The 54,181-nt window shown below is 40.1% G+C and overlaps 9 protein-coding genes across 13 annotated transcripts; 4 read left to right on the top strand and 5 right to left on the bottom strand.

Moving 5' to 3' along the window:
- Positions 1-798: 798 nt before the first annotated feature.
- ush1c (Usher syndrome 1C) lies at positions 799-21,485 on the bottom strand. Its single transcript, XM_072385486.1, is given in 27 exon segments — positions 799-1,299; positions 2,057-2,183; positions 2,336-2,391; positions 2,555-2,664; positions 3,172-3,271; positions 3,380-3,433; positions 4,220-4,261; positions 5,301-5,366; positions 6,333-6,461; positions 6,544-6,597; positions 7,034-7,723; positions 8,752-8,871; positions 9,058-9,222; positions 9,473-9,522; positions 10,177-10,331; positions 10,419-10,484; positions 11,757-11,899; positions 13,995-14,051; positions 14,358-14,417; positions 14,513-14,701; positions 14,780-14,837; positions 14,928-14,952; positions 15,047-15,155; positions 16,673-16,811; positions 16,928-17,071; positions 19,495-19,562; positions 21,382-21,485. Coding segments are annotated over 26 exon segments (2,979 nt in total). The 5' UTR covers positions 21,418-21,485; the 3' UTR covers positions 799-1,299; positions 2,057-2,089.
- Positions 21,486-21,951: 466 nt separating this feature from the next.
- On the top strand, positions 21,952-27,382 carry ccdc77 (coiled-coil domain containing 77). 2 transcript variants are annotated; one of them, XM_072385480.1, is made up of 12 exons: positions 21,952-22,039; positions 23,038-23,086; positions 23,471-23,657; positions 23,755-23,897; positions 24,509-24,605; positions 25,497-25,587; positions 25,669-25,757; positions 25,916-26,064; positions 26,201-26,465; positions 26,551-26,676; positions 26,787-26,939; positions 27,105-27,382. In XM_072385480.1, exons 2-12 carry the CDS (start codon positions 23,052-23,054, stop codon positions 27,249-27,251), a joined length of 1,482 nt encoding a protein of 493 aa, XP_072241581.1. In that variant the 5' UTR covers positions 21,952-22,039; positions 23,038-23,051; the 3' UTR covers positions 27,252-27,382. The 2 variants fall into 2 exon arrangements, with proteins under 2 accessions (XP_072241581.1, XP_072241580.1); XM_072385479.1 differs by having other exon boundaries at positions 25,666-25,757.
- An 838-nt stretch (positions 27,383-28,220) lies between these two features.
- Positions 28,221-31,582, top strand: hdhd5 (haloacid dehalogenase like hydrolase domain containing 5). Of its 2 annotated transcripts, none has more exons than XM_072385482.1 (8): positions 28,221-28,585; positions 28,906-29,109; positions 29,187-29,299; positions 29,506-29,599; positions 29,682-29,715; positions 29,822-29,996; positions 30,078-30,266; positions 30,394-31,582. In XM_072385482.1, the coding sequence occupies exons 1-8, from the start codon at positions 28,475-28,477 to the stop codon at positions 30,815-30,817; spliced, it is 1,344 nt and encodes a 447-aa protein (XP_072241583.1). In that variant the 5' UTR covers positions 28,221-28,474; the 3' UTR covers positions 30,818-31,582. The 2 variants fall into 2 exon arrangements, with proteins under 2 accessions (XP_072241583.1, XP_072241582.1); XM_072385481.1 differs by having other exon boundaries at positions 28,894-29,109.
- Positions 31,583-31,667: 85 nt separating this feature from the next.
- Positions 31,668-35,823, bottom strand: LOC140306867 (ras-related protein Rab-19-like). 2 transcript variants are annotated; one of them, XM_072385485.1, is made up of 5 exons: positions 35,566-35,823; positions 34,976-35,073; positions 34,323-34,511; positions 33,695-33,878; positions 31,668-32,142 (listed from the first exon to the last, which is right to left on the bottom strand). In XM_072385485.1, exons 2-5 carry the CDS (start codon positions 35,024-35,026, stop codon positions 31,868-31,870), a joined length of 699 nt encoding a protein of 232 aa, XP_072241586.1. In that variant the 5' UTR covers positions 35,027-35,073; positions 35,566-35,823; the 3' UTR covers positions 31,668-31,867. The 2 variants fall into 2 exon arrangements, with proteins under 2 accessions (XP_072241586.1, XP_072241585.1); XM_072385484.1 differs by lacking the exons at positions 34,976-35,073; positions 35,566-35,823 and having other exon boundaries at positions 34,323-34,725.
- A 146-nt stretch (positions 35,824-35,969) lies between these two features.
- LOC140306866 (coiled-coil domain-containing protein 34-like) lies at positions 35,970-38,318 on the bottom strand. Its single transcript, XM_072385483.1, has 7 exons — positions 38,223-38,318; positions 37,644-37,916; positions 37,427-37,571; positions 37,174-37,281; positions 36,919-37,077; positions 36,711-36,840; positions 35,970-36,533 (listed from the first exon to the last, which is right to left on the bottom strand). The coding sequence occupies exons 2-7, from the start codon at positions 37,907-37,909 to the stop codon at positions 36,331-36,333; spliced, it is 1,011 nt and encodes a 336-aa protein (XP_072241584.1). The 5' UTR covers positions 37,910-37,916; positions 38,223-38,318; the 3' UTR covers positions 35,970-36,330.
- Positions 38,319-40,597: 2,279 nt separating this feature from the next.
- On the top strand, positions 40,598-44,341 carry slc15a5 (solute carrier family 15 member 5). The gene is made up of 9 exons (XM_072385122.1): positions 40,598-41,048; positions 41,230-41,452; positions 41,907-42,076; positions 42,196-42,416; positions 42,508-42,694; positions 42,862-43,050; positions 43,181-43,312; positions 43,391-43,499; positions 44,150-44,341. The coding sequence occupies exons 1-9, from the start codon at positions 40,598-40,600 to the stop codon at positions 44,277-44,279; spliced, it is 1,812 nt and encodes a 603-aa protein (XP_072241223.1). The 3' UTR covers positions 44,280-44,341.
- A 366-nt stretch (positions 44,342-44,707) lies between these two features.
- LOC140306509 (E3 ubiquitin/ISG15 ligase TRIM25-like) lies at positions 44,708-47,451 on the bottom strand. The gene is made up of 6 exons (XM_072385121.1): positions 46,762-47,451; positions 46,575-46,670; positions 46,042-46,302; positions 45,816-45,969; positions 45,672-45,740; positions 44,708-45,588 (listed from the first exon to the last, which is right to left on the bottom strand). Exons 1-6 carry the CDS (start codon positions 47,329-47,331, stop codon positions 45,059-45,061), a joined length of 1,680 nt encoding a protein of 559 aa, XP_072241222.1. The 5' UTR covers positions 47,332-47,451; the 3' UTR covers positions 44,708-45,058.
- A 252-nt stretch (positions 47,452-47,703) lies between these two features.
- Positions 47,704-50,063, bottom strand: LOC140306862 (E3 ubiquitin/ISG15 ligase TRIM25-like). The gene is made up of 6 exons (XM_072385478.1): positions 49,482-50,063; positions 49,233-49,328; positions 48,929-49,162; positions 48,687-48,843; positions 48,555-48,599; positions 47,704-48,469 (listed from the first exon to the last, which is right to left on the bottom strand). The coding sequence occupies exons 1-6, from the start codon at positions 50,061-50,063 to the stop codon at positions 47,949-47,951; spliced, it is 1,635 nt and encodes a 544-aa protein (XP_072241579.1). The 3' UTR covers positions 47,704-47,948.
- Positions 50,064-51,237: 1,174 nt separating this feature from the next.
- tmem17 (transmembrane protein 17) lies at positions 51,238-53,006 on the top strand. 2 transcript variants are annotated; one of them, XM_072385182.1, is made up of 5 exons: positions 51,238-51,403; positions 51,586-51,689; positions 52,358-52,471; positions 52,564-52,707; positions 52,838-53,006. In XM_072385182.1, the coding sequence occupies exons 1-5, from the start codon at positions 51,289-51,291 to the stop codon at positions 52,913-52,915; spliced, it is 555 nt and encodes a 184-aa protein (XP_072241283.1). In that variant the 5' UTR covers positions 51,238-51,288; the 3' UTR covers positions 52,916-53,006. The 2 variants fall into 2 exon arrangements, with proteins under 2 accessions (XP_072241283.1, XP_072241282.1); XM_072385181.1 differs by having other exon boundaries at positions 51,310-51,689.
- Positions 53,007-54,181: the final 1,175 nt, after the last annotated feature.

Below are 54,181 nucleotides of genomic sequence, written 5' to 3'. Positions count from 1 at the left end.
TTATGAACATACTCGGGATTCTTTCATTCACTCCTTATTGAATAAGGACCACTATTGCCCCTTGTGGACACTTGACTACAAAGCTGTGGCATCCCGTGGTTAAAATAAATTGATGCAGACAATGGGAGAAGGTGGAGAGGCACAAACTGATCAAACAGATGATCTCAAGCTTGTTGAAAGAAAAAAAAAAAGGTCTAAATGCTCATATCTTTACATGCTGAAAAGGCTATAAAAGGGGGTGAGCTGATTTTAATTAAGGTAATTTAAACTCCACAATCCACAGGTCACTTTGACACTAAGACCTCTGAACTATACCAATAATAGAGCATAAACTGTAAGGCCAAACTGCACAACCTTTGGCTCAAGTGATATTTCTGAAATACAATAAGGCTCTTACCTTGCAGCCCAGCATGAGAATGGGAGAAAACTCTAGCAAAAATGGATATTTTCACTGCTACTTCATCAAAAGTTTAAATTGAATGAAATAAAAATAAAAAAAATAATAAAAAAAAGAAGCCTCATAAAAATGCTACTGACGTGCTAAAACCCAGTTAAAAGTCTGCAGGCTTTCCAAAGCCGTTGCAGCAGAAAATAAGCTAAACAGATGCCACATCTATTTTTGATGTAACAGAAGTGGCGTCATACATAATCATGCAATGCATTGAAACATTTTTAAAAAATGCTTCTGTTTTTATGAAAAAAAAACACAGACAGGTCAGCATAAAAGAGGTAAGAGAAGGTAATGTTGATAGAAATCTTTATATTGTACTGTGAACTCAAAAAGAAATCACATCCACATCTAAACTTGCCACTTGAACCCATATGCATCATTAGCCCGTAAGCTGTGTTTAAAGAAGATGGAGCAGAAAATCAGTACCCACAACAGAGCCTCGTTCGCAGTCAAAACAGTCTTTTATTGAGCTTTGCAAAGGCAGATAAGAAATGCACAAATGAATAGTTTATCCGTTTTGACTCATCGTTCATTCTTACACTGACAGATGTTTACAAAAAGATCAGCAGGATCATGTGTGTCAAAATGAGTTTAACCATTTCCTTGATTCACAGTAGTGAAGAGGACCACAGGGGGGGGTCTTAATATTGGCTGGACAATCCATTGACAAAACAAGACAGTGACAATGAATATTGATTGCATGGTATCACTCAGTATGACAACTATACCAATCTCAGAGAGATATGGAAAGTAGAAAAGATTATCTCAAGTGATTTCTTTCAAATGTGAAGCTTCCTTGTGTTCAGTCTGGTTTTCTTGGCAAGTGGTTGTGAGACTAGAAGAACGTCCTGCAGGAGAAATAAGAAGAATTAAAACATAACGTAATTCTTTTAGAGCTACTTTGTAACATAAATCTATTACTACGTGCTTGTTTGAGTCACTGCACACTGAACAAAACAAACCAACACACATGCATGCAGTTGAGTGTCAGACGACTTAAAATGAAGAATTTATTGTCTTTCCACTTGTTTTTATAGCTGAAGAAATGCAAACTTTTACATGCTATCAATTTAAAAAACAAACCTGATCCAACACTGGGAACAAATTAAGTTTCAGAACATGTAACAGTCCTGTGGGACAACATCAATCAGAACAACTGTTGAAGGCTGGAAGGAGTCCCATAGGAGTCTGTGAACTGACAACATGGGACAACACCACAGAGGCCTCGTGTTTACGGCTCACTGAGGATGGATTTGGCAGACACACAGTGGGGTAGCTTACTGAAACCGAAGTTGTAAATGTCTTCAGGCAGCAAGACTGTGTCACTGAACAGGACAAATTGGCAATTTAAGCTCAATACACTGTATAAAGTTACAGTAAGGTGGCTTTTCATGGAAGAAGCCGAGCTGAAACTCATAAATCTAGCAGTTGGGGTGGAAACAAACACCAAATTACTCCACCGTCTTTGATTTCCGCTGATTGACAGAAAGACTGTCACATGTCCTCAAGAACAAAAAAGGAGGCCCAAACAAAAACAAATTTCACACCAAACACCCCCTCTGGCGTGCAGTGAAGAAGAGGAGGGGTGAAGACTAAGGTGATTACCAGGACGAGGGTGAGGTAGGAGGAGAGGAGAGGCTACTGCTGAAGTAGGTAGCCATGTCTGTACAGTGTTGCACTGCCTTCAAACACCTTTCTGTTCACAGTGGGACTGACTGATGCTGACTTAGGGCTGCATACACATGCACACGCACAAATACACGAGCCACAAACTGTAAACTACTGAACCAACTGCATCATTACATGAGATTTTTAACTTGTCATAAAACATAGCAGAGATGCTGTACTTGATCAATAAAACAATAATAAAACAGGACTGCTTACACTTCATCGTCATACTCTTTAGGAGGGGACACAGCAATCACAACATCGACCCAATCCTGAGGATGGAGAGACTTTAAATTTACATGTAATTTAATCAACAGAAAATACAAACTTGAGCTGAATCTGCAAGACACACAATCAATCAGTTAGTGTTGTGGCTAATAAGGGGGATCGTGAACGAAACACAACATGGTGTGTCTTTTGAAGTCAGAGTCATACCCCTCCACTGTTCCAGGCCCGTGCCAGAGAGTTTTGTCCCTCAGTCAATGTGGCATCGGTCAGGATCTTCCCATTCACAGCCATGAGTTCATCCCCAGGGACGACCCCGCCTACAAACACATCATAAACGGTTAACCGCCATATAACCTTCGCAGAAAACAGGAAAAATGCAATGCAATGCACATACACTTTGGTGTTTATCACGATGTATTATAACTGAAATTTGGAAAAGTGAATGGATTTCAGATAAATCTAAACAAATCAGATATTCATTAAGCAAACCCATTTAATGGTGATGAAATACAAAATGTGCTGAAATCAATCCTACCTTCATCCACTGTGTTGTTTTTAGTTTCAACAATAGTTTTGCTTCAGTGGTGTAACTGACCTCTGTAGTGTTATACTGAGATCTGTCTATCATACATCCCTCAAAGGAATAAAAATAAACTTTGGAAAAGTTCCCGCCTCACATATTGAAGTGATAAAGGGAAGACTCAGACGTGTGACGAATCCCACAAAATCTTTCTGAAACACAGTTGAAATCTGCTACTAAACTATGTGCTGCTCTCACAGTGCATGAAACTCTTAAAATAAACAGAGGTTAAAAATGAACTGACCGTGTTTATCAGCAGCACCACCTTCATACACAGATGATATCACCAACTTTCCCAAAGGAGAGTCTGCCCCCCCCTCCAGAGCCAGATCAAGCTGCCCAATCTGATGAATGAATGACAAAAACACCATCAGGCATCCTAATTTACAAGCATCAAGAGAGATTTGTCTCATTAAACTGAGCTATCTTAAGCGAGTGAGGGCTGTGACTACCTTTTTGATTCTCAGCAGTCTCACATCTCGGCCGGCAATCTGGTCCGAGGAGAACTGTCACCAAAGAATTTAAGATGAAAACGAAACAAAAAAAGATTCACCTGTGGTTACGAACCAATTTCAACACAGTTGACAATTAAAAAAAAAAGTCCTTTCTTTGGTGTGTCCACAGTGTCCACAACACACCTACTTTACAAGATGAGACAACCACTAAATCTAAACCAGAGATATGATGACAGGATGAATGGATTTTCATGAAATTCATCAACATGCCACCGTGGCAGGCTGAATTCCTGTTTGGCAACTGGACGTGGTCAAGAATAGAGCGATCAACACAAACGTGCAACCTTAATGAAGTAATTACACTGATGTCAACTTTGAGAATAGTAAAGCAGATTCAAACAAAATCAGATTATATAGTTGTTTGACATATGACGCCTTCGATGTGGGAATAATAAAAGTGGTTTAAAGCAAACAGAGCCTGAAACAGGAAACTGTGGACCTGGCTGTGATATTACCAGCCTAAACCTTAACCCAAAACCAAAGCCAGACACCTGCTTTCACCTTAAAATGTAACTATTAACATGAAGGAGGTGTGTCATAGAGCCTGTAAGAAGTAGACCTGCTTTTTGGACCCACCAGAAGTTTACTTACATAGCTATAATAGCTCATTTACAGGCTAAACCATGAGAGTTCATATGGTTATTAGAGTATTATTTCAATCTATATAAAATGTTCTTTCATTGCTCGCTTTAATTTATTCTTAAAGTGTCTGTAGTAATATTCTAAACACATTGTTTAAGCTTCTCATACAGAAGAATTCACACAGGCATACAATACCATGGAGTAGGGATCAAAGTCTTCCACATTTTTCTGAAATCCCTGAAAAAAAACAACAAAAAACAACAACATACAGTTCATTAAAACTGATCAATATGTAAACTATTAACAGAACATCTCTGTGAACACAAGCTCAGATTTCCTTTGACAACCAATGCTATGTTAACTGGTAAATTCAACTCTAAATAAAAGGAAGCCACGGAGAAGTGATTATTAATTAAAAAAAAACAAACAACACACAGTGGCTTTTAAAGCTTCACACATAAATCCAATAATAACAACAGTAATTTACAGTAACTTCCGTGCAAACCGTCAGTTTATCTTAAGATGACAGCTATTTAATTTCATGGGAGGAGGTGGAAGGAAACGGAACAAAGCTCTCAGAGGGAGGACATCGTGTTTGTTCAGCTCAGTCATTTTTCACACAGCAGAATTAACACACAAAGTAGCTTTTGATTTCCAGTTTTCTACACAGGTACTCCAAGTTTATTATTATTATTATCTTGAAAAGACCTCCTGCATGATGTGTTTTTTTTGTTGTAGCGTGTCCAGTGGCTGACATCTGCTAAGTCAAAACAACCGATGTGGTATTTGTTATTATACAAAAACTATTAATATTCATTCAAGTAAAAGGTAAAAAAACAGCCACCTCTATGCCCTCTCATAATCCACACTGCACCAACGTGAGTGGACAGACAGCTCAGAACCACTGGGAGTCTTCATTGAGCCTTTAAAGGACCATTCCTACTGTATGAACCATCTTTCGCCAATAAAAAACAAAAGAGATGACTCCAGTGTCATTTCAACAGTGTGACATCCATTTCCATACTATGCATCATGTTCACTGTCACCACTGTCTGCTCCAAATCAATAAAAGTGCAATCATGCATGACCTATTCAATAAAAAGGCAGTCATGCAGCCAGCAGAAGAGGGACACTGTGAAAATTAAAGGAGAGTCATCACTCAGTCAACCACGAGCTAAGTTGGTGCGAGAGCATGGAGACAAAGCATCAAAGAAGAACCAGACAAAAGCACTCAAGAGCAATAGGAGATTAAGTGATGGGAGAGGTGGGGGGTTACTTGTTGTTTGTTGTTTGACTTAAAAGACGTGTTGAAAGGCACCATCCGCTTTAGCATTTCCTGAGGCTGAAACACAAAACAAGGTAGCCGATACAGTGAATTTACGGACTTCCATCTGACTACACCATATTTGTTATTATATTACAAATATTGACTATTTTCTAATTTGGTCTGTAGAATATAATAAAACTTGAGAAAAAAAACCATACATTAATCCCAGTCACTTGTTTTAAATATACCCAACATTTTTTTTTGGTATAATGTGAAAATCATCAAATATTCACAATTGAGTATGAGAACATTAAATATTCAGCCTTTTTGTTGCAAAATAAACAATAAATAATGCTCGACAATCAAAATAACCGCTGATCAGATCATTTGTTGCAGCGCTACAGTCCCCCTCAGCACACAACTCCAAAGACTGTTCTCATAAATAAACAGTAACAACCTTTAAAACGGCTCAATATCATGAAATAGCTTTAACATAATTCAGCTTAAATCCCGTCACTACATGAATCCTAAAACATCAATAGTAAAATTGAGCGTGAAATTAAGAAAGAGCTAATTTGCCAGCTTGCATACTCATCCAATCAGGAGGAAAGTGAATGATTTGTTGAGTCTCCTGCTGACACTGCTACAATTAACACAGTTTCACAATGCTTTTCCAACTCTGGCTGCAGATGTTGAAGGCTGTGGTTGTACTAGGGGCTCAGCTGGCAGCCTGACTGTTTATATGAAGTGGAATGGAAAAAAGATTGCTCAGTCAACTTATCCGAGGTAAATATAGGTTGAAAAACAGATAGTCTGCTCAGTTTTATCAGAGTTTCTGAGAGGAATCTAAAAAAAAAACAAAAAAAACCAGACTGCTTGTATTATTCAGATGGAGAGACTAGAAAACTCCCTGAGCTCACAAAACAGGCATAGATTGATACTTGAGACAGCTGATGGCATACTGTGACAGATGTGTGATTGCTCTTTGACTCTATTAAGCTGGATAGAAATTTTTGGCGGCGGGGGGGATGTGTATCGTACCAGGCCATCAGAACGGAGGGCAGATCTGTGGGGATCTGGTCGATGGGTCTGCGACTGGGGGAGCATGACAGGCTTGGACATGACGGGGACCATTTGACGCCTCTGGTTGGGGGGACTGGGAGCTAGTTGCTATTGGTGAAAGACCATGTTTTAAGGCAACACATTCATAAAGCTCATCATTTTGATGTCATTTTCACAAAAGGAGACTCACCAGCAGACTGCTAGAATTGGAAATACGACTGGCATGGGAGGTATTTCTCATGACCTGCACCACAGTAGAAAACAATGAAGCTTTCAGCCCTATGGCAACACACACCGTGTTTCTCTTTTGTTTTCTTAGACATCACAACATGGCATTGATTTCCACAGCATCTGCTGTAAACCCTCCAGAAAAGCTACAACTCCTCAAACAGCAGCACACACACAGGCACTTTATGAAATGTTTACCTCTGCACACCACAGACAGCATCCCACTCAATAGAAGAAACAAAAATAATCACACAGCTACAAACAAAGAGAACTACCTACCCTGTTTAACTGTACAGGTCTGTATTCATGCATAAAACCACATGCACACAAACCTGTGTACTAAGAAGATTTGCTTTGAATCCTACTACAGAAAATGTATGAATTCTGAAGGAAAAACATGCCAAGAGTGTCAACAGCAAGCCTCACTCATCATACTTCTCACACGCAGAAGCATGAAGAAATCAAACCTTTGGGCTGGATGGGTAGGACATTTCACTGGTGTTGGCTGAGTAAATCCCCCCCCTGGGGAGATACCCGCCTGCCTCCCACTCGCTCCTGTGCTCAGGAGGACTGGGAGGATGTTGGAGGTGATGATGGTGATGCTGGCGGTAACCAGTGAGAGGGCCTAAATGTTCATCAGAGTGCTGTGGGGGAGGGGGTGGAGGCGGAGGTGGTGGTGGAGGCGGGGGTGGCAGAGGAGAAGGTCGAGGTGCGGGCTGAGGGGATGATGGAGGCCTCGAGGACTGAGAGGGGGGAGGGTAATGTGAGGACGGTGTGCGAGGAGGCTGGGAGGGGTGGGGCTGTGGGTGAGGCCGACGTCCCCTGTGGGTCAAAGTAGATGGGGTGGAGGGAGGTTTTCTAGCACTGGGTGGGGAAGGAGGCCGACGTTGTGGTGAAACTTGAGACGAAGGAGTGTAGTTTGGGATGGTTGGGTTCAGCTTGGCCGAGGGTGGAGGAAGAGGTAAGGGAGGGGGCGGTTGACTGGTGTTCGGCTGGGTGGGAGCTAGTTTTTTTAGAGGTCCCTTCAGGCTCTGATCCAACTGATCCAGGTTGATGTCATCCAGATCAGTGGTGGCCAGATGGAGACCACCAGCGAAGCGCTTCACCTTTGGCTCAGAGGCAGGAGAGCGTGGCGGGGAGAGCTTTAAGTCATAATGAAATGACAGATATTTCACCTCTCAAGGTAAATCCCTTTTAAATCAGCATTTAATGATTAAAGCTTATGAATTAATATTTTCATGCTCCTGTTTATCCTCACTTTACATGTTTTACACATAAAACACATACTATGCAGGCAGAAAAGTGTGTCTTAGTCACATGTTTATTTAACATTACAGTAGGGCTGCATCAGTCTAAAGCCTTTTAGAGCTCTCCTCATTTCTTTATAAAAAGGTAAAAGAAAAAATGTTAATGATAGACAGTTTGTAATAGTGTTTACTTTAGAAATTGTAGTTAACTAATCAGACTAAATTCATATACTTGCTTATTCATTTATTGAGGAAAATGATCCAATAAATTTAAGTAAATTACAATCCGTTTTTTTCAATTAGTGAGATGGCGATCAGATGTGAGCGCATATTATTCTTCATTAAAAAGGGGATTATTTCTTTCTGTGTTTGAGAGTACATTTTTGGGTGTTTGAAATCACAACCAGCTTCAAAAGCCAGAAGAAACACAACCTCGTATTTTGTTTTGGGCACCCTCAAACTAAAAATGTGACATTCAGTGAACTGTTCAGATTTTCAGGGTGAACTTAAACCTAACTGCTGGAAGTCTTTTGCTTAGTTATTAGTTATTTAGTTCACTTAATATAAGAAATAAATATGCTAATAATGGTGTAATGTCTGATGTTTCATATCCCAGCGAGGAAATCTGAACGTCATTTAAAAATGAAAGAAAATTAAAATCAAACTATTGTGGAGGACTGATCTGATGGAAATATTTAGAGCAACTCACAGTACTGGATCATTTTCTTCAACAAATGATCATGTAACCTATTTGTGGCTCATTTTTTTCATGGATTTACTTTATCTGCTTTTAGGAATTGGCCGATGTGTTTTTGGTCAATCCTGAAGAATTTGCACATTTCTAACATGATAAGGAGCAACATTCAACTGCTGAGGAGCTCTCAGTATGGAGAGGTTCTCACAGAGGTCGCCTCACTCTGTACCTCTGGGGATTCTTCGCCCTCCACACAAGAAATCTGCTCCAACCGAGTCTGACACAGACGCTCCACCCAGTGTTGCACTTTCTCTGACTCCTCTAGGTCCTCCCTTTCCGTCTCTGAAACCTGGTGTGGAGGAAGAGCCAAGCGGCATCAAACCGTCCTTCACATATGCTCACATGCTTAGCTATCAAATGACCAAGGCACACAACAGGGATCTACTAGAAAAAAAACGCAAGCCACAATATATAAATAAACACAAGATGTGATCCACTTTGACGCTATCCACACGAAATATTCTTCTTTTAATACCTCCTGAACCAGCCGATTGATCTTAAGTTGCTTCTCGCGTTCATACATCTCTTCTTTCTCTTTGGCCAGCTTCAGCTCAAACTCCATCTCCTTCTTGTTTTTTCTCTGCTCCTGCAGTGTGTCCGTGTTGGAAACTTTCTTCTTTTTCTTCTTCTTTTCTCCTTTCTGAGGAGTCATCAATTGGTGAAAGTGAAACTCAAGCAAGAACAGACAAACGGCGATCCAAACTGCACGACACGACACGACACGCAACAAGGTGTAATAAAACCTCAAGACACAAGTTGAGTTTTGTGACTATTTCAAGGAAAAAAAACTTCCTACTTTCAAACAGCCACATTTACATGATGTAAAGACCAGTTAGAAAGCTGATTTTCTGTTTTGGCCACCCTCAAACACTGCAAACAGCTGACAGTACCTTGTGTAGTGATGGCAGTTTCCCTTCATATCGATAAAACCAGCCAAACGCTAAGGAAGGAGATGAACACAGGTCACTCAGGACAGTATTAATTAAATCCAACTATAGTTTAGATCCAACCACAGCAGACTGCATGCAGTTTATCAAATCCTTTTTAAAAGGCAAGGCCTCACAAATAAAGCCACAATTCAGCTCTCAAAGACAGAAAAAAGAATAGACTGCACTCATAATAAGAGCTTAATCACCTTCAAAACAAAACAGGCAAAAATGCCTTTCATGTGGAGGAAGAAAGCTTTTTTCAAGACAAGAGCTGGAATCACTTCTCTGTCGTTAACTTAGAAGCATCGAGCAACAAAATGTTCAATGTATGCGTCCTACAAATTGGTTGTCAAAGGAAACCTCACCCTTGTCTTTTAAGTACCAATTTGCTCAGCCTTCCTCCTACAACAGCTGTCACAGTGACAGACAGAACTCCCAACTCACTTGTGCATCCTGCTCATCCTCCTCATCTTCCTCTATGAAGGCTTCACCAGCTTAGAGGAAAGGTCGTAAAAAGCAGCACAGCACACAGCAGTGACAGACAGGGAGCATGCAGAGAAAAAGGATAAATGGGGTGGAAACACAGGTGACTTTGTGGTTTCAGAAGAAGTTTGAGTAAACTGAGTACTCATGCATTTTAAGAAGACGCTGTTATGCATTCGTACGAGAACTCTTGGCCTTTGGAGACGGGGTTCTCATCTTAGACGGGGCGGGTCTGGGGCTCTTCGGAGAGCGGGGACTCTTGGGGGTCTTTGGCCTTTCCTTGGCTCCCCAGTCCTCCTCCCACTCTCTGTTGTGTTTCCTCTCCACAGCTTCAATCCTGCAGAGGTGGGAGACATTTTATAAACCCTAAGATAATATCGGGCTGGTACTTGATAGTCACTGAAAACATAAAAATGTTGTGTACTTTTCCATCTCTCCCTTATAGCGCTCGTCTTCCTCTGCAGTTTTCTGAGAGATCTCCATCTTTCTTCTGTAAACGACACCATAAACATGAAGGTCTCAACATAAAGCTCTGTGCACACAGTAGGGCAATAAAAAGGGGATGTATGACTTTCATCCAGTTCATGGCTGCTATCGTGTGTGTGAGAGAATGTCAGCTCTACATCCTATGACATGCAGTCGATACAGTATTATTCATTCTCAGATACTGCTGACATCAAAGCATCAACAAAAAATATCCAGGATGTCTGGGAAATGTGTAAATGATTTAGTGAAGGGCACATACATCTACATGGAGATGCAACAACAGAACAATACAAGCTAAGGTCTTGCCAGGAAGGAAATCCTGTTTACTGACTTTGTAGCTGAAACACTTCTGCTTTCGTTGAGTCATTCTTCCTTTAATTTGAGATTTCTGATTGAAATGAAGAGGTTTGAGCCACACAGGGAGAATCAAACACCTATAAATACAATAACTGAGTTATTGTATTTATAGATGCTTTTAAAACAGATAGATCTCTGGAAAGGATCAACAAATATGATTTGCTTTGTGCTCTTGGTTGAGACAATTACTTTATGGCTGATCACATTGTCATGTTTTTAAATGTATGATTGGACTCAGATGTTAGTTTACTTTGTGAGTTTTAAGGCAAATTAAGTGCAGCTGAATCTGACAACCACAGTCTGTTTAACCTTGATACTGTTCAGTGTACATATGAAAATAACAGCATGAAATTGGTACCTTGTTTGTTGGCTCATTGTCTGAACAATGCTCTTTGTCCCTGATTTTTCTATCTGTTCGTGGTTTAAGGCTTGCTATCAAGTCTTTTTGCTTGTAGGTAAATTGCTACAGAAATTTTCTAGAATATTTAACAATAGCCATCTTAGGAACACATGACATCAGAACTCATCACAGTATTTCTTAACTAAAGGTCTGAATCATTACTGTATATAAGTTTCAAGGCATTTCAGTTCTTCATTTTTCATAAATTAATAGAAGACATTTTAAAAAATAGTTTTAGGTTTATCATTGTGAAGAACTCACCAGAGAAAATCTATTTAATAAGAGTCAGAGCCATAACAAAATGTAGAAAACTAAAAAGATTAAAACTTTTAAAACATTAGAGCAATGATACATTTTTCTCTTGTGATCTAAATCTTATGTAACAGCGTCTTTTTGAGCCGGAACAGAATAGTTAGGGAAAGTAGGACACATTAAGAGTACAATCCTACATGACTCTCATTATGTCACACCACATGCAGCAAAGAGTGAGACAAAGTTAATTAGAAGCTGCTCCCTTACTGTCTCTCCTGTTCCTGCTGCTCTTTAAGGATTCTGTTGGTTTCCATTGCCACCTTTTTCTGATGCATCAGCTCTTGTCTGTCGAGCTCTCTGCGGGTCTCCATTGCGTGACGCTCCTCATCTGTCATAAACAGCTCGCTGCCCTGTGAGGGTGATAACAGCCAGAGAAGATAATCAGGGAGTGACATGACCTGCAGCAGGGGTTCTCAATTATTTTGGCTCTCGAGGCAGGCAGGTATGTCCAAACCAGGTTTCCATACCAGGCAGAAATGAAAGTAGAACTTTGGAGCCTCGTTCATGCTCAAAAACTGTGATGTTCAGGATTAAAGCAATTTGTGTAATCGCCATTTTATCAAAATTATGCTTAAAAACCAGCTTTTCATTTCAAATCATCATATAGACCTTGTGTTGTGCTATAAAGGTTCAGTGTGGTTGATTCATGTGACTGGAGTCCATGACAGTCAGCAGACTTTGGTGTATTTGGGCACATTGCATTACTTTACTGGAGAGTCAATCTTTTTCAGCAAAGCTGCCAACCGCAGGATGAAGCATGCCTCTGAAGCATGAAGTGACATATCTCCTTGTGCTAGTTGTAGTTAATGCATTGACTGTTCAACTCCAGATGGAAGCTTTCAGCCATTGTCTTTAAATGATGGTTTGACATACTGCTGAATCCCTCTCTCCTGTCTGTCTCCTTACAGTCAACCCTCTCTTAGCACCACAAATCTCAGTGATTCATCAGTAAAAAGGACTATGTCCCTGTGATCATCCACCTGTACTGAAGTTGCTTTTTTATCTCTCAGTTAACATGTTTTATCTTCATGCATTGATCCTCTCAAAATATTGTCATATCTGGTTTGCTTACTTTGGTTACAACTGATTCAATATTTGGGGCTACACATTGGCTCATAGAAATTTCCAGTGTAGCTGTGCCTTAACACTGAGGAAACATGTCTGTTTAGAATAACTTTGATGTTTCTCTTAATTACAATGCTACTTAAGCAAGCAACTTGAAGTGGATTTGCTCTGGTGAAAAAATAAGTTAACACAGTCAATGAAACAACTCTGATTGGTTACCAGAATTACACATTTCTTAGTTCTATATGCTTAAAGTTTAAATTGTTAGGTCATGATGATTTCCATGAATTACATTTAACTCAACTTAAGTAATTCTACAGTCTTAAAATATTGCAAACTGTCTGTGTAGGTTCTGTCTTTTTGGCCCTTCGTGCAAGTAGAAAAACCTATCAAATGAAACTGTAAAACATCCTGTACTCTGTAGGTGTGTATATTCTCAACTATCTATTGTTTCAGGGATCTTATCTTATATGACACCTCTCTTCGAGATAGAGGGCAAGAAAGACATAAAATGTCACATATAAATAGCTTAATTCTGATCTTGGAACACAGCCCTGACTTTCAATAACCTATAACAGGGGCTGTGATGGCCAAACAAAAACAAACTCATTGATGAATGTATCAGACAGGACTCAAGGGGACATAATAAGACAGGACTGCTTGTCTCACACGGTCCTCTTCAACGAGTTCCAGAGCAAACAATCTGCCAAGAGACTCGACTGAGGATAAATGTTGCTCCTGCAGACAGTCAGGCTGAGGAAAAGGATTGGTAATTTGATGTCATCTAAACAAATAGGAACATTATTCTGTGCAACGCAGGAATAGCAAGGAGGAAGAGGTTTGTGTTCCAACATCCATTAAAGATGATGTGTAAACTCATTTACTTCCTGACAAAGACATATTTACAAAGGGAATAAAGCAGATTTGATCTGAATTCCAGCTTTTTCCTTATCTAAATATTAGTCTTTGATGCCAGCAGAATAAACCGTTTAAGCCATTTAGCCTTCAGCATCTTGTTCTGTCATTGACTCCAGTGACAACAACATAACTTAAAATGTTATTATAAATTTAATTTACCATGTTTCACTCATATATAACATAATAGAGATATTATTGCCTCTGGGAATCCTTTTAAATTCAACATATAACTTCATCTAGGATTACTAACATAATGGAATTAGTCTTAATAGGTCTGATAACATATATATGTATATGGATAGATAGATATGATGTTAAATGTTGTCTTTTTTATTCAATTCATTTTAGTGTAAATAAATTAAGTGATTAAAACTGGCATATGTGTTGATTTGAAAAAGGAATGCATGTACACTATATGATATTATAATTCATCACTGGACACAAAAAACAGCGTGTACTTACAGCTCCTGTAAGAACTGTGATAGTCAGACTCCTGCTGCTCTTCAGGGCCCTGACAGCCTGAAAATTTCAACACATGATACCTTTTTAATACAAACAAAACACTAAATGAAAGACTGCAACAGTTTTTTTTTTTTAAAAGCGGCGCTAATACTTCGTTTTGTTTTCTCCGTATCCAGTTAAAGGATTTTTGGCGAGGAGAATAAACACTGGCAGTGATGGAAGACTTAATTCCTACTTATATCAGAAGAGTATTGGTGTTTAAAAACATTGTCATGGTGCTACAGGAACATCTAATAAATGGACTAAATGGTGAGGAAACATTGTACTGAAACAAAAGTGGATAAATAATTCAATCAAATCCACCTCTTTGTGGTCCACGGTGGTGAAATCCACTCCATTCACCTCCACAATCTGGTCTCCAACCTGCAGTTGGATAAGAGACATTTACAGCTCGCCGCATGCTGGTTTATGAGTGAAAACATTTCAAAGAGGCTTTGTGGCCTTTTGAAAGGAATCACCTCAAGTCCAACTTCAGAAGCGAGGGAGCCTGGCTTGACGTTGCTGATATAGATACCAGGTTTCTGGGTTGGACCACTGGAAATGCTGATACCCATACCCTTAGTGCCCACAAGACTAAGGAAAACTTTCTTCTCTTTGATCTCCTTCCCACCTATGGAGGCCAAGCCAGCTACACTGCTTTTCTTCTCCTGGAGAAGTACAAAGGAAGATCCAATAAAAGTCCATAAGCTGGGTAAAGCTGTCAAGGTGAAATAAAAATCTCTTACCCCGGACTCAGACACAAACTGGTCCACAAACTGCCACTTGAGGGGTTCATCAGACGAGCTGCAGGAATGGGAAAAAGCAAAGACGACACGGTGAAGTCTGCACATAAAGTGCAACAACAGGAAGCATGAAAAAGAATGAAGATGTCACCTTTTCCCTGGGATCATACCCACATCTGTAAAGTGAGAAAATAGAACATAAATAGAGCAATCTGTATCTGTACGCTATATTAAAAAAACAAATAGATAAAAAGCAAAAGTCTGACATACGCCGAACTTTAAGAGACACAATCTTCTTCGTTTTGATGAGACTGATGACCTCCTCGTGGATGCAGGAGGAGATGGAGTACCCATTGATGCGCACAATCTCATCACCAACCTATGAATTAACACAGAGGCGAATTTATAGACGGGACAGGCAATTTCAATATATCTGTCAAACTCAGAGAGGAGGTTGCTGTGAGTCAAACACTTATTTATATGTTCCTGTTTGTGGAACAAACTTATCATTTGATTTGTGTGATCTATAGATTAAGTCAAATTACGCTGTCATTCATTAAATTTCACTAATGCCCCATATCAGTTTAGCTTGTCCCTCAGTTTGTGGGGTGAACACATTTTTAAAAGATTCATTTGTATTTAATGAAAGTATTTCAGACAAATTACCACACTAAGAGTCCAATTCTCTGGGTAATAATAGACGTTAGAAAAAGAGAAAAAGTATAAAGTTTTAATGGAAATCATTCAGTTTAGTCAGTTTATGTTGTGTTTTGTTGCAAAATGAACACATTAAGCGTTAGACTAAGAGAAAGGAATAAAAAAAATAAAAAATCTTTTTTTTCATTTATTTCTTTGAAAGATAGAAATATGCAGAGATAGATTCATATTGTTCTTTGAGGGAAATCGGTTGCTTTCATGGATTTGAATCAAGCAGATCTGAGCCACTTAATCAAAACATTCTATTTGCTTGAGAAATTAAGGCTGTGGACTTAATTCATACAACACATACAGGGCAGTAAACCTGACACATGAATCTGGGATCCTGTAGCAGCTACTGTTCACCTTGTTAGTTATCAGGTCCTGGTGGTGACGTACACTATCATCTTCTGTAAGGTTACTGATCGTGGCAACAGAACATATTCGCTAACAATAATTTGAGCAGCTTTTAATTTGCTACTACAAGTCCATTTCCCTGTGAGGGTAGTGTAATTCAGTAATTAATAAGAGCATAATATACCACCTTTACTAATATTCAACAGCACAGCTGCAATGTTTTTGATTGACCGAGTTTAACACATTTCAAACAAGAGTCCATCTCCCCCAAATACATCAGTATTAAGTTTATTGTCAGTCACCAAAATTTAATATACTGAGATAAAGATCTAAGCACTTTCATTCATTTATTCATTCATCTTACTATCCCGTTTGCAATTTTTTAACCATTTATGGCAAATCTGGGCAAAGCAGGCTTACCAGACATTAACACGCTTTGTGTTTAACAAAAGTGGTGTTACCGCCACCTAGAGGACTCTGCTGTTATGACTCTGGGCCACAGGCCACAACAAACCCAAACAGAACAATTGAACCAACTGTTTCTGTGGGATGTAAAAACCAAAAAAGTACAAACAAAATGCTAAAAGTAAGAATACCGTGGATGCACACATGAATACTACTTAACTGAAGAACAATAGTATTGTATAGTTAATAAATATCAGATATTCTACAGCTGCTATAAGGACAAATACTTTTATTCACATAGGTGCAGCTTTTAAGTCAATGCTTTAAAATCTGCCTTTAGTGGTGTAGAAGTATGCAAAATTATGTAGAAACATGTAGATAACAAGAAGGAAATAAAACAAAACAGAGTACATAGAAAATGAACAAATGTGTCCATACCTGAAGGCCAACATTATCAGCCTGTCCATCTTTGACAATCTGTGATATGTAGAGACCACAGCCAAACTCCAGCCCTCCTCGGACACTCAAACCCAGTCCATCACGCAGTGTTCGATCCAAACGCACCTCTTTCAGCTTCCTGCACCAGCAAAACGTTGGTGAAAGTATAAAAAAAGGATTGTGCCCAACACAAAATGAGGAAAGGTAAAGTTGTGATGATGTCCTGTGGAAAACAAATTTCCATGCTGTACTCACCGTGACCTCTTGGGGGTGAGCATGTCATACTCCACCTGGTGTTTGAGCGGGATGAGAGGTCTGATGGCGTCAAACAGCAGGAGGCGCTTTGGCTCGTTGATTACCAGTTTCAGGTCTCCCACCAGCACGGGCAAATCCATCGACCTGGGAAAATGAGAGGAGAAAAGTTCAACCATACGCCAGTCCACACTGTCTTATGCTTCAGGCAAAACTTATCTATATAGACTTGTCAACTTTTCTCCTGTAAACTTTTGCTTTTTCGAGGCCTTGAAGACCTATAAATGATGTGTGCTCATGATTCCTCTCCGAGCATTTGGGGACTATGTGTTTGACTGAAGTGCCTTGTAATGCTTCCTTTGCAAAGACTAAAAGACAAAGAAAGACACTTGCGGCTTGGATGCTTCTGTGACTCATATTTCCATGACAGGCTTCAAGCACAGATGAAGAAAATAAGTTTTTCAGGCTCATTTCTAAGTGAATACAAAATACTGGAAGCTGTTTAGAATATAAATATCCAAGGTGAGAATTTTTGCTTTTTCATGACAAATATTAGCTCACCTTGAATTTGATGGCATTAACACATTAGAATATAAAAAAGTAAACAGGCAGAGTCTGTTATAGGTAGAGATGGGCAAAGGTTCAGCAATCTACACCCAAAATTCCATCTACGAACTGGGGAGCAATTTAAAAAGATTAGATGAAGACTCTGAATAATCAGTCACCTTCAGTACATAAAATCATTAGAAGGTTCTGAGAGTCATGGAGATATTTATGTGTGCGAAATAAATATTTGATGCCCGCCATCTTTGGGCCCTAAAGCAGCTCTGCATTAAAAACCGACATGATTCTGTCATGGATATAACTGCATGGGCTCAGGAAGACTTCAAGAAATCATTTAAATCAACCATAAATGCAGGTTAAAGCTCTATCATGCACAGAAGAAGTTATAAGTGAACATGATCATGAAATATGACTATCTGGCTCATCAGTGATCAGTTGAAAAGTGTTTTAGAAAATGTTTTAGAGCAACAAATGCTCCCATTCAGATGACATCTTTTTCAGGGAAGGCCATGCGTATTTCAGCAGGACGATGCTAAATCCCATACTGCATCTATTACAAAGGTCTGCAGTAGAAGAGTCTGTGTGCTGGACTGACCTTTCAACAATTTACAAAATTTTCGCTGCCACTGAAATTCAAGCTAATATTTTTCATATTTAAATTTTTTTTTTTTACTGAAAGTTCTAGTCAGAAAAAAGTTTAAGCATCAGTTAAGCACCATCTCGAAACTCAAGATAAGTCTGTCTTTCTACGATATGTTGAAAGTAAATCATGCCTTCAATACATGCCAAAGGGAATATCGCTCTTTCCTACTTTTAGGACTTCCAAAGCTCTCATAAACTCACCTGCAGAAGGCCCAAAATGCAGCTAAAGCTCTCTTTATCGGCTCCCTGTTATTCTTAAAATTCAATATGACACCTGCCTTAATACTTTCAATGAGACCATCACAACTGAATCTAAAAGATGCAGGCCTACAATTGTTAAACCTGCTGTTGTTGGATATCAGATTACCTCATGCCTTACACTAGCTAATATAAAAACGTTTTATTTTTCTGGCAATAGCTTTTTTCACACTCAAATCCTTCAACCTCCTTTCATATCCACATTTGTGCTGTATAATGTTGTTGTTGGTATGTTTTTCTTTGTGTTTGTTCCTTTTCACAAGGTTAGCTTATTCGTAACAGCATTTTTTGGTCATCTGTATTCCATACTTTGCACAAAGCTAACACAACTTATGAGATAGCCCAGATCCCTTTGGAGTCACAAAAGTCTCTATAAAGCAACAGTACTCCCCAGGACCTGCAAACATATTTTTTTATTTTCCATTTCCATTTTTAACAAGAGAAGAACATCTGCATGCTGATGGAAAAGACAACCCTATCTTTATCTGTTACAATTCAAAAGAAGACAAAAGACAATTAGAACAGCAACAAAAGCAGCTACATAAAAGTGTCCATGTCCAAGTGGCCTTCATATTGAATTATTAATTGGTGTCATTTTAGCCCTCATTTGGAGGATGAACAAAAAAAAGGTCTTTTGTTGATAACTGGCCAAGCTTGTCAAAGCACAGTGGAAACTGATCAGAGGCTTAGCCAGCGAGGCCACAGGGCTCTGCCTCTGTACAAAGATGAAATGAAACCTTAAAGACACGTAGCCTGAGCCCCCTGAACCTTAGAAACCATGACGAAGAGCAGGAATTTAACAAGAAAATGGGATAAATAAACACAAGCTACAGGGTAAAACACATCTAGATAAGTACATGACAGTAAACAATCAGCATTTCTGGCAAAGAGGAACATAACCTTAAACTTCACCGGCGTTTATCAAATTTGTTCATGTGAAAATACACAAAATAATTTCTTTTGAAAGTGTTTTTTCTTTTCAGAAATTATCAGTTCAATAGCCATCAACGGTTTCACTTCATAGACATTTAGACATATATGAACTGCAAATAAAAAATGACAACACACAGTTTAACCACACTGAGCAGTGATAGATGGTTACTCACTGGTGATACATGCGGAGAACATCGTACAGGTAATCCTTCTCTGCCTCATTTTCAATCAGCAGCTCCACCTGCAAGAAAACAGAAACGGGGCCATCCTCTTCAGTCAGCTCACAGATGCACAGTGTCTCTCTCCTGTGGTTCTGTCAGCGCCACGGGGGGTATGCCATGTGTGCGTCTGTGTGTGCAGGAGGCATACAAACCTGATGACGGCTCAGATGCAGCAGGACAGTCTTGAGGAAACGCTTTGGCCAAAAACTGATGCACATTTCCCACTTTTATCCACCACTACATATGTCTCAAACTAAGCTAAAGCCAGGCTTTGGGATGGTGAGGGTCTGTAGAGTGACATAAACGGCTTCCCCTGCCTAACCATCTAACCCCTGGGAGAAAACAAAGGCGGGACAGCTGAGGAGAGCCAGCAGCAGGAAGGTCAGTAGTGTCACCTTACATCTCAGAGATGACACCCAGCATCTACACACACAACTCATCTTAAACCGTCTGAGCCAAAAACCTGTTGATGTTATAACTGCTTCTGATATTCTGAAGCATCTGTAATATTTTATGAGGGGTGTGAAATGAAGGCAGGTCAACTGACCTACAATGGGTGTGTGCAAAGTAATCTTTATGACAGCCATAAATGGCTCTTGCTCGGTTAGCTTCTCTCACAGAAGGAAAAACAGACTTTGGCACCATAAAACAACAAGGTGGGACATCAGTCATCAGTAAGACACCATTTTGAAAAGTCTGATTTAGAGATCAGGATTTAATGGATTGTCTTTACTGAAGATGTTGTGTTACATGTCACTCGATGAACCTTTAGACAAATCTTTCAATTAAAACTGACGCTCGTTAAATAACTATGATAATGGCCCCCAAAAGGAACAAAGCCCGACTATGAAGTGGCCTCTCCTCAGCCTCTAATTAAAGCTGTAAATTGTCCCATCCCTTCTGCTCGGCTGCTCATTTCTGGCAAATCATCTCATGTTGAGTTGCCCTTTGAGAACACAATATGAGGCTCCGCAGTACAGATGGCTGTGTGGTGATTCATGCACGCTTTAGGAGTAGAAAAAGCCCTTAACATATTAAGCCTCCCTCATCCCTTACCTTTTACTCATTATTTCCTTTTCAGTAGTTAAAAATATGTAAAACTATGTTAACACCAACCACAAATCAGAGTATAAATTGACTTGCTACATAATGTGGATCAAAATCCCACTTATTTTGTTTGTTTGGTTGTTTTTGTTTGTTTACTGTTGGATGTGGTGACCTCAGCTGACTAATGTTTACCTCATCTTTAATCCTTAGAGTAAAACAATCATTCCACAATCATTGTGGGAAAAGATTATTGTCAAGACAAAAGAATAGTTATGCTTAAAAGAACTGCCAAATTTGATGTAATTGTGGGCAGAAAACGTAATAACAAATTAGCAACTAAAACATGCATTTAACTCAAAACTTCAACGTGAATTAATATACTAAAATAATTTCGAAAACAAATTTTCAAGATAATTAAGTAGTTAATGGACGCATTGTATCAATACTCGCTATTTCTTTTAAGATAAATACAACTCTGTAGTGGAGGGAGCTAATTTTGAGAACGATTATCCAAGATAATAACAGAAGTTGTGCATTTTTTAATTCTTAGTTGCTAATGATTATTTTCAGTGATTTACATAATCTTCTTTTTCAAATCGGTCTTTTTAAATAGATTTTTTACTGTTTAGCAGTTCTTTGTTTTTCTTGGGTCTTGTTGCGGAGGCCTCTGCCTGCACAACATCCCACCGGCGGAGATACCTGAGACAGTGACGTATCAGCCAGGTGGATAAGAGCTTTGTCTATGAGCCACTCAATCAATATTTCAGAAGCAAAGTAGTTTTATCATCTTACCTTGTGCCTAAATTCTCGAGCAACTTTCCGCTCCATCTCTGAGGAACAGTAGAAAGCGACCCAACGTGAGATCCCAGTGTCGTTTAGGTTTGACAGAACCTCACCGGGGTTAGTGTGTTAAGTTAGTTAAGTTAGAGATTTTCCGGCTATGATTTTCATAACAAGACAAGTTTAAGTCGGTAAAAAATAAAGTTTTTTTTCATGACTGTAGTCAAGTTTATTATTCAAAACATTACATGCCCTTATATACCGCTTTTGTGCAACTTTCTTTTAGCAATTTTTTTCTCCTGGAATCTGTCATTTAGACTTTTATACTGAAGGGATAACCGTTTAACGTTTGTTTCATAGTGAACTTGACTAAATTGTCGCTGTTTTGGTGCAGTAATCATCCAGTAACTCTTACTTCACAGTAAAAAAAATAGCTTCTCACCCAAAGTATTTCTCAATATTTTTTATTTTCAAATTATGAATGATTCGTGTCATTATGTTAATCATCCACGCTCCACTGTAGCACAGTCAGCCGCTAGGTGGCGGCAACAGCGTCTTTGGCCGAGTTTCCCACGAAGAAGATGAAGAGGCGGATACTTCCGGGTTTTAAAAAAACATCACCGCGGATATACTCAACAGAGAAGCTCAGTCTTAAGAAACACTTTGACTGGTATGTAAAAATTAGTTGTATGTTGCCTTAAAATCCCATGTTAAGTTAGTGTGAATTCAGATGTTTACTTAGTGTGCTCAAGTAAGTGGAACTGTTTGCTGAATTCGTTTGAAATATGTTGACACATATGTTGCTGCACTACTTGGGCTTTTAGACAACTGTTTAGATGTCCCACTCCCCCCGCCGCCCAATCCATGGCAACAGGGATGCAAGACTTTGTGTACATGCTGAACAAGCCATCTGTACAGGCTATTCTTATCATAATTTCTAAATTTCACCCTTAAAATATGTAAATTCGCCTTTTTTTTAATAATCTAAATTAACTGTAAATCTGTTTTTAAAAAGATCTGTAACTCTTGTATATTACATTATGTAGAATAGTTTATTATATATATATATATATATATTAGTAATTTTAAATAGGCTGATCCAGTCTTAAACAGATAATTCCCTTAAGGCGAGACACATAACCATAGATGGTAACAGAAACTGCTGTTATCTTAAGCACTATTAAGCTAAAAATTATTTCTTATAGACTCATTTAATGACTTTGTCAGGCTGTTTTTTATACATAATAAAATGTTGTAATTGGGCTTGGTGTTCTTTCTGTAATGCAATTGTCACTGTTAAAGATAAAGATGCTTATAAAGCCATATAAACCAAGTCATCTGCCCTGCTCTGTCATGTACTCAATTTTGTTGATTCATCAAATTGGTAACGGTACAATAACACAAAGGTTTTGCATATACAAGCAAATTGTATTGACTACTTTTTAAAACACCATAGAGATTATTTGAATAAAAAGTAGCAAGCAGAATATTTCTACCCAATATGCTGGATAAATCCCACTCTCTGTGTTCATGTCCTTGTACAGGCAACTGCTATCTCAGAGTGTGCATGTTAAGCCTTCAACAACAAGCTCTTTTTCAGTGCTAATGACAAAAGTTTGCCATCCAGTGTCTGTACATAACAAAGAATTTTTCCACTGCTGTTTCCAGTGTTTTCTGCTGGGATGGGATCTCCAACAAAACATGCAACTCCTCACAGGTAAGACCACTTAACACACAGGAAAACGGGCATTTTTGTTATCGTTCTGAAAAAGAAAGAAAAACTGTTGCTATAGCAGAAAATGAGACATATATAATGCTTTTGAATGTAATCTCCTTTGGTTCCCTGCTGTGTCTGTCTCATCCCTTATGGATGGTCTTGAACTTCACTCCTTAAATGAGTTTAAATGCCTGCGTAATCCGGTGTTGATGTGTCTAAAGCCTGCTGCAGACATACACCACACATCCACAGGGTTCCTGATGTCATAACTCTTAAGGTTGAATGTCTAAAGATTTAGTAGTAAGTCTTTGTTATCCAGATGAGACATTTGTGCATTGTTTCATCATCCTCAAAATTGCTCATAAAGTCTTTTTTTTCCTTCAGAGCAAACTTTCATACCCCAGGACATGAAACCGACTCCCCACTTCCCCCCATCCATGAGCGTCTGGCGTACCTGCGTCCTTCCAGGGAGCTGCTGGAGTTCTACAGACAGAAGATTGCTCAGTATGATGGTGAGCACGAGGAGATGCTGCAGATGCTGGAGAAGTATAAAGGCATCACAGAAGACCAGGTAGGAGTTTGGAGTATCAGTATGACGGTGATTAGAAGCTGTGCCAGAAACTGAGTGAGTTGTCTGTTCCTGATCTTCTGTGTCCTTGCCCTCCCAGCATAAACTGCAGTGGGAGGTACGGCAGCGTGAGGGAGAGATCGCAGAGCTTCAAAATGCTCTGAGTGACATGCAGGTCTACCTCTTCCAAGAGAGAGAGCAGTCTCTGCGGCTTTATGCAGAAAATGACAGACTAAAGATCAGGTAGGTGCACTGTTCCAGATAAAACAATGATTATTGTTTTTATTTCTCCCCTGCTTATCCTTAAACAATTAATCTGTTGAAATGGCTGCAGTGAAAACCTTTACCAGGTTAATACCAGTGCGTTTTTTGCCCATCTGATTTACTGCAGCTAGATATTCTGAATATTATTTCTACTTTTCATTCCGACTCTCAGGCTTTAATGGGTCGAGTCACACTGGGCTGAAGACTAGTCAACGCAACCCTGGCATCCACCAATCACAGGGAAAAACACTAATCAACACTATAGATATTCTGTTGTATATTACCACTACCGGTTTGCTCCCCAACCAAACAAGCAGTTGCATTTCCACTTGCGAGTGGTCCTCAGCTGATCTGTGAGTGGTTGCGTATGAATCACAATCAGTCGCAGACAACTGATCCTTGATCAGTTTCAGACCATTTATCAAACCCCTTGCAAATATTTGCTGCCGGGTTGGGACTGCTTGGCCACTGTTGAATAAACAGTCGTCAACCAGTCACCTATCAAATCAAAATCTTCATTTAAAGTGTTTTGCTTTACTCTCTTCATAATGTGCATAAAACTGTCTCATTGTCAAGTTGTTGTTTTGCAGAGAATTGGAGGACAGAAAGAAAATCCAACACCTTCTTGCCCTTGTTGGTCCTGATGCAGGAGAGATCACATATTTTTACCGGGAACCTCCTCACAAGGTGCATGCTCACTTCACAATAAGCCTTTCTTGCATCAGATATTTGGAACATGCAGCATTTCATGGCATTGACTGGTATAGATCTACAAGACTGGAGGTTTTTTAATGTTAGACTTTACTCTAATCCTATGACAAAATGTCTTTAGCATTACATAGCATCAGCTATTAGACGATTAAATTGTGATTTACAGCACAATTGTTAAGGGAGTGGTATGAAGTTGGTATTAAATTGGTGGGAAGTAGGGTTGCAAAGGGGTGGAAAATTCCTGGTAAATTTTCAGAAACTTTCCATGGGATAGCCTAGTTTCTAGGTAAACTTTTAGCACCATAGAACAAATAACTCTACCTCATAATATCATCAAAACTTGCATGACTTTATGTAGTCTTTGGGCTCAAAAGAGTGGCTCTAATCATCTGTGCATGTGATGGAGGAATGCACAGTGCATGCAGGCAGTAGTGTGCTATGTGCCTGTTATTGAGGAATAGCATAGATATTTAACTGTATTTGCATGATTGTTTTAGCCTAGATTATCCAACAGTATATTTACTGACTGTATTTAAGTTCCCAACCTTCAATTTTCCAGTTTATTCCCATTATATCCCTTAAATTCACATAAATACCTTTTACTTCTCATGGAACGTTTCGAACTTTTAAAATTCCTGGAATTGCTGATTTTACTTCCCAATTTTAGAAAATTGACTAAACAGACGATTTCCCAGTGTTTGGCCTTGAATTGATGCTTTATGTTGAATTGTTTTCAAGCCCACTTAAATGATGAACTGTCCTTATCGCTGCTTGACATGTCTTCTTTTTGTCTACAACAGGAAAAGAAAACCCTCTGGCACTGTCTGTGCCAAATATGTCTTGAAAACATGATTTCTGTGATTTCAGGTTACTGTTACACAGAAGCGCCCAGAGTCCAGATCTGAGGAAAATCTCAATCTCAGGCCAACAAAGTTAAAACCAGCTGCAACTGCAAAAGGTTTGAAAACAACTCCTTTTCAAAAGAAAAGGCTTTTAAAATGAATAACAACTTTTCGACTTTGATTTCATGTTCGAGCAGAGAGTAGCAGGAGGACAAAATCAGCAGATAGGGTTGGTGGAGAGAGCCTGGAACAGTACAAGAACGACAACCAGACGTTGTTGCTACAGGTGGGGCTCCAACTCATGTACGCATGAAACCCGACTTTGTTGTGTAAATGTGTTTGAGAGATGATGACAGCAAAGTTAAGCATATCTTTCTCTTGAGTGTCTGTATTAACACAGTTTTGGTGATGGCTTTTTGTGTAATTGTGTGAGTCGTGTTCCAGGTGGAGGCGCTGCAGGCTCAGATGGAGGAACAGACTCGTCTGGCCAAAGAGCAGATCGAGGCTCTGCTGGAGGATCGGAGAATTAAAACGGAGGAGGCGCACGCGCAACGGCAAAAAGACCAGGAACGCATCGCAGCACTAACTGATAGGTGAGTCTCGTTTATGACGTTGGATGACCTGCAGTATTATTTTTTAAATGAAACACTTCAAGCACTTCCACTCTCTAAACGTTGGTCATTTGTAAAAACATAACTCTGTATGTTATGAACTCCACTGACACGTCAGGCTCCAGCGGACTCAGAACCTGTTGCATGAGAGCACCAGAGATTTCTTACAGCTGAAGTTTGACACTCGGGCTCTCGAGAAGAGCTGGATGGTGGAAAAGGATCGGCTGCTGAGGGAGTTAGACTCTTGCCATAACCGTCTGAGAAAGGCTCGGCCTGTCAGTGCTGAGCTGGGGAGAACGTGGCAGCCCAGCAGCAGCAGCACAGCCCCTCTCCTCCCTCAACCACGGCCAGAGATGGACCAGGCACACAAGGAAGAGCTGAAGGTAGCATTATAATTACTGTTTACCTTTGTCTTACATGAAGGATGTCATTGGCTTGTTTTGACTTTTGTTATAACTGTTTTATCAGACATTGCAGGAGGACTTGAAGCAAGCTCACCGCCTGGCAGAGATGTACAGAGAGCAGTGTATTTCTCTTGAGACAGATCTCTCCCAGATCAGGGAGGAAGGAGACGTGGGCAGGGAAATATTCAAGGTTCACTTGTTTGAAGAATTCTTATGTCTGCACAGTCCTCATATATACATCTTATGGTTCATTGATGACTACTTTTTTTCTTGAATAATAATACTACTTTATGTGTGCAGGAGCGTTCAGACAAAATGGCCAAGCGTCTCCAGCTGATGACTCAGCGTTATGAAGCTTTGGAGAAGAGGAGGGTCATGGAGGTGGAGGGCTTCAAGACGGACCTGAAACACCTGAGACAGAAGCTCAAAGATGTAGAAAAACAGCTGCTCAAGGTAAGAAGACAAGTGTGCCGTCTTTTTAAGTTAGTTTTATGTTGATATGACAAGCTTGATTTGACAATAAGTCATGTAGTTTTAAAGAAAAGCAAAATTAAGAAATATTTCAATGTTTTTCACTGTTTGCGTTGTGAGATCGCTAATATACCCTTAATTCATTAGGTTACCTTAACTATTGGGCCAAACCAGGACCTAGCCATTCTGCATGAGGTACGGCAGACGAATACAAGGACGAAAAAGGTTCAGGGGGAGCTGATGGCACTGAAGGCTAAAATCTATGGACTGGAAAATGAGCTGAGATTTAACTGAGGAATGTCATTATATGCCCACTATAATGTCTTCCTGTGTTTATTGCTGTCATGGATGCCTACTGTCTTGTTTGTTACTGATACATGGACTGAATGTAATTGATATTCTGTACTTTGAACCAATAAAAATCTTCTGTTACTGTGATTTTAAACCATTGAATGCACTTTTGCTTCATTATATTGATTAAACTCAAAGGCAGTTTGGAGACCAGGTTACTTCTCGGTTTTTGTGTGGTAAGGGGCTCACTGTCCTGCTTTGGAAGAGAAAGGTTAATTTTAGGGGAATTGTGTTTACTCTGTGGTAATGTTAAGGTGAGTGTTGCTTGTCACCAATCTAGTTTTCATGTTCTAACTTATTCACTACACATTCACTGCTCAGATATACGGTGGATAAAACACAGAAAACATTTGATTCTGGTAACATTCAGGGAATTTTCAGAAGACTATTGTGTTGATCAGTTATAATGCAAAGAGTTTACTGTAATTTGTTAACGTGTGTACTCCTACTATACCAAATACTCTTTGTTGCCTGGTTCTAAGAAGATAAAACTTTTGTTTCCTGACAAAATATTTCAAAGTGTAATTTTATGTTCTTAAACTAAACATGCTCTGAAAAAAAAATTTGACGTGCTTCTAGTCATCATAGTGGAAATTATATTTAAAATCTACAAAAGAAAGGTTCAAGTTAAACAAAAGATTAAATCTAAAGTAACTCCATATTTTGCTGTTGTTGAGTTTTATCAAATGTTGAAAATAATGAAGAAAAAAAACATTTACTTGTGAGTATTTGAATTTAGAATATGTCGTGACCTGTTAAACTGAAAGTTTATTCTCACATTCATGCTGCCAAAATACAATAACCCCCTAAAATGTCCTTGTGAATTGATCAGTTTCTTTTCCACGAAAATGAAAAACGAGCGCATGTGTTTCCGGTTGGTTAAGCTCCGGCGCAACCGTGAAGCTCTCCAGCTCCATTGCGCATGCGTCCGGACTGTCATTAGCTAGTAGTGCGGGCGGTTGTACCTGTTGAATGGAGGCAGCCACATGAACAGCATGAAGAGGCTGCGCTTAAACTGAGTATTGACACTCACTTCTGTAGATATGATCCGTTCCTTTAGCTGTTAAAATCACTGAATCGGCAGTTATCACATTAACTGAAAGCGAGCTCGGACGTGTCTGTTGTTGTTTACCCGCCGGAGCTTTTCCACGCAAGTGCCAGGAGACATGCAGAGAGTGAGGTCTTTTAGAGGTGTCTGGCAGCTGCTGAAATCGAGCTGTGAGGGAGCAGCCAAACAAGCAAACACTTCGCCTACCACCTCAAGAAATTATAGTCATGTAAGTGAATGCTTCAGTAAAATGTGTAAATCTGAAAGGAGGTAGAAGTTGTGATTCAAGGGCTGGCAGTTCAAATGGGAACAGCCCTCATTACAACATTTATAGCCCCTGTCTCTGCTATTATCAGTGAGTAATCTATTTCAATCAAACCCTTTGTTGTAAGCAACTCTGAGAACAAAGTCTCATTGAGTTCAACACATGTAAAGTGATGAAGTCACTTTTTGAGGCAGCTCAAATTGTTAATGAAATTAAAAAGTTAATGAACCACCTTATGTGTTCATACTGCAATCCGCCACTCTATGACCCAGCTCCCTCCTCAGGGCCCCGACTCCTTCGGGCTCCTCTTTGACATCGATGGGGTGCTGGTCCGAGGCAGGACTCTGATCCCCGCAGCCAAGCAGTGCTTCAGGAGCCTGGTGGACCGCAATGGGAAGTACAAGGTGCCGGTTGTGTTTGTCACCAACGCTGGGAACTGCATGAGGCAGGCCAAAGCGGAACATCTGTCACATCTGCTGGAGGTGGAGGTAAACTGAACACGTCAGCTTGCTGTTACCTTGCCTTGGTTTTCTTTGACACCCGTCATTTGTTCTGTTTCTCTCAGGTGTCTCCAGACCAGGTGATGCTGTCTCACAGTCCTCTGCGAATGTTTACACAGTTTCACAAAATGTGCGTGTTGGTCTCAGGACAGGGACCTGTGGAGGAAGTCGCTCACAAGTATCCTCTCTTAACTGACTGACACTGGTTCCTGCTCTCATTCTGATTGTTGACCTAAGCCAAGTGTACACATTCTATTTATTCAGTGTGTTTTTGTTCATGCTCCACGTTGTTATCAGTATTCAATCTTTGTACCCTTTGTTGCCTTTGCTGGGTCTGTGAAGCTCTGTCACTGATTTCTTTTCCTTTAACCCATCAAATGCTAGCCTGGGCTTTGAGGATGTTGTTACAATCGATATGCTCAGAGATGCATACCCTGTCTTAGATGTTGTGGATCACAACAGGAGGCCCAAAGACGGTGTAAGTAAAATTAAAATTGAAGCCTGTTTATGTTATTACAGATGAGTTAGGCATTCTGCTTATTGTGAACAATGCGTTACAGATTCCACCCACTAAAGGCTTACGGCCAATAGATGGTACGTTTCCACATGCAGATAATATATATACATGATTCCTGACAATTAACAGTTACAGGTTGGTTGTTTTTATATAGTCCTTTCTTTGATTTCTGTTATTCTGCAGCTGTTATCTTGTTTGGTGAGCCAATCAGATGGGAAACCAACCTCCAGCTTATTGTTGATGTGCTCCTAAGTAGTGGAAACCCAGGCAAAACCTGGAGTCCGCCGCAGTATCCTCACATCCCGGTCCTGGCCTGTAACATGGACCTGCTGTGGATGGCGGAGGCAAAGAATCCAAGGTACACATGCGCATCACACTCTGAAACATTCAATCTGTAGGGTTAGGGCAGTGCTCTCACTGCGTAGTCCATGTGTTGCAGGTTTGGCCACGGCATGTTCCTGGTGTGCTTGGAGAGTTTGTACAAGAAGGTCACAGGCAATGAGCTGAAGTACGAGGCTTTGATTGGTAAACCAAGTGTGGTGACGTATAATTATGCTGAGCTGCTGATCAGGCAGCAGGCTGAGAAACTCGGCTGGACCACACCTGTTAAGAGGCTGTATGCCATAGGGTGAGTCAAAAGTCATTTTCAAAATGATACTTGAACACTATTTTTACTTTTTTTTTCCCACCACACACGACATTTGCTTTGTTTTTAAAGATCCTTTTAATGTGTTGCCGCTCAACTGTTTTTTCAGTGATAACCCCATGGCAGACATTTACGGTGCCAACCTCTACAATCGCTACCTCCAGGCCTCTCGTCGCACAAGGGCCCAAATGCAGGCAAAAAGTGGCAGAGGAGGTGCGGAGCCCATGGCAGAAGCTGTCGACGACACCCCTAAAATGACATCTGCTGAGTTAGGAGGAGCAACAAGTGTGTATGGCTCAGAGGAGGACCTGCCCGAGGGGTGCAGCTCCATCCTGGTGTGCACAGGGGTGTACAGCAGAGAACAGCAGGAGCTGCCCTCAGACCCAGCGCAAACAGTCACCGAGCAACGCATCTTCCACGGCCACAGGGACTTCCGCTTTGACCCCATTCTCACGCAGCCGTCTTTCGTGGTGCATGATGTCAAAGAGGCAGTGGAACTAGTGTTCCAGCAGGAAGGGTGGCCTCTGGAGTAGGACGAGTTTCGTAAGCTCTGGTTCCATTTGTTTTTCATATATTTACACAATACAGTGAAGGACTCGTATCAGCTTTCTAGTCTTTTACAGCACACATTAATTGTTAATGACAACACTGTAGTTGTTGACTTACACACGTTACTGCGTTCAGTCTTTAATAAAACATCTGCAAAGTTGTGGCTCATTTCAAACATGGTTACACCTGTCCAGCTGGACGATGTTCAGAGTGATGCAGAGAGGCCTGAAAAGCGCTTATCTTTCTGATGATGATGTGTTTTGTTTGTTATTTTTCACGCAGATTATGTGTCGCCTTACCTTTCACAAAATGTAGACACCTCTGTGGGTCCTCTGTAGCTTTTTAAGTTTTAAATCAGCATAAATTTGTATTCATTAACGCTCAAGAGGTTAAGCTGCTGGCATTCAGTCTAGTTCTTCTAAAGGTACGATCAAGTTATATTACATTTTTTAAAAATATTTTATTGTGAAGTTGACAGATTAACTGGTGTCCACAGAAATGGCAAAAAAATATTTTTTTACCAAATGGTTTAATATGATAAAGAAATCTTATGAGAAATTTATGTAAATTTCAGTATCAGACTTTAATGACAGCCGCAGCACCAGTGAAGGTTTCTTTTGATTGTTATATTTCTAAATAGCAGGAGTAACAATATATGGAGTGCATGGGGAGAATGTAGAGCTCTGTTCGTGTAATGTAAAAGCCATAATGTGTGAAAGAACAATTAAAAAGGAAGAAAAAAACCACAAGATTCTGCATGTTCAGTGGAAATGTTGCTGGACTGTGTCGGTGTAGACTTAACCCATGAAGAATATTACAAAAATACATTTGATAATCAAATACCATTTACAAACCTGTACTACAGATCCATCAAACTTTATGAATACTTAAAGTTCAAACGTATACAAAGCCCACTTTCTAACAAACACAACATGCACATTTTGTTTTTGACTGGAGGACAAACCTATCACAGATACCTGTAAGCCGAATATTCAGAGTTGCAACAAATACTTGTACTCTATACAAATAACAGTTCAGCACCCACACTTTTTATCTGAGGACGCAGTTACCTGGACTGGGTGAGAGTTGTCACTCAAAATGAATTGTAAAGAGTTCTGGGAGGACTCGTCTGTGATGGTCATGCCGTTGCGGGCCATCAGCTCCCGGGCCATGAGGATGAAGGCAGCCTCCACGTTCTGCGCCTCCTTGGCTGAGGTCTCCAGAGCAGCCAGCGCGCTGTGGTTTTCTGCCAGAGTGCACGCATCCTCGAATAACACCCGTCGCTGCGCATGAAGGTCGGATTTATTGCCTGAGGTGGCGAAACAGAAGGGGAGCAGATATCTCCAAAACTGGTACCGCATCACATATGTTTGAATTACAATAGTTAAGTTTGAATAAAATAAACGTTTTTCCAACAGATGACGCAGGAAAATTACGAAGAAAGGATTTATATCCTTACATTTAAAAAGGTGGAGCTTCTTTTCTTAAATAAATGTGTTAAAGTAATCAACTGGAATATAATTAAATTTTCTCTGCATTTTGGTGTGAATAACATCCAAATCTCCAAAGAAAAGAGATCCACGGATATGTGACTATATTCAGCTCATTGGCTGCAATCGGTCCATCAGTAAATACGATTATATCGACCAATGGCAGTGGTCCTGGTGGTGTAATGCCGACTATGCATAGATTAAGAGAACCTGACGAGATATACTTACATTTGATTTTGTTGGACACAAAAAAAAAAATGTTGGGTTTTGTAAGCACTAAATTCATTGAGTTGGTAATGATTTAAGAATAATACCTTTTAACTTCTTTCTTTCTTTCCAACTTGGTGTAATTGGGGGCTGAAATAGTTATTTCTTATAATTTGTATTTCATTATTTCCTTGGCATTAGCCAATACAATCTGTATTGGCTTCTGTGCTGTCAGCCAAACTAGTATTTTCAGAATCAGTCGAGGTATCGGCCCACAATTTCAGAATCGATGCACCGCTACCAAAAACTTCACAAAACTGTAGATTATGATTAGTTCACGTTGCATGTGCTTATTACAGTTTTTAGCAAAAACATGGCTAAATGAACCCAGGTAGAATTTTCTCAGTTGGATTGTGGCGTAGGTTCTTGGTATATTAAAAAAAGAAGCTAATATACTGTTAAGTCTAATAAAGTACAGTGAGAACTTTGGACATGTTCTGTCTGGTTAACCATCTAAAAGCCAAGTTTTAAAAAAAACAACAACAACAGAAGAACTGATGAAGCTGAAACCTGAGAATTACCGTCTGAAACCCAAAATGTCATTAGTTTGACATAAAATGTGATTAGTTGCCATGAAATTGGAGGCAGAGACAGCATTCAAAGTTGGTTGTTTGAGCTATTACGTTCAATTGTTTTGTGTCACATCTAAGTTTTTCTTTTAACAAAATAAAAAAAAGCTAATTGGACATTCTTCCACTGTGGTGATTTCTTCTTTTTTTTTTTAAGGGGTTTTACAAGCGATATTTCTTTGCTACGTTTAATTTTCCAGCTTTGTTGCATTGTAACTGTTGAGTTATTGATTGTTCTCATTAATTTTTAAAAAGGTTACTGCCTGTTGACCCCTGACTGAAATATCCTGGATTTCTTTCCTGTGAAATAGATGCTTAAAAAGGATATTTGGTTCATCATCATTAAAAATACTTACATGAAAACTCATTTGAAACACTTCCTTTGTCTTGAAGGAGGAGAAACTGTGACAATGCCTGCTTTAATAAGCTTAATAGGGTTAAAAGTAGCACAGTGGCATGCACACCCCACAGTATGAATGTGCTTTGGGGTTTACGGACCAACATAAAAGGTCCGGCCTGTTTTCATTTTACATACCAATGAGTATCAGTACCACGCTGGCAGCTCCATACTGCTCCACCTCTCTGATCCAGAGGGGAACAGATTCAAAGGTGCTGCGTCGGCTGATGTCGTAGGCCACCATCGCTCCATGGGCGCTGCGGTAGTAGCTCTGAGTTATGGTGCGGAAACGCTCCTGACCAGCAGTGTCCCACACCTGCATCTGCAACAACACAAGTACGGGTTACATAGTTACACAATGTGGGCTAGGTATCACCAGAATACAGCGTTTAAAGTGATGTAGTTGTTCCTTAAGAATGCTTTAGTGACACAACCTCAAACTATGAAGAACTTAATTCAATTTGTAAGATGACCGTGTAAACCAACACACCCACAAAGCTAACACACAGGTGCTATTATTGAAACAAGGCAGTCAGGCACTCCTCTTTCTCTGAAGGAAAAAAAAACACTGATCAGCTCATACAAGTAAAGACATTATTTCTTTTAAGACTCATACCACAAACCCATGCACTCCTTACAGAAAAAGATCTTCTGATAACGTTTATTACATGTTGAAATGAGCCTATAAAACCAGCTGTGGTCTGCTTTACTCATTCAGAGCTAAACTAAGTCTAAATGAGGGTGTTAGATATAAGAGTGAGCCTACCTTCACCTTCTTCCCATCAATATCCAGGGTGCGGACAGTGAAATCAACCCCGATGGTGTTCTGCTGCTTCTCAATGAATATGCCAGATTTGAAACTCTGCACAATGCAGGTCTTCCCAACATCTGAATCCCCAACCAGGATGATTTTAAAAAGAAAGTCGAAAGAGTCCTCAGTCTCCGGCTCTGCAGACTGCATTGTGACAAAAACATGGGAGCTGAAACACAAAATTCCAGATCTCTGTGCCTCCATGCAACAGAACTGGTTCCCTCCTTGTTGTGTCAATAATAAGCAAGACTATTTACAGACACGGTAATCACATCCTTTGTGAGAAAAAGAAGAAAATGAGGTTTACAGGAGCCATAACATAACAGACAACATGGTCCTGGGGCTGTATGTCCAATTGAGATTTGCAAAGGAAGCAAAGGAAGAAAAAAAATACACCACAATGAATTAAAACACCTAGCCTTCCTGAACAAGTCCCAATTAAAATCCACAAGACGTTTTTTCATTCTGAATCGGTCTCTATATCTATGCTACACTATCAGCCATGGTCTTAAAGTATACCAAAGTCTGTACTTCTGCCCTTTAGACTGTCACTCAGTGTCCACTAAACCTTACTTTCATTCTGGTACAGTTTAAGACACGCCTCCTACCTGTCTTGGCAGGTGTGGTCTCCAACTGCCAGCCCACCTGCACCACTGCATCTTGGGATATTGGTTTTCTATTCAGGCTCAATAATAGGATGTAATACCTGGAAGAGGCAGATACAATAACTCAAGGACCTAAAACTTAAGATTCATTATCAAAACATGTGTGTTCAGTAGATGCTTTGCTGTATGATTCACTTGTTAAACCTTACAACATTGTCATAAATCAGAAGAACACAAAGATCCAAAGAACTGGAGGAATATTTTGAATTTAAACTTTATGGGTTACAGATTTTGCTCAAGACACTCTGTATGCAAACAGAATAAATCCCCCCTGTATATTAAATGCTCATAACCAATTGTAAACACCATTTTCGTTTTAAAAGCAGTCTGATAAACCACATAATTATTTGCTACTCAAAAATGCCCCACTTTACTAGCCCCATACCTGACTACTGTCAAGTAACACATTCCACAGCAGTTGACAACTGACGGGGGTTAAGCATGAAATAGGTCAGGCTGAATCACAGCAGAACAACGCAATTAGTACCTAAACACGGTTAATCTAGCATAAAGTGCAATTGAAATGATTTTACCTCAGGCTTCACACATTGGCATCACAGTGAGATGCTAACACAGAATGAGCGTGCTGCTCTGAATCAGCTGCGCTCTCTCCACCCCCGCACTCGTTTCTGTCGTCATCTCAGCCCACAGACAAACAAGGCACAGCTGGACACAGAACAATGTGTGAGTGTGAGGGGCACTTGAGCAAGCTGGGGTCTATCTTTGGCTGCGACCACCAGCCACCTTCTTTCTTTTCTGTGGTTGATGCCTCATTAAAAGGGGTTAAACGCTGTTTTTTGCTGAGCACTCTGAGATGGGGCCAATAAGACAAGAGGGGGAGAGAGCTTTGATTAAGGATCTTTTATAAAAAAAAATAACAAAAGAAATCAAAACTAATTGAGTTCACAGATTATATATATATATTTTTTATATATATATATATAAAAGGCTCCAAGTTATAAAACGTCCAGCCAGTATTTCTACTAGATATTATCAAGGTATGAAAGCAAACTCAAGTATCAGGACAAAACATACATGTCTGTAAGGTCTTTCAAACATTTCCAATCATTTATAGATCTTTTCTTACAAACTAAATGGAACTAATGTGTCACAGAATGTGACAAACTAAAGTATAAACATGGTGGTATGTCTTCATAATCCCGACCGTTTAAAAGAGGAAACAACCCTCTGTGACTCAGCAGAGTCTCAGTCCAGGAGCTGCGCTGGTGTCCTTGAGTCACAGTACAATCACTGTATCCGAGCTCCAGTCTTACAGATGTAAACCTCAGCCCGCTGTGTCATCTCCTCTGCAGCAAATGTGCTGCACTCGCAGTGTTTCCCATTTTAAAAGCAGCACAAGGACTCTGGTGGCTTTTTCTTTGTTTCTGGGGTTTCTTGGTAGACTTCGTGTTTGGGGGCGTTTCTGGGGGAGGGATGTGAATCGGCTTCCAGGGGATCGGATTGTAGAAGCTGGGTTCCGGGTGCAATTTATCATAGGGGCCTGGAGGAGAATAAACCATTATGACAGGGACAAATAACAAATATCAGAGGAAAATTAAACATAAACATTTGATTCAGTCTGAGTTTCATTAGTAGTGTGAATTAAAAACACATTGAATATGGGACTGATTAATTATAGTGTCCGTAAATAATTTCCTCATGACTTAAATGACCTTACTTGTTGGGTAACAAGGTGATTTGGGACTGGTTTTGCTTTTTTCATTGGCTTTTGCCAGCCACTCCTTAAACTTTTCTTCTGCCCTCCTGTGGCGCTCCCTCTCCTGCTCATCCTTCAGAGCAGCGTCCTCCTGTCAGATACAAGAAAAAAAGCTTAACATTTCATTTTTTCTGGGAAGTTTTTAGGAAAAGAAAAAAAGAGACAATACCTTCTCTTTCTTTTCTTTTTCCGTTTTTTCTTGATCCTTCTTCTGCAGCCACTCTCTATATTTTCGTTGAGCTTTTTGTTCAATCTCCTTCTGTTTCTCTTGCTTCCTCAGAATCTCCTCTTCCTCCTTCCTCTGTTTTAGGAGTTGCTCCTGCCTCTCCTAGAATTGCAATGAGAAAAAAAGGGCAATAAAAACGTCACTTTAGAATTAAAAAGTGTACAAAAAAGCCCTCATTTTAAACATGCACTCCTTTACCTGTTCCATTTTAATTCTAAGCCACTCATGGATTTTTTCTTCCATGACAATCTTTTTCTGCTCCTCTTCCCTTTCCCATCGTTCTTTCTGTTCTCTGAGTAAGCGTTCCTAAGTTATGGGGTATAAGAAGCTTTAGTTTGTGATTCAGAAGAGGTGCAACAAATAATGCCACTGACTAAAACAAGTTAATGGCAAAAACATAGACATTGCTTTACTATTACAAAAATTGACCTAAAGAATAACAACAACTTGCCTCTTCTGCTTTCTTTTCCAATTTAAGACGATCCTCTTTGGCTTTGTTTAAAAGCCACATCTGCCATGCACTGAGAGAGGGTGAATCTGCAGGCTGCACAGCTGCACTGAACATCTGCTCTGACGGCTTTTTAGGTAACTCACATCTATACAACAAACAAGCATGTTAAGACAACGCCATGCAAACGACAAAAAATATCTTTAAAAACCCAGCAGACCTGACTGGTGATTTGCAGGGCCGCGAGTCGCCCCTTTGCCCCGGTGAAGTCTGGTGAACTGCAAGCTCTGGCTCTTCCACATCACTGTCAAAACTGTCATGGTAGATGGGAGAAAGCAGAGAGAATGTGTCCTCGTCTTCGGACACAATGCCGTTATCCAGACCTTTGGTTGTGGGAAAGTCTCTCCCTTGGCTGGTCTTGACTGGGGTCGAGCTAAAGCGCTCGGACGCTGCTGCAGGACAGTTGGGCATCCTCCCTTCAGACATTATTAGTCTGAGGCAGAACACGCACACATTGAGTAAGATAAAACTTTTATCTAAGCTGTTTGTGCGACTGTTTGTTGAGTAAATTATTACAAAAAGAAAACACCAATAAACGAGGAACAGTATAGATAAGAAGCATAAAGTTAGTTTTCGTAGTTAGTTATATTGGTGTGGAATTAGCAAGTCTGCTAATTTTAGCATTAGCATGCTTACGCGCTATGACCTCTAAATGCAAACAAGTAAGTAAGTCGTGTGCGCTTTTTTGTACATTTTCGAACAAAAGAATAGTCAATTAATTTCCATGTATATCGTTTACCTTTGCGTTACAGTTAGGAACGTTTCGCCTGTCTTGGTACGTGACAATAATCAGAAAAAGATGGAACTGATTTAACAACAGCTTTTTTTCCCATGATACACTACGCCCCCACGCTCTTACGGACGCTGTTTCCGTAACCATGGGGACGCTTGACGCCGTGTTTTATTAACTTTTAAAATCTCGTTACTAGGGTTTTAATCTGGCAAGAAAAGAAGTGGGAAAGGAGTAGTTATATTATAGTTAATCTGATTATGATTATGTTTTCAATCACAGCCTAATTACATCGTTAAAAACGCCAACCTTGAGAGGTTTATTATTTACATGTTTTTGTCAAATCGCGCGTAAATTTTCTAATATATGTATATTATATCAAATACATTTTTCAAAATGAGAATGTGTTAAATAATATTTGTTATTGTCGTTCCGCGTTACGTTATGGTGAATTGTGGTTACCATGATGTTTTTAATGTTTACACTTAAAACAAAATATGCTTTTTTTTTTAAAGTTATAAGACCAAAGTCAATCTCCTCTATTCTTTGATAAAAATTAAATTAAATTGAATTAAATCAAATTAAACCATACTTTATTTATCCCAAAAGGAAATTATATAGAAACTGTATATGATATGTATATTATATGATTACATAGGAATCAACAGACCTGGCTGCAGACCTGGCTGCAGGAACAACACCATGTTTATTAAGAATATTTTCTGTGACCCACCACACAACTATAGCAATTGGACTACTTTTTGAACATACAGGAAGAATATAAAATATATTAGTGTTACAATTCCTTCATCACCACTGACTCCCACTGTTCTCTGAAGTCTTTGAAATAGAAAGTAGGTTTCCTTTTTTCGTTAAAGTAAGTGACAGTGACATTTCATATTTTATGTTCATGTTCATTTTAAAACACCTCTGCGGATTCTGGAGATGCATTTATTCCATTTTGTGTGTGTGTTTTGAGAAATAAAACACCCAGAGAGGAAAGTTTTTGGGGGTTTTCCGGAGGATTTGATTTTTGAAAAATGTTGCATATTTTTCAATTATAAGTTTATAGCAGCTACTTTTATTAGATAAAGAAGGATCATTTAAAATTAATATCGTTCAGGTAGTTGGTCTGTTTTTCTGCTCAGTGCCTACCTGGGCGGTGCTTTTTCCTCCATTTAATCAGTTTCCTGCGATAAGAGGCTGTTCCTTATCTTGTAGCTCAGAGCCAGTTGAAGTTAATCTGTTCTCGCACTCTGTCACACTCCCACTTAACATTATTTGTCTAATTACCATCAGGCACAGGCGACCCAAAAGCAGCTTGTACAGTTAGGGGTTGCTTTCACAGAGAGATGCAACATTTTGAGAGAGTTTGCAACAAGCAGCAGCACAGCGTTATTTATCAATGTGTTTAATGTTTGTTGGTGTTAAAAACCTCCTCTAAAAGGGAACCTTGTGTTGTGTTGAGTTTAATAATCAAAACCATTGCATGACCACAGTTATTGAAAAGAGTTACTGCAAGTTTCTCAGAATCTTTTTTAAAGTTAAAGTATGACATCAGATGGCATCAGATGGCAGTAACCATGGTGTTAATCTCTTAGGTGGCCTGAAGGAGATATTTGTTATTGTGTTCCTATTGTCTTCTTTTATAAAGTGTACATAGCAGTTTTAATATTTTCCCTCACACACAGAAACCAATCACTTCTCACAATTCTTACCTTACCTATGACCCGACTCACCCTACACACACCATCTTTTTGAGCTGCTGCCCTCTGGAAGATATTAGAGGGAAACATACCTCCAGGCTCAGGGACAGTTTTTCCCAACAGCCATTGCTACACTGAACAAGCAATTAATTTAAAGCTGCTATTTTTGCACTATGCTCCACTATTATTGGGCATCAGTGCCATTTTATTAATTTATTTATTAGCATGTTATAAACTCAGTGTGTTGAATGGTGAATGAAAACACCACTTGAACACACTACTAATTTAATTCCAATGTGAATATTTTGTGCAGTGGTGGTGCAAATCTTCAATGAGCCGGTGATCAACCACATTGCGATAATGGGACAGTATATTTTACAGTACATATTTCAGTATTGGAAAGAAAATTATAAAATTGCCTCGTAACTCTCTGTTGTTGGTCATTTTAAAAACATTTCTTGTAGGCTCTCTAAATACCTCCAATCCATCACTCCACCTTGATACAGTTTTGTGTAATGTGTCAGATTCCCGGAAGGCATACACAGTTCAGAGTAACAACATGACGAAGGATTATCAGCCAACAGGACACGCAGAATGCAGGTGGGTGAGTCTGATACTACGTGTCTGTAGTCCAGCTCAGAATCACACCAGGCTGTGGGATTCCAGCTCTGGCCTCTGATGTTTGTGTCCTACAAGAAGAGGAGTTCTCTCTCAGAGCTGCCTGGTTCGCTGCTGACACCCAACAGAGCAACCGAGCAGCCACCTCACTGGCCAGGTGGTATGGTGATAGAAGAACGGAGACTGCCAGAGGGCAGAAACCAAGCGCGACGAATCTCCCAGACTCCTTCTGTGGAGCATAGACCTCCAAGGAAGTCTCGCAAGAAGCTCCAAGTTATCATCTGTGTACTGCTTGTAGAGTTGTGTGAAAGGTTCACTTTCTTTGGGATCGTGTGTAACATGATTCTCTTCTGCACTGTGAAGCTGGGCTATGACAATTACCTGGCTGCAACAGTCAACCTGTGCTTCATAGGAGCCAGTACCCTGACTCCTGTTTTGGTTGGATGGTTTGCAGAAACCTGCTTAGGACGGACAAAGGTGCTCTACTTGTGTGCTCTTCTTCATTTCTTTGGTAAGAGACAGCATGATTCAGTATCACGGACAGTGTAAATTAATCCAAAAAGGCAATTAGTATGATAGATTAGTATGTAACGTATATATAGTATATGTAAAGCCAGAGCATGATTATAATGCTGCAAAAGCTGCTGCTAGATACCTCCATGACCTACTTCTACAACTGTGCTCTGCTTTAGGAACAGCCATGCTACCCGTGGTGGCCTTTCCCTTTGAAGATTTCTACATCGACACTCATCACATGACCCACAAGCTGGAACCTCGGGAGCAGCAGATCTTGTTCTACACCGGTCTCCTGGCTGCTGCGCTGGGCATCGGCGGCATTCGGGCCATCCTGTGCCCCATGGGAGCCTACAGCCTTCAGGGCTACAACCAACACCAGCTCCTGTCCTTCTTCAACTGGTGGGTGGTGATTTTATGTGGTCACAGCTATTCAACCTCTGAGCCTTTAATCAGACTCATACTTTGCCCACATTTAACCTCACTAAATTTCTTGAAATTTGGATTGTTTGTCATAATCTTGCTGGGAAATAGAAAAACAACACTATAACCTACCTTTACCTCATGATTTGGCTTATATTTATTTGATAAATGATAACTCAGTGTAATATGTCACGTTGTTTATCTGAGGTTGTATTTACTCTATTTGGAAACCTTGTGAGATGATTTTTTTTATCATGTTCTGAGAGGTTGAAAGAAGATATATTTTCTTTTTCGTATGATTTTGTACAGAAAATGAACAGATGGTCAGCTGACCGAACGTTTTGTATCAGACCTATTTCACCGCTTGTTTGTGGTAAAAATGAGTGTGATTCTTTCCCAGCATGCAAGTTAACATTTATTTCAATGCTTTTAGGTTCTACTGGTTGGTGAACCTGAATTCTACAGTTGTGTTTTTGGGCATAGCTTACATCCAGCAGTCTGTGGCTCAAAATTTGGGCTTCCTTATCCCCTTCACTTCTGTGCTGCTGGCTCTCATCGCCATACACATGATGCGCAACAAACTCACCTACAAACCCAAGAAAGGTAAAAAGGCCACTCATTATAACAAAGGCACAAAAACGTGCAACAACCCCTCCAGACCAGAACAGGACAAACTTGTTAAATTACAACTTCTCACTTTTCCTTTGTGGGATTTCTGTTAGGTGGATCACTACTGACTACGCTGGGAGTTTTCTTGAACTCTTTCAAGATGTGCTGCCTCCACTATCGTCACCTGAGTGGGGATGTGGTGTCCTGGCTGGACCGGGCGAAAGAGAACAACGGCGGTCGGTACAGTGAGACACACGTGGAGAACGTCAAGGTTCTGACCAAACTCTTCCCTCTTTATGGGCTTCAGCTGCTGTACAGAGCCTGCATCACACAGGCAGGTCACTGGAAACACATCATGACACAGCGAGAAAGAGGATAGGTTGTTTGTTTTATGTGCAAAGAGGTTATGAATATGTTTGCCACAGATTCCCTCAGGTTACTACATACAGACAATGAACTCCAACCTTCACCTGAACGACCTCCTGCTGCCTATTGGTGCCATGAATGTAATCAGCATCCTGCCTCTGCTGCTCTTAGCCCCACTCATCGAGTGTGTGACCACCTACTTCCTCTCCAGACAAAAAACTCCTCTTCCTCCTGCAAAAGTCATAAGTAACTACTGACACACATACACACTTGCTCTCGTCCACAAGTAACTTTTAACATCTTCACCTAAATGTCCCTATGTTTCTCTCACTTCCTTTCTCCTCCTGAAATCACAACCCCCATTCTGCAGCCCCCTCTCTCATCACCCCACCCTGTCCGTCCTCCCCTTCCAGCTTTGGGCCATGCCTGTGCCACTCTGTCTGTCCTGGTGGCAGGTTTGTCTGAGCTGCATAGGAAGGTTTACCCCCTGGTGGAGCAGACTTTATCTGGGAAGGTTCTGCAGGTGTCGTCTATGCCGTGTTTCCAGCTGGCGCCTCAGTACATCCTCCTTGGTGTGGCAGAGGCTCTTGTCACACCTGCATGTGAGTGGAGGATTACCATCTTTCACAGAGGACTGCAAATTTATGGAATCGTCCCAAAATAACAAAGGCGTCAAAGATGGCTTTTATCTTACCTCAGTCAATAATTCTGCTGTCATTCCCTCTCTGGCAGGTTCCCTCATATCCTTCCAGCTGACCCCGAGCCACATCAGAGGGATCTCCCTGCACTTCCTTACTTTGTCCTACGGAGGGGGCTGTTTTCTTGGAGCTTTCATTATTCAACTAGTGTACCTTTTCTCTGGAGGTAATATTGAATACAGATACTGTGTTACTTGTTTTCTTCAGTGGCAAATAATAGTGACATGCTGATACTATACGACAGGTGGTTTCTATCCAAACACACTGCATGATGGGAATCTGGAGAGGTTCTTCTTCGTCCTAGCTTCACTGATGGCTATAAATACTCTGGTGTGTTGGAGAGTATCATACAGGTACAGTATCAGCTCGAAGTTCAAAGACCATAAGATGTGATAAAGATTAGAATTAGAGAGATCTACATTCAGGCCAGCTAAGGTCCATTCTGGGGGCCTTGCTTTTGGATGTTGTGTGATTCATCAGGAATGGTTTTCTAACAAAAACACAATTAACATTCTCTCAATGCTCATGGCGTAGAGCTCTTTGGGCAACCTCTGCAGAACATTCCTGCTTGGTTGTATAAATGTTTCCCTAACCTTCACATTATGGTTGACCTTTGGAAAACCTTATGACGACATTATAGTTAGGCTCTCGAAATGTTCATGTTGCCACTGTCTTTGCAATCAGAACGCTCATTTTCACTCCTGATTTTACCTTCACTCCTGAATACTTCAAGTGTTTTAACCCGTGAACCTTTGTATGATACCAGGAGTGTTCTGTCATCACTGTATTCACAAATACAAAACTGAAAACCAATTAGGACGAGCGCAATGTGACTCTATGAGAGCAATCAGGCTTTTGAATCCCTAGTTTTAGAGAATGTTCTCTAAAGTTTAGTTTATTGTTCTAGTCAATATAACCTTGGGAGAACCACAAGCTAACCATAGTCTAACTTTCTGTGCTGGCTGGTGTGAGAACTCAAATGTATTTTGTTTTTATTGTCCAGGTACATTGACCTGAGCGTGCAGGGTAAAGCACTGACCATCAGCTCTCTGACTGAGACGCTGCTGCATTACAAAGCCACTCTGCGCTTCTACGACACTGTCGATCATCTCTCCATTGACTCTGTCTTATGATCGCTTTCATCAAGATATCTCCTGTGAGCAGCGCTGGCGCTGCACATTACTGTGTCAAAATTTGTAACATGAATAGCTTTGGGCTTGACTGTATAGAAAGAATATGTAATGTGCATGTTTTTGTGGTTGTTACAGAAAATGAGCAAATGATTAAACAAGTGTGTTATGAAAGCTTTATTTTAAATAAACATTCATGTAAGAGTGAATTTGTTTGAGCTCGATTTGGAATCAAAATACAAAACATGAAAATGGAAAAAGAAAGTGCATTAATCCAAACAGGTGTAATAGATGCTAAAAAAAAGAGTTAAAATCACCATAAAGAAAAAAATTGACTTAAGGGATAATTGTCATAAACTCATACGATAGATAGATAGATAGATAGATATAGATAGATAGATAGATAGATAGATAGATAGATAGATAGAAGGACTTCTCCAATCAACATTAATTTGTTCTGTACTTATGAAATGTGTTCACTAATATCTTAAAACACACATCTGAAAAGCTTCTTAAAAAAATCAAGAATAACAGTTGAGTATGGTCTTTGAATCTTTCAGCAATATCCGTGAAAATAAGTCAGAATACATCAAAGATGAGTTTGGATTCCTCTCTTGAATTTCCTCTTGAACACAACAAAACACCTCAAAAATCAATACTTTTATAAAAATCTCTCAAACATACACAGACAAGTAAAGTGCTTGGTATTGAGTTTTGTTTTAATCCCTGATTATGAAATGGCATGCCAGTCCTGAGAATATTGATAATTAAAGTGGACCGAACTAAATGGTACACATTGTCAAAGTTGCACCTAAATCAACAGAAAAGCCTGGATAGAGCGGCTCAGTGAAGGTGGTCTGGATTTGGTGCAGCGGTGTCAACCTGTCTGGACCTAAAACGCTGTAAAAACTCAGCTTTCCTTCCTGATACTGCAGGTGCAGGCCTATTCTGCGGCAGCGAGCCGGAGGAATCTGACCTTTGTGGAGATTATTGTGCCAAAACGTGCAACCAGAGGGAGAGCAGGTTAACTTCCAAGACTCCTTATTATGACCAAAACAGCTCTTTTTGCCTGACCCCTTTCTTTCTATTCTTTTGTATGCCACAGCCACCTCCACGATTCCACCATCCCACTCCACCTCCCAGTAGCAGTTTCTCATAAGGCCCTCTTGGCACAGAGCCTGGTAAAAGTTAGTAAATCTGTCAGGATGATCAGGATGACCTTGGTCACTGTTACCCCACGATATCTCTGTCTTTGTGTTTGACAAGTAAAGACATGCTTGTACTGTGCAGGGATCCACTTTCAATACAGTGTCTGCAAGAAGAGATAAAAAAAATCATTCACCTGGTGATGTTTTCATGTATGCTTGAAAAGATATTCATTCAATTCTTACTTACAGTCAGAAAAAATGTCTTTTCTTGATGTTATTCCCCTATAGTCCGCCTCAAACCTTGGACAGATATCAACTGGGAAAAAAAAAATACTCTCAGGAAACCAACCAATCCAATCAATTAAATCTGAAAATGATTTATCATTCTTACTTGCTGTTAGTTCAGAATGAATGAGCAATTCCTTCTTTTCTTTGTCGCACATATTTTTAAATTTTTCTTTTTGTGCAGAGACAAAGTCTGCTAGCGGGTTGAGTCCTTCCTGTGAGTCTGTTAACACAGGGAGGCCATTCAGGGCTTCGAAACCCTAAGCCAAACAAGCATAAAACGCATACATATTTAGGTGAAGCTGCACAAATAACAAAAAAATGTCACATCAAAACAGAGAAATCACCTGAAGAAACTCAATGGGATCTTCTGTTAGAGAAAGCTGGCGCAATTTAGTCTCCATGCCCCTCAGCTTGAACATGTCACGTTCCAGCTGACCAAGGTGCCTTTTAGTCCAGTCTACTCCATCTTTCTCAAGTTCTCCAACTTTCTGTCTCATCTCAAGGCAGTTCCTCTCCACAGAGCTGATGTATGAACGTATGAGTTCATCGCATTTTCGTTCAAAGTCATCACATGCCTCCCAGGCTGCATCCTTGTGGGAAACAAGAACTATTAGTCTTGGCATTACTTATAACATTTGGAGTTACAGTTCTAAGCAACTATTATATTATTTCCATATGCTTATATGACAGACTGCAAAAGTGAAGGGAAATTCCACCCACGCCTCCATCTTGTTCCTCTGTTCTGCTGCTGCAATTGACCCAAACTACATACATCTATAATCTCATATCAATCTTTAAAAACATATAAATGTATTGACTGTCAAGAGGAAGGGGATACTTATGTTTGAGTGTGAAAACGCACTCTTATAGCGTCTGCAGCATCCCTGAGCTCTGTCATTTTGCTCTCGGCAGCCAGCACTCTGTCTGTGATTTCCTGTCTTGCCTTTGCCACTTTTCTCTGTTAAAAACAGAAATCCAAGAATTATTCGGGAACTTCTGTGACAAAAAAAACCCCAAAACAACTTCAGCATGGGGCTGAACTGAATTACCTGAGTTGTCTCCTTTTCTGTTGCGACTGCCACAATGTCATGACTTTTGTGTTCCACCACACAAAGTGGGCACAAAAACTGCTTATCGGTGCGGCAATAAATCTCCAGATGTCTATTGTGACGGCTGCAGATGGTTTCTTTGACTCCTGTGGAAGCTTGGATCAGTTTGTGCTTCTTCAGCGGTGGCACCTCAAAATGAGGCTTTAGATGAGTCTCACAGTAAGAGGCCAAACACATGAAGCAGAACATATGAGCTTTTCGTTTTCTTCCCTCGCAAACATCACACTTCACATCCCCCGGTGCAGCGAAGGCATCATTATCCCCATCAGCAGCAGTTTGACTGGTTTTCTTCTTCTGCTCCTCCAACAAGTTTGCCAGGATTGTATTCCTCTGAAGAACAGGCCTTGTGTTGAAAGTTTTTCGGCATTGAGGGCAGCTGTAGCATGTTCTTACATCCCAGTAGGCATTAATGCATTTCATACAGAAACTGTGTCCACATGCCGCCGTCACTGGTTCCACCAGCGTCTCTAAACATATGGAGCAGTCAAACAGATCCAAACTGTACGCCATTTTCTCCCGCTCAAACTAACAAAGTAACTTTCAGTTTCCCTAAAGGAGCGGTTTGTTGGCAGCTTCCTCCAGGTGGGAGGGCACTCCAACCAGCTTTGTTGGTCTTAAAGTGAAACACAACAAAGTCAATGCCATTATCAAAGAAACTTACATAACATACTCACTTTCACTGAAAGTAAAACAGAATTGAATTATAAAGCAGCCAACTCAATAGATCTTTGTGTGTAATATACCTCCTTGAAATGTGTAACATTGTGTGATACAACTGTTTATGTAAATATATGTTATGAATAAGTCATTTTTGTACAGCTCTGGAATACTGTGTGTAAATACACTCAGACACATAATAACCACAATCGCACACTTGACTAACACAGTTTATCGTGAGTTTATTTTAGTTCACCACCAGATGAGGGACATATTACAGTATTAAACACATCACATCTAATGTTTCTATAGCCTTGCAAACATTTAATATTTTCAAAAGCACACTCAAGCTCTACTACAAAAAGTGAAACTCATCAGGAGTAGTTTTATGCACAACTTGTTTTTTTTAATACTGGTGTTTTAGACAGAGAACCTTATGTAATGCTGGCAGCCCTGACAGTCTGCGCCCTTTACTCTGGTGTGATTATTCTAACTGACGCTCCTCTGGAAACCATGAAGCCAGCGTACAGAGGCTGGGAGAACGTGGTCTGAACCCCATGAAGGAGCCCCATCTGACCAGAATCAGACACATTGTAAAAGGACAGGCTCCCACCCTTATGGTTCAGATACACTCCCACTGTAGAGGAACAAGGGATGGCTATTCTTGTTTTGACTTCATTGTGCCAAAAGATGCACCCAGAACTCGAGAGGGAAATGCACCAGGACTGGTCAGTGTATCCAAAGCAACTTTCTTCCAGTTTTGCCCCTTTATAGCACACGGCTACCTCAACCCTGGGCCCTTTCCATTCAACCTCCCAGTAGCAAAGGCCAGAAAGACTTTCAGAGCACAACACTTGATCATATTTGGTAAATCTCTCTGGGTGATAGGGGTACTTCTGGGCTTTTTTAATCCAGGTCACTTTTTTGTTTCTCTCGGAGAGCAGCAAGTTTTCAAATGCAGTATCAGGATCCAAACTGAGGCAGCAGGAATCTGAAATGTGAGGAGATATTATACAGTGTTCACTACTGAACCACAAAGGCTCAATTGAAGAATATGTGTAATGCCAACAACTCACAGATGATTAACTCTTGTCTTGTCTTTGGATCCTGGTCAACTTTAACTAAAAGCAAAAACAGGACATTCTGAAACGTGCAATAAAATATGTGCATTAAAATGACTATTTTTTTGTATAAAGGTATATCCTTACATTTTTCTGATAGTTCTTCCAAGGCGCTGGCCATGATTTCCATTCTGTCTTTCAAGTCTGAAATAATCTTTGTCACAAAGTCAAAATGTGTGTGTAGTTGGATGTTTAAATCAGAGGACGCCTGAGGTTCTGTGCAGTCAAAAATGGGCTTACATCGCTGAAAAACATGTAAAAAGAGAAACAGTGTAAACTTCAGACTGACACAGTACATAATACATACATGTGTATTTGTTTGCGTGTACCTGCAGGAAATCTATGTGATCCTCAGTCAGAGACAGCTCCTTTAGGTCATCTTCTCTCTTCCTCAGATCACCGATCTCCTTCTCAAGTTGATCTACGAGTGCCTCTGCTCGACTCACCGTAGTCTTCTCCTGATCTCTGATCAGCCCCTTCATTTCAGAGCGCCTCTTGTCTGCCATCAGGACAATTTCTGCATAGGCCTTTTCATTTCGATCGAGCGCCTCATCTCTAGAACACTAACAGTAATTTATAAAAAGTCAAATGATTCCTTTCACAGGGACACAAAGCTTGCATTTATTTAGTTACCTGCAGTGCCTTCATTTTCTGTTTCAGCTGCCGCAGCTGCTTCTGCTTTTCTTGTATTCCTTGCTGGTATCTTTGTTTCTTCTTTCCAAATTGTTGCTAACAACAAAATCATATTAATCACTCTGCTTTTTGCTGTTGAGCTAAACAGTGCATTAAGCATCTTCCTAATACTCCCGATAAAGAAAAAGACATGCTATATAATCGACTGGACACTAACAACTAACAGTGACCAAAAATAAATCATCTTACTTGTTTCTTTTTCCTCTCTGCTGCAGCTGAGACGGTGTCATGACCTTTGTGCTCATCCATCACACAAAGCAGACAAATGCATTGGTCATCAGTGCAACAATAAACTTCGAGCAGCTTGTCATGTTTCGAGCAGATCTTATCTTGTATGGAGGCCGACACTTCCACCAGCTTGTGCCTTTTGAAAGCAGCAGACTCATAGTGAGGCTGCAAGTGTTGGGCACAGTAAGAGGCCAGACACACCAGGCAAGACTTGACAGCTTTCAGCTTCCTCACAGTGCAGAAATCACACTCCACGTCTTCTGGACTGACTTCATCCTTCCCAGGAGCAGAGGGTGGTTCTGCCTCGGTCATGTTAACCATCAAATCAGCCAGCATTGTGTTCTTGTTCAGCAGAGGTCTCGGGGTGAAACTGTGTCTACACTGAGGACAGCTGTAAACATCTGTCTGATCCTCCTGGTCCCAGTAGCCATTTACACAGTCCATACAGTAGCTGTGGCCACAGTGAAGAGTCACAGGGTTCTTCAACACCTCCAAGCATATTGAGCAGGACAAAGAATACGGTGCCTTACTTCTTTCAGCCATTTCATTGCAGAATGTGGAAGTTTCTCTTTCTCTGAAAATGAAACTTATAAAAAGGGGAGTGACTTGATCTCTTGCTGTGATTGTGTTAAACAATAATGTCCAGGCTTATGGGTTTATCCACTGTTTATTCTTCTGTGTAAGTGTCTCATGTTCTGGATTGTAGTATCTTATTTCTGTTTGATTTCTGCATATTAGTCCCCCCCCCCCCCCCTTTTTTTTTCCGTAGAGCCTCTTCCTAGTTTCTGTTCAGTTTGCTTCCTATTTTAGATTAACAGCTGGTTTGAGTCACTGAGTGGCTCTCACTTTTAGTAATCCATTACCTCCATCAAAATATATATCTTCAGGCCTCATTTGTCAATTGCCAACTTGTTGCCATTGTTGTGTTTATTTTTCTTAAGCCTAGTTCTGCTTTCTATTGTGGATGTGTGTTTTCTGGGCTGCCTGCCATAGTAGCATCTTTTGCTTAGATTCAATAAAGTTTCTTCATATCCCTGCCTGCCCTCCTCTCATCTGTGAGCCAGCATTTGGGTCCTCTCCATCAAAGTAACACACACCTATTCCAAATTTGTCTAACTTATACAAATCCAATTAGAAAAAAAAGTTAAATTTGCAGGCTGCAAAGCATGTTTCATTAATTAATTTTTAAAAAAAAAGAGGATTATCCAGGAAGTCATGGGTATGTACTCAGGCCAAAATTGTTTCTTTATGCATCTGTAAGTTTTAAGATTTGGGGCTTTTGTCCTTTAAAGTACTGTTTCGTTGTTTGTTTACAGCAAATTTCAACAAATCTGTGCATAATGCATTATTTTTGTACCTTGTAAACTTATAAAAAAGGTCTAAATGTTTGTGATCGACTATGTTGCTTCCATGACATTATAGTAAAAGGTTTTAGTTGCAAAATAGATACTAATTTAGTCATTTATTCGTCGACACAGTGCCAGAAAATATATGAAAAACAATATTTAGCATTGTTCTAGAAAATCAAAGAATATTAGCACATCTGTAGCAATCATTGTCATGGTGTTGATAGTCAACCTGTAAAGTTTAACTGATTTATCTTATAATGAGGTGTGTAAAAAGACGAAAATGTGTTTTATTGTTGAGGGCAGACAGATAATTATATGGTATCCATGGAAACGACAACAGCGTTCGGTGCCCTCACAGCAAGGAGGCGGAAGTATTTTTCCTGTGGATATGTTGTTTTTAGCAGGGGTTATCTGACACGATGGAGTTGCCAGAAACGATTAGAAAACGTTTAGAGGACTTTTCTCGCACTGTTCTATTTGACCAGAGTTGGACTGTGCCGTTCTCAAAAGACAACGACAGGTTTTTGCCTCACGGTACACCAAAAAATGCAGATAACGCTTGAGACGAATTAGCATGCACGTTAGCATTGATGTAGCCACACTAACCCAGCAGAAGTGCGTGAGCCATGTTTGTCTTGAATCGGGATGTACGGTTTCTGAGGCAGAATTTCGGGTTTTCCCATCTTTTTTAGGTTCTGTTGTCTTTATGTTTTCAGATAAACGGGTTTTGTCCAGCCTCCAGCTCCAGATGTCTTTGTACTTTAACATGTGGTTCTTCCCCTGGTGGTGGATCAGTGAAATTGCAATGCTTCACCTCAAGGTAAGACAGATTAGGCAGGGAACTAAGAAGAAATTTTGCCTTTCCTTTTCCACTTTTGATACTGCTTTGTAGGGCTCAGTTAAAGGGACACATTTCAGACTACTTGAAAGGTTTGGGAAGGATACACAACCCTGGGCAAAAATGATGGAATCACAACACTTGGAGGATGTTCAGTCAGCTATTTCAGTTGGTAAAAACTAAAAACAAAAGACAGATATGACGCAAAGCATTTTTATTTCATAGCTGACTGTTCTGGCTTTGTAAAACATATTCAAAAACCTTTTTTTTTAAGATTGTTGTTATAAAACAACGGGTCCCGGGTGGAATATCTATGTTGATAAGAGAGCATAAAAAATGTAAGCACCGTCACCTTTAAATAAAAAAAAATCCCTCTAATATGTGAGTTGCTGCTGGGAAAACATGCAATAATTCCTGCTTGTTTAACGTTGCTTCACTGCGTTTATTTCAGGCGCCGGCTGATCAAAGCAAACCTTAATACTGATCAGTAAATAAGTTCTCAAAATGACAGTGATGTTTAGCAGTGTCAGCCTGCAACATGTGACTGTTTATATTATGTTTAATTGACATAAAAAATGACCAATTATCTCAAATCACACACAAAAAAAGCTTTGTCTGATCAGCCTTGCTGTGGATGTCGTTTCTACCAGTATCCTGCCTTACCAGACTACTACAAGTTCATCCTTGTGACTGTTCTTCTGCTGATGACGCTAATCGAGGCCATCAGACTCTATCTCGGTTACGCCGGGAACCTCCAAGAAAAGGTGAGACATCTCAGATGGGCCCAAAGTCACGGTTGATGTAGAAACCTCCTGAGTGACGGGCAGACTGAAGTGAGTTAATGTGTTTGTGGAAGGTCCCGGAGTTGGCCGGCTTTTGGCTGTTGAGCATCCTGCTGCAGTTCCCACTGATCCTCTTTCAGCTCTTTAATGAAGCCATTCTCGTACAGCCTTTGGAGAGAGGCGTCCACATAGTTCTCGCCATATTTATTCTCACACAGGTATGACTCAGTTTCTCCTAAAAACAGAGTGATCCACTTTAAATTTAAACTTATGTTACTATGTTTTGTGCATGTTTCCGTTAAGTACGTGTGACTGACTGAGATGTGTTTTTGCTCTTCAACTATCCAGGCCCTCTCTGGCTTTGTGGCCCTGCGGGACATGGTCAGACACACACAAAGCCAATTTCATCTCCGACAGTTTGACTGAATTCTGAAACTGATGTCCATACATGTCGTGGAGTGACACCGGATGTATCTTACAGATTTTTTTACTAGCAGTATGTGATACATGTATGTTTTAACATATTTATTTTTGTAGTTTTGCAGTAAATTCCTACACGATGAGCACCCCGTGTGTCATTTGTTTGGCAGCTGATCATCGACTGCGTATCAGCACAAAACAGACGTGCAGAAAACCGTACAATCAATCCAGGATCAATGTAACACATCAGCCAAAACATTAAAACCGCTGACATCTTCAGAGAAAAGCTTTGTTCAGATAGGAATCCCTGGTTCAAAACTGGTCATGAACTGCTTGTGAAACACTACAAAAGAGGTAAAGGTGTTCGCTTGGCCCCCAAATTTCCCAGATCCCAGTCTGACAATCTCTGGTACAAGCCCAAAACTTTGCAGACCCCTTCCCACAGGGCTCAAAAGGCTCTGAATCCTTGTTCCAACTGGTCAGTTTTAGACTGACTGCTTACATCAAAGATTAATTATTCTTTAAGTGTTTACTAGATGTTTTCACTTGTCACTTTTTCATACATGACATCTCATTTGTGTCTCTGAGGTGTAAATCAAAGTAATTTTATCTCAGTGGATCTTCTATTATCACACTTAATCAGATGAGCTTCATGATAACCTGAAAAATACTTAAAGGAAAAGAAAGAAAAGGACTAAAGCTTCAGAGTGATTTAGAGAAACTGATTCCTCTGACATTATATTTACTGAGATGCCTAAAAGTCTGATCAGGCAGACTCAGAACAATACAGCTCAGGTCCTTACTAAGACCAGAAAGGTGGATCGTATCGTTCCATTTCTGAGCCCTCTGCATTGGCTTCTTCTGCATTGGCTTCTTGTCCATCAAAGAGTTAATTTTAAAAAAATACAGCTGTTGGGTGATAAAGCGAAAAAGGTTTGAGGCGCTATGAACCTTCAAGACATCTCAGGTCATCAGGAACAGGTTTGCTTTCTGCTCCAGAGTCAGAACTAAACAGGGAGAAGCTGCTTTCAGTTTTCATGCGCCGTACATGTGGAACAAACTCCCAGACACCTGCAGCTCTGCGTCAACTCTTGCTTCTTTAAAATCAAACCTTTAGACTTTCCTGTTCACCTCTGCATTTGATATTTTTAGTTTAACTGGAGCAGTTTGATGAATAGGTTTCACTGCTCCCTACCTCTGTTTATCTGGGTTTTTCGGGCAGTTGCTACAGAAACAAATTTACCTTGCTTTGCCCTCACATCACTGGCTTGT

This window comes from Leuresthes tenuis, unplaced genomic scaffold, assembly GCF_036924035.1.
Source record: "Leuresthes tenuis unplaced genomic scaffold, fLeuTen1.0.hap1 SCAF_5, whole genome shotgun sequence".
In the NCBI taxonomy this organism is placed as follows: Eukaryota; Metazoa; Chordata; class Actinopteri; order Atheriniformes; family Atherinopsidae; genus Leuresthes; species Leuresthes tenuis.
Note: the sequence above shows the minus strand (reverse complement) of the source record. Positions and strands in the feature narration are given on the sequence as shown.

Coding starts and splice junctions, on each gene's coding strand:
- ccdc77 (XM_072385479.1), top strand. CDS start 23,052: ATGGGATCTCCAACAAAACATGCAACTCCTCACAG. Junction 23,658..23,754: donor AAGGCATCACAGAAGACCAG/GTAGGAGTTTGG, acceptor TTGCCCTCCCAG/CATAAACTGCAGTGGGAGGT. Junction 25,758..25,915: donor ACCAGACGTTGTTGCTACAG/GTGGGGCTCCAA, acceptor GTCGTGTTCCAG/GTGGAGGCGCTGCAGGCTCA.
- hdhd5 (XM_072385481.1), top strand. CDS start 28,475: ATGCAGAGAGTGAGGTCTTTTAGAGGTGTCTGGCAGCTGCTGAAATCG. Junction 29,110..29,186: donor CACATCTGCTGGAGGTGGAG/GTAAACTGAACA, acceptor TGTTTCTCTCAG/GTGTCTCCAGACCAGGTGAT. Junction 29,997..30,077: donor GCGGAGGCAAAGAATCCAAG/GTACACATGCGC, acceptor CATGTGTTGCAG/GTTTGGCCACGGCATGTTCC.
- LOC140306867 (XM_072385484.1), bottom strand. CDS start 34,571: ATGGAGGCACAGAGATCTGGAATTTTGTGTTTCAGCTCCCATGTTTTT. Junction 33,879..34,322: donor TTGATGGGAAGAAGGTGAAG/GTAGGCTCACTC, acceptor GTGTTGTTGCAG/ATGCAGGTGTGGGACACTGC. Junction 32,143..33,694: donor CGTGGTACTGATACTCATTG/GTATGTAAAATG, acceptor TCGCCACCTCAG/GCAATAAATCCGACCTTCAT.
- LOC140306866 (XM_072385483.1), bottom strand. CDS start 37,909: ATGTCTGAAGGGAGGATGCCCAACTGTCCTGCAGCAGCGTCCGAGCGC. Junction 37,078..37,173: donor TTAGAATTAAAATGGAACAG/GTAAAGGAGTGC, acceptor TTGCAATTCTAG/GAGAGGCAGGAGCAACTCCT. Junction 36,534..36,710: donor ATCACCTTGTTACCCAACAA/GTAAGGTCATTT, acceptor ATTCTCCTCCAG/GCCCCTATGATAAATTGCAC.
- slc15a5 (XM_072385122.1), top strand. CDS start 40,598: ATGTTTGTGTCCTACAAGAAGAGGAGTTCTCTCTCAGAGCTGCCTGGT. Junction 43,051..43,180: donor GGCTCTTGTCACACCTGCAT/GTGAGTGGAGGA, acceptor CCTCTCTGGCAG/GTTCCCTCATATCCTTCCAG. Junction 43,313..43,390: donor AGTGTACCTTTTCTCTGGAG/GTAATATTGAAT, acceptor ACTATACGACAG/GTGGTTTCTATCCAAACACA.
- LOC140306509 (XM_072385121.1), bottom strand. CDS start 47,331: ATGGCGTACAGTTTGGATCTGTTTGACTGCTCCATATGTTTAGAGACG. Junction 46,671..46,761: donor CAGAAAAGGAGACAACTCAG/GTAATTCAGTTC, acceptor TGTTTTTAACAG/AGAAAAGTGGCAAAGGCAAG. Junction 45,589..45,671: donor AAAAGACATTTTTTCTGACT/GTAAGTAAGAAT, acceptor CTCTTCTTGCAG/ACACTGTATTGAAAGTGGAT.
- LOC140306862 (XM_072385478.1), bottom strand. CDS start 50,063: ATGGCTGAAAGAAGTAAGGCACCGTATTCTTTGTCCTGCTCAATATGC. Junction 49,329..49,481: donor CAGAGAGGAAAAAGAAACAA/GTAAGATGATTT, acceptor TTTTGTTGTTAG/CAACAATTTGGAAAGAAGAA. Junction 48,470..48,554: donor AAGACAAGAGTTAATCATCT/GTGAGTTGTTGG, acceptor CTCACATTTCAG/ATTCCTGCTGCCTCAGTTTG.
- tmem17 (XM_072385181.1), top strand. CDS start 51,444: ATGCACGTTAGCATTGATGTAGCCACACTAACCCAGCAGAAGTGCGTG. Junction 52,472..52,563: donor CCGGGAACCTCCAAGAAAAG/GTGAGACATCTC, acceptor TGTTTGTGGAAG/GTCCCGGAGTTGGCCGGCTT. Junction 52,708..52,837: donor CCATATTTATTCTCACACAG/GTATGACTCAGT, acceptor TCAACTATCCAG/GCCCTCTCTGGCTTTGTGGC.